The sequence below is a fragment of the Anabrus simplex genome, chromosome 3, assembly GCF_040414725.1.
Source record: "Anabrus simplex isolate iqAnaSimp1 chromosome 3, ASM4041472v1, whole genome shotgun sequence".
In the NCBI taxonomy this organism is placed as follows: domain Eukaryota; kingdom Metazoa; phylum Arthropoda; class Insecta; order Orthoptera; family Tettigoniidae; genus Anabrus; species Anabrus simplex.
This window is the reverse complement of record NC_090267.1, coordinates 177,087,037-177,159,125: the sequence shown is the minus strand read 5'-3', so window position 1 is coordinate 177,159,125 and position 72,089 is coordinate 177,087,037.

Below are 72,089 nucleotides of genomic sequence, written 5' to 3'. Positions count from 1 at the left end.
CGCGTAGAGTAAGATTTACCGAGTGGAATTCTGTTTCCTTGCTTTCATTAACACTGAAGGATGTAATTTTGCTCCCCCAGAATCACACAGGATTTGTTTCATAGTCGCAATAAGGTTGAGTAATATGCAAAAGTGTATTCGTTTTATCAAGATTGCCAGTCTAATGCAAATGTACAGCATATATTTGAAAACTAAACACAATAATTGAAGCTTTGATAGAGATTAAACCCTCGAAAAGCACACTAAGTCGTGAGAAATACAAGTCAAGTTAATTCATTTAATAACGTCCTTATATTGATCCCTAATTAGTGGAGGTGTTTGTAAATTAATTTGTGTGAGGATCACTCATTCAATTCTTTCCATCAAAACAGTTAGAGTATTGTAACGTTGAGGCGGGTGGGCAAATGACCTCACAACTGGTAACGTTTACTCTAGGAAGTATTAACTAACACGAATTGCTTGAACAGCTACCCGGGCACACATTTACACCAGTTCGCGCTTTCTCACTGTTTAGTCACACTAGTTATTCACTTTGACGCTTACAAGCTAAAACAAATACACTATACACTCCTGCAACTGTCACTGGGACTGTAGGGTAGTTCATGATTCAACTCACTGCATAACTATTGCGGCTGCACAGTTCACAGTTGGTGCGCGCGCAACGCATTCTCACAATTCTGAACGTGATACACAGTTCGTACACACAGCTGCGCTGTTCCGCATTCGCCTTCGGCTCTGACACACAGCACTAACAGCACTCAGTCGACACTGTCACACTGATCTAGTATTCCACAGCTGAACTCAGAACTCTCAATCGCTAGGGGAACTCAACCTAAACTATACCACTGAAGTTCGTCCGGACTGCCTTATATAGGGAGACAGGCTCTTCCAGGTACTTAGCGAGAGTACAAGTCGCTGGTGTCCTCTGGAATCAGAAAGCTCTGGGTTCATCTTCTAGTCTCTTATGGCGTCGTCAGGAAGGCCTGAAATTAGATCACGGAGTGGCGGCAGAGGGGCTGGCCTTGCGATCTTGGCTTGATTCTGCTTGGTTGCTGCAGTGACGAGCGGGCGGTGCCGTGACTCGGTGATGCCACTCGCGTCTAGAGCCAGGATAACTTACTCCTACCAAGGCCTTAAAATGGCGGACACCCTCATAGTATAAACAATTAGAATACCTTACATTTCTTTTCTATGATTCACAGTCTACTAAAATATGTTACTGTACCGTATATATTCCAGATAAATTAATCAGTACAGCCAAATAAGTTACAACAGAAACTTATATTTTTTCGTTTTGATCTTTGACAGGAAGAAGTCCACCACTACGAATTGCGATGGAAATTGCTAGATTTTCAATATCTAATTTAAAGGAAGCCATGTTATATGATTTAGATATTACAGTGTATGAAAACATAAATGTTTATGTGGGCATTTAGCAGGTTGTGCATTCTTAAGATCCATTTATGTAGTAAGTTTTGTAAACGTACAGACCTTTCAATTTAGGAACATTAGAAGCTAGTGTCATAAAGCATCTTTGAGTACTAACATCTATTCTTAGAAACTTTTTGAAACCCCTGGGAAGTCACTAATTTTAAAATGAATCACTAGTGGAAAAAAAACAAGATGTAGGTGAAGATCAAGAAACAGAAACTGTGGTGTGCGGCAAAATAAAAGGCACTGAAATTGGTGTTCATCTGCCGTCTACATTGACCTAGCGACAAGTATTTGTTTACTTTGTATATAGTCTGAGATATTGTGAGTTCAGTGTTGTGTTGATTTCTGAAATTATAGTTTTCAACAATAGAAGAGGTATTCATCGTGGAACATACGGACTGTGGGGTTGGAGTGGGCCGAACCTGATACACGTTAAAGAACAGTATGAGGAGCGATGTAATTACGAGGCACAAAATAACAGAAGAATGTTAGCTGTCGTTGACAAGATACGTCATGCGGGATCAGTGTTACGTGAACGAAAGGGGCAATTGGGCGCCCAAGACCCGTCACGACAAACGGTAATCATGGCCGACTTCTTCAACAGGTGTTACATTCCCTAAAGCGTGTCCGGTCATGCAATATCGGCCCCTTACTTCGTTGAGGATGTTAAACCAAACCCCATGGCGCAAGAGCCCCGAAGGACCACGGCCTACCAAGCGACCGCTAATTAGCCCGAAGGCCTACATATTACGAGGTGTCGTGTGGTCAGCACGACGTATCCTCTCGACCGTTATTCTTGGCTTTCTAGACCGTCAGATAGCTCCTCACTTTTAATCACGTAGGTTGAGTGGACCTCGAACCAGCCCTCAGATGCAGGTAAAAATCCCTGACCTGGCCGGAAATCGAACCCGGGGCCTCCGGTAAGAGCCAGGCACGTTACCCCTACACCGCGGGGCCAGCTTGAGGATGTTAAAAAGAATCCAAAGACACTGGAATACTATGGTTGTCTGACGAGAAGTCATGTGGATGCGGGTTAAGGGGTGCGAGGGGTAAGCATGCCTGCCACGCATGTGCCTATCTCAAGTCTCAAGCTCTGATAATAAACATCTGTTCCATACACGGTGACTCTTGAGAATTGAGGAGCTGTAGTAAAGTTTCAGAGTGGTAATGCAACTGTGCTTTATTTACGCATTTACTATAATTGTAAGTACTACCTAACAAAGAGTTTAATAATTAATCTGTTTCTTCTTCTTCTTAATCTGCTTACCCTCTAGGACTCACCGAGGGATCCCACCTCTACCGCCTCAAATGCAGTGTCCTGGAGCTTTAGATTCTGGGTCGGGGCATACAACTGGGGAGGATGACCAGTGCCTCGCCCAGGCGGTCTCACCTGCTATGCTGTACAGGGGCCCTGGTGGGGGATGGGAGTATTGGAAGGGATAGACAAGGAAGAGGGAAGGAAGCGGCCGTGGCCTTAAGTTAGGTACCATCCCGGCATTTACCTGGAGGAGAAGTGGGAAAGCACGGAAAACCACTTCCATGATGGCTGAGGTGGGAATCGAACCCGCCTGTACTCAATTGACCTCCCGAGGCTGAGTAGACCCTGTTCCAGCCCTGGTACCACTTTTAAAATTTCGTGGCAGAGCCGGGAATCGAACCCGGGCCTCTGGGAGTGTCAGCTAATTACAGTAACCACTACACCACAGAGGCGGACCTATTTCTTCTGTCTCGACTAATATTTGTAATGAATGGTGCGTGTAGTAATAATATCTGTTACTTGTACCGTACCTTCATTGGCTAATTCCATTGACTTGAGAGCTGGGTATTCGTGCTGTTCCCACATTCCTGCAACTCACACACCAAACATAGCACTGTCCTCCACCATAATAACACGCAGCTACCTACACATGGCAGAAGCCGGCCACCCTCATCGGAGGGTCTGCCTTACCAGGGCTGCACCCGGATAGAAATAGCCACAATAAATTATTATTATACAAGGCAAATGCTGGGGCTGGGCCTTATTTAAGGTTACGGCCACTACCTTCCCAATTCTAGCACTTACCCACCCTTGCGTCGCCGAAAACCTTCATTACGTCAGTGCGGCTAGCAAAAAGTAATAAATGAAATTCAGCATTCCAGACAAGTGTGTCTTTGACTGTTGAAAATATAAACACGAATTCTTATAAATATTCATTCATCATGTATCTGGTTTTGTAGATATTGAACAACAAACATGCAATTCTTGTTCAGATCTGGTGCTGCGCAGTGTGTGATAATTATGTGATGATTTCGTTAAGTGTGTAACTTGTTGTAAACAGCTATATTAAAAACATTGATCGACTGAATTGGAATGCAGCAATAACTAAGTGATCTTCATAGAATGAGAATTCAACATCATGTTGTCTTTACCATTCTGCATGAGTTTCATACTTTTATTAATTTAAACGATTTACAGGCGAGGGACTTTCATCTGCTGAAAGGCATAAAGTGGCAGGGAGGGATTCAGTGAGGTGGAAATGTAGTAAACAGTCTGGCCTATTCTGACGACTTGGTTTTAATAGCATATTGTGCCGAAAGCCTGCAGTCTAATATCTTTGAACTTGAAAATAGGTGCAATGAGTATGGTATTAAAATTTGCTTTTTCAAGACTAAATTGATGTCTATAGATAAGAAATACAAGAAATTGAATATCAAATTGGTGATGCGAAGCTGGAATACGGTAGATAGTTTCATGTATTTAGGATGTATGATTGATTCAGGTGCAGTAAAGCTAATGCAGTGAGCTCTCAGTTGCGATCAACACAATTCTGTAAGAAGGAGGTAGATAGATAGATAGATAGATAGATAAATAGATAGATAGATAGATAGATAGATTATGGTTTAATTTAACTGGCTAAGTTAGGGACACGTGTCCCTGTCTTACACTTAACCAGTGAAATACATAAATAACATAAAAATATATAAAATACTGAATAAATGAAAAAAAGAGACTGAAACAAATTACTATGGTACTATGCTATCCTGCTGTACACAAAAATAACTATTATAATACACCATATAAATTAAGATTTTGCTTCCTACGAAGAAATTAACATACAACGAATTACAATTTCAATAATAATAATAATAATAATAATAATAATAATAATAATAATAATAATAATAATAATATAGATAAACCTACTAATATTTACAATTAATTTGTCCAATTCCAGAAATATATCACATTGACGAATGTTACAGTTTTCGTGTGTTTACTGTGGGTGAAAAGCTCCCGGTAAGCTCCCGGACCAACTATGCTTTACGGGAGTGAAAGCTTGGTGGAATCAGGATATCTTTTTCATAGCTAGAAATAACAGACATGAAAGTAGCAAGAATGATTGCTGATACAAACAGGTGGGAACAATAGCAGGAGGGTACTCGATATGAGGAGATAAAGGGTAAGTAAGGAATGAACTCGATGGATGGAGCTGTACGCATAAACCGGCTTCTGTAGTGGGACCATGTGAGGTGTGAATGGAGAAGGATGGGTTACCTAGAAAATAATGGACTCTGTAGGGTAAGAGAAGTAGAGGGAGACCAAGCGACGATGGTTAGACTCAGTTTCTAACGATTTGAAGGTGAGAAGTACAGAACTAAACGAGGCCACGGAACTAGTTACAAATAGAGGATTGTGGCGGCATTTAGTAAATTCACAGAGGCTTGCAGACTGAACGATGAAAGGCATAACGGTCTATAATGATGTATGTATGTACTTTTAATGTAATCATTGGTGCGTTATGCAGACCTGTCAGTATATAGTAGTAGTAGTAGTAAACATAATTATTATACCGGTAATTGCATTTGAATAACCAGTCTTAAAAAGAAATCTCCTTGACAGAATACTGTGTACGCCACTGCTCAGTAGTAGCCTATCCAGTGCAGTGCTAACGTGAATTGTGTTATGTGTGTAGAAATTTCACTATTGGAAAGTGATGATTTCTTTGTGTCATATACGTAGAAATTTCACTGTTGGAATATATGATTTCGTTATTTAGACTCACTCATATTCTCTGCGCACAATACTGAGTAGATCTGCATGGAATTCATCTACAGTACAATTAATATGTGATGACGTACAGAACGTTGTAATTTCAAGACACTGTCAGAGAGTGAATAATTAATTTAGCATTTGCAGGTAAACTGCTACTCTTGAGTGTGAATGACAACTGCATAGATGAAACTTGCTCATCTCTCTGTTCCGTCTCAGCAACAGACGTACAAGGATGTCAAGCGCAGTCACACAATAAGTAACTCCGTCTGTGTATTCACCACTACTAGGATATAAAATTCTGACGTACAGTAAAAAACATACAATGGAGGGTAATAATAATAATAATAATAATAATAATAATAATAATAATAATAATAATAATAATATCCACCTCTGTGGTGTAGTGGTTAGTGTGATTACCTGCCACCCCCGGAGGCCCGGGTTCGATTCCCGGCTCTGCCACGAAATTTGAAAAGTGATACGAGGGATGGAACGGGGTCCACTCAGCCTCGGGAGGTCAACTGAATAGAGGGGGGTTTGTTTCCCTCCTCAGCCATCCTCGAAGTGGTTTTCCGTGGTTTCCCACTTCTCCCCCAGGCAAATGCCAGGATGGTACCTAAGTTAAGGCCACGGCCGCTTCCTTCCCTCTTCCTTGTCTATCCCGTCCAGTCTTCCCATCCCCTCACAAGGCCTTTGTTCAGAATAGCAAGTGAGGCCGCCTGGGCGAGGTACTGGTCCTCCTCCCCAGTTGTATCCCCGACCCAAAGTCTCAAGCTCCAGGACACTGCCCTTGAGGCGGTAGAGGTGGGATACCCCGCTGAGCCCGAGGGAAAAACCAACCCTGGAGGGTAAGCAGATTAAGAAGAAGATAATAATAACGCAAAAATACGGCCTCCCCTGTAGTTAGTTCTACCCAAACTGCATCCATTCTGTGCATCATCCAGATTTACATCTTAGAACTCGGTATATTGAGACTTACCCGATTGTTTCACGTGCAAGTCGTCTACCCTTCTTGCACTATACTGCGCGCTACCTAGCAGGAGCTATCGAAACCATTTATTGCCTTTATAAATTTCGTTTTAGGGGTTGACTCTCCTTCTTCTGCATTATTAAGATGGAACTAAATGTACCCAATCAGTTGACAGTCTTCTGGCCAGATAATATGTGATTGTCCGACTCGTAGGCTGAGCGGTCAGCGTACTGGCCTTCGGTTCAGAGGGTCCCGGGTTCGATTCCCGGACGGGTCGGTATTTTAACCTTAATTGGTTAATTCCAATGGCAAGGGGGCTAGGTATATGTGTTGTCTTCATCATCATTTCATCCTCATCACGACGCGCAGGTCGCCTTCAGGAGTCAAATAGAAAGACCTGCACCTGGCGAGCCGAACCCGTCCTGGGATATCCCGGCACTAAAAGCCATACGACATTTCATTTCATATGTGATTCAGTTACTTAGTAGTCGTCTTCGTGTAAAACAGCTTGCTGCTGGGAAGGTAAGGACAAACTGCAACAGGTAAAGACTCCTACATTCGATGCCACTTATCTCCTGGTTGAAGAAGATATTTAATATATTTAATTTTTTTTCTAGTTGCGTTGCGTCGCACAGACACAGATAGGTCTTATGGCGACGATGGGAAGGCAAGGGCTAGGAGTGGGAAGGAAGCGGCCTTGGCCTTAATAAAAGTACAACCCCAGCTTTCACATTTGTAATCATGTAAAAATTATGATAGAATCTTCGGGTTTTCTACTAAATTATGTAGGAACTATTAGTGCCATTTAGCAGATAATAGGCCAGTTTCGTTTTTCGTCATGCAGTCTTACGGTAAGTGCTAGGACTTGAATAGGGTGATCGAGTAATTTATCCTTGGTATCTTCATCTGTGTCCGCCTCTGTGGTGTAGTGGTTAGCGTGATTAGCTGCCACCCCCAGAGGTCCGGGTTCGATTCCCGGCTCTGCCACGAAATTTGAAAAGTGGTACGAGGGCTGGAACGGGGTCCACTCAGCCTCGGGAGGTCAACTGAGTAGAGGTGGGTTCGATTCCCACCTCAGCCATCCTGGAAGTGGTTTTCCGTGGTTTCCCCACTTCTCCAGGCGAATGCCGGGATGGTACCTAACTTAAGGCCACGGCCGCTTCCTTCCCTCCTCCTTGCCTATCCCTTCCAATCTTCCCATCCCTTCACAAGGCCCCTATTCAGCATAGCAGGTGAGGCCGCCTGGGCGAGGTACTGGTCATACTCCCCAGTTGTATCCCCCGACCAAGAGTCTGAAGCTCCAGGACACTGCCCTTGAGGCGGTAGAGGTGGGATCCCGAGGGAAAAACCGAACCTGGAGGGTAAACAGATGATGATGATGATGATGATGATGATGATCTTCATCTGCTTTCTTTTAACGCAACTAGGCATTTTCTAAAATTAAACCTTATTAAACTGTTGAGAGTGTTAGCTTTCTTTTCTCCTAGCCATAGCGAAGAAGTTGATCACACGGTACGAATCATGTAACAGTAAACGTGTGAAGGACGGAGGGATGGACAGATGGCCTTAGTAGCTGTGTGAGTAGTGTGATCCACGCAGGTGTTGTAAGTTGAGTGAGCATGCGGAATGTCCCTTCGGTTCATTCGACAAGCTTTTGACCAGTTAAATGAGTTTCGGAGAGGCTGAATCGTCGAGCTAAGAATTTCAGGTTGGGCGTTCCGGCGCATTTCTCGGCCTTTGAACCGTTCGGAGTACACTGAGCATCGGTGCTGGAAGCAATAGGAACGTGAGGGTACACACACGTGCGTCGAGAAAGCTCAGGTCGACACACAATTTTTCTAAAATCTTGTGGAGTATAAGGTTCTGTTTCACCAAGTTTTAAGTTTCTGTGGTGTCTGGAAGTGCCGCATTAATTCATATCTAATTTTATTATTATACCTGGCTTATGCAGTGCTATACTCCTACTTTCATTTATTCGTAGAGGTAATAACTAACATTGGTCACGGCTTTCTGTGTGCAATGAACCTACAAATCTCTCTGGCAAATAATCTCAGTGACCGGTTGCATTCAGCGGTAAGAAGCCTCCCATTTTCATTTCGCGCTAGATTAAATCCATTTTTCACAGATCATAAAGAAGAATAAATGTAACTCTACCTTAAGTGCACGCACATCAATTTCATTCATTCACAGTCGCAACTCGTTATAGAAGTAGTGAATGAGATGATGAATACAAACAAGTAACACATCATTTAATTTATGAAGGGAAGCCATTCAGCTTGACTTACTTAATTTCTTTTACTCTGTACAGATTATATGGCCTCTGAGGAAAACCTCTTTCTGTCCCTGTCCATGACCATATTCTTTACTTTACGACTTTTAATCTTCTTGTCGATAATAATAATAATAATAATAATAATAATAATAATAATAATAATAATAATAATAATAATAATAATAATAATAATAATAATAATCAGCCTCTGAGGTGTAGTGGTTAGTGTAATTATCTGCCACCCCCGGAGACCCGGGTTCGATTTCCGGCTCTACCACGAAATTTGTTAAGTGGTACGAGGGCTAGAACGAGGTCCACTCGGCCTCGGGGGGTCAACAGAGTAGAGGGGTGTTCGATTCCCGCCTTAGCTATCCTCGAAGTGGTTTTCCGCGATTTCTCACTTCTTCTCCAGGCAAATGCCGAGATGGTACCTAATTTAAGGCCACGGCCTCTTCCTTCCCTCTTCCTTGTTTGTCCCTTCCGATCTTCCCATCCCCCACAAGGTACCTGTTCAGCATGACAAGCGAGGCCGCTTGGGCACGGTACTCATCCTCCTTCCCAGTTGTATTCCCCGACCCAAAGAAGTCTCACGCTTTAGGACACTGCTCTTGAGGTGGTAGAGGTGGGATCCCGAGGAAAAAAACAGTCTTTAGGGTAAACGGATTAAGAAATAATAATAATAATAATAATAATAATAATAATAATAATAATAATAATAATAATAATAATAATAATAATAATAATAATAATTTTATGGTCACAGTTACGGTGTGCAGAAATTTTGATTGAGCCCAATCTCGGCTGCCTTTGTGTTAATTTTGACGTTCCATTTGATTCTACCAGATGGCAGGGAAACGGATCTCTGTTGGCCGATCTATGCTGAATTTGAATTTAACATGTATGGTTGGGACCAAATTGGTTATCAGAGATTTTTACTTACCGAAATCAGAAATCATAACACATAATACCGAATTTTATTTTTTCCGCCCTTCAAACCAAATTTGAAACAACAAATTTTGGATCCAGAAGCTGACACTTTACTACAGATCCACATAGGACGCATTCCTCAATGGCACGTATCAGGACATTTTATGGCCGCTAACGCTTCCGAGCAACTTGGGGATTCCAGTCAAGTGCCACCTCTTCGACTACACCACCTGGTTTCTGCAACTTATGTCAAATTCAACTTCATTCCCTCGGTTTTATTTGTTCTCCTATAGGTGGTTGATCCAGTATAACCAGAATTCCTTGCTAGTCATCAAACGGCATTTGAGATTCTAGATAGCATTATAACTTAAAACAATGTCAGTCCACTTCTGAACTACATGAATCCGGAGTTGTTAGTGGCTGGTGTAAATCAACATGTCTACTGCGATAAGGACTAACGTTGGCACCACTGATCTGCATTTAAGGCTGTCGTCCAGGTGGGATATTCCCTATCACATGTTTTCCTATTCTTTTTGTAAATGATTTCGAAGAACTATAAAATTTATCTTTTCCCCTGATTAATTAATCCAATCGCTAGTTCCTCTTCCTATAAACGAATATTTGCCCCAGTTTGTCCTCTTGGATTCTAACATTATCTTTCCTACATTTTAAAGCTCCATTCAAGCTTATTCACCTACTAATGTCATTCTACTTCGTCTCTCCACTTGACAGCTCGGAACATACCGCTAAGTCGAGCGCAAAGTTTGCAACAAAACTCTTTTGTCAGAAATCATCCAGGACATGCTCGTGCTAAATTAAGTATTTCAGTTGTGTTTGCGTAGTCCTTTCGAATCAACAGATTGTATGAAGTTAAATAACGTTTAGAAATAATAATCGAACATTAAAATTAGGCCTCCCCTATAATCGGTCCTCTAATTTCTGTATCTGTTCTGCGCGCCCTATAGTCTTACATCTCGGAACTTGGCCTACCCTTCTCGCAATATCTTGCTCACTATCTAGAAGGATATTTAATTTTTAGGGTTGATTCACCCTTTTGCTAAACTGTCAAGATGGCACTAACTGTGCCCAATCAGCAGCCAGCCAGCTACCTATAAAAGAGCGTGTCAGTTACTTAGTGGTCGACATCTCGTCGTCTTCTCTGCGCGTGAAAGTTAACTTGTAGTCTTCGCATGAGCAGGCTGGTACTAAGGTACGAGCCAAGTTCTACATATATTCTTACGATTAACGTAACTCCTCTCCTGGCTGAGGGAGAAATTTAACATGTTTTTAACGTTGTAACATTGGAATTATGAAAACAGTTAGGGTAGATCTTTCATTTTGTTTTACTAAATTGTGGAGGGAATTTCAGTGCCATTTAACGTATTATGGGGTAAGTTGCGATTTTGCCATGCGAGACTAATGTAAGCATGTGATTTTATTTCTAGGAAGTTCGAGTGATTTTTCCCTAGATCTCGTCTGCTTTGTCTTAATAGTGCTAGGTTTTTCGAAATTTAAACCTTCGTTGCCTGTTTAGGATTCAAGTCATTGTTCTCCTAGTTGCAGCTTAGATTGGGCTTATCACCTGATGAGATTGGGCACTTGTGCCCCATTAGTTTTTTCTGATGTCATTCTTTGAGGATCCCATGCGATTTGAATCCCTACTGCATTTGCTATTTTGTCCTTTACGAAAACCTATTGCCTCTTCTTGTTTGGAGTTATTTATTTCCATTTGGCTAGCAATACAATTTGAGAGTTTTTCTTGTGTTTTTGGGGTAACATCCCAAGTATTATTTAATTCTGGAACTGCTCCGTGGTTTCCTGTTCGGAGAAACTGTGTTTTAAATAATAGAACTCCTTTTGAGGTACGTGAATGTACCAGATCAGAAATATTTTGTGAAATAGGGCTCGGAAATCCTACTGCGTACACACACTAATTAACTTTGTTGCTATTAGCTTAGATTCCCATTTTTCTTGAGACTCGTTCTCGTGTATGTTAAACCTTCCCATACATTACAGAGTTTGTTATTGTTACTGTTGCTTGAGCACCCTTTATTTATTCAGCTATTGTTATATCCTTCTAATATTTATAGAGGAGAGTCGTATAATATGGAATACCATTTGCTTTTGGCAGTATAACTTCTTACCGAAATCAGTTATGAAATATAAATAAATATGGTTTGAAAATTCAAATAATTAGCCAAGATTCTCTATATTTTTAAATTGTAAATTGTTAATGTCTTCACGTCAAAATTATTTCTTTCAAAAAGTTGCACTTGGTGGGTAATACGGAATAGTCGACTAATATGGAATAGTAGGGTAAATAATATGTAAATTAAAATGCAGCTTCAATAAATTCTTTCAGTTATATTTAAGGAACGTTCTTACAGGTGGACGTACAGAAATGTTAAAAACTCGAAAGAATAAAATTGATAATTAACTTAAATGATAATCTGTATACACTAATTATTCAGAGTTTTCTTTTTACAGTCACTTGTTCATTCAGTGACATAAGTCACAGATGCAGAAACTGAGATATATAGGTAGTTACATGTTATAATATACCAGGATTAATGCAATTAATTTTAATTAATTTTAAACGTCATTTTACTTTGAAACTAAAACAGTATTCCATATATCCCGACACACCATGTTTGAAGTAAAGGATTCGTCATGCCATAAACTTTGCACAACAAGGAAGTTACACTGGTGTAGCAATATAAGCAACTCTTGTACAATATATAACATTGGATTTCCCAGGACTAAATTCAGTGTTGGTAATTAATACAAGCTTTAAAAGAATTATCTGCAAAAGCTTTTCAAATACGAAAAACAAATGTTCTTGCTCCACGCACTAACCTCACTCACGAGCATGTCGAAACTGAATACAAATCATCATGAGAACATTTACCTAATTCGACGAGTTTCCACCTGAGAGGAGTACGTTACAGGCAAGATAGTGTGGTATTCCATATTGCCCGACTATTCCATATTACCCGATTCTCCTCTACATTTTTCACTGCACTCGTAGAAAAAGAAAAATGAAACATGTCGTAAGTAAATTACCTATTTCTTTTAAAGTTTTGTTTCTTTCTCAGTTACCTCATCCATCCTTGATACCCTGCCGTTCCGTTAAATACCATCCTCTGTTGTTAAATTAATAATAATAATAATAATAATAATAATAATAATAATAATAATAATAATAATAATAATAATAATAATAATAATAATAATATTCACAATTAAATGCGCGAACAAAACCTACGCCCTAGTTAACGCACATGCTCCTACAAACGATAAGAACAAGTCTGATCCAGACGAAGTTGATAATTTCTGGGACCTACTGGATGAAAAATTAAACAAAATCCCCAAACACCATGTCAAGCTTCTTTTGGATGACTTCAATGCCCAACTAGGTCGTGAACAGAAGTACAAGAAAGTTATAGGAAATTACCCTGCTCACAAAAGAACCAATCCCAACGGCAAAAGACTGGTGTCCATTTGCGAAAATCACAACCTGCAGATCATGTCGACCCACTTTCGCCATCTACCCAGAAAGCAAATGACTTGGCGTTCTCCCGTCCAAGCTCTCGGAGAGTTCCAAATTGATCACGTTGCAATCTCCAGGAGAAACAGCCCTGAGATTATGAATGTGAAGGTGAAGAAAGGCATCAATGTGGCCTCAGATCATTATATGTCTCTTATCAAATTCAAACCAATTCCCGCAAACACAAGGAAGACAACCAAACAGATCACACGCTTCGACAATGATAAACTTCGGCAAAGGGTCGAGGAGTTCCAGGAGAAGGCTAGACCAAATGACTGTGACTTTAACAACGCCAAAAGTCTCCTTGTTGAGGCCGCCAAAGACGTTGCAGAAATCAAGAGAAGCAAAAAGCATGCCTGGTGGAATGGTACCTGCGAATCAGTCCTCCAAGAAAGACTCAATGCATGGAAACAGTACTACTCTACGAAATCAGAAAATGATTGGGAAACCTAAAAAACCTAACGTGCCCAAGCAGCTAGGGTGTTCAGAACTGAGAAACGTAAATACGAAAAATCTCTCATTGAAAAGATAGAACAAAACCTTAGGAAGAATGAAAGCAGAGAGTACTACAGAGCCTTCAAACGCAAACTCACTGGCTATAAACCACCATCTCTATGCTTTGAGCGAAAGGACGGCACACTGGCGACGTCAAATGAAGAAAATTGCAGCATTCTGGCAGATTACTTCAAGAATTTACTTAATTGCTCTAAACCGCAAAGCGCCATTGACACCAAGGAACCCTTACTCAGGTACCCAGATTCCAGACCACCCGACAGAGATGAAATCAAGCGCCACATTGCCCGTCTCAAAAATAACAAAGCGCCGGGTGAAGACTCAGTAGTAGCAGAAGTATGGAAATATGCCTCAGAGGAATCACTTGATATCTTGCAAAAGCAAATAGAAGAAATTTGGAACAAGGAGACCCTACCCGAAGGTTGGAAAATAGCTTTGATCCATCCACTACACAAAAAAGGCAGCATGAAGAACATCAACAACTACAGAGGAATATCTTGCTACCCGTGACTTACAAAATTCTATCACTTGCCATCCTGGAGCGTTTGGAAGCACAAGTCGAACATCAAATAGGTGAATACCAAGGAGAGTTCAGAAAAGGTCGCTCAACAGCTGAACAGATCCAAAATCTCAAAACGATCATCAGATATTGTACACTAAGGTCCAAGCAGTATGTGTCTGTCTTTGTGGACTTTAAGAAAGCGTAAGCGTACGACTCCATTGACCGGGAAGTCCTGCTAAACATCTTAAATGAATTTGGAGTTGATTTGAAACTGCTGGCATTAATTAGAGCCACCCTGACCGGTACAAAATCCAAGGTGAAGTTCCACGGATGTCTCTCGCATTCCTTTGACATAAAAACAGGAGTCCGACAAGGTGATGGGCTATCCCCGATACTCTTCAACTGTGTTCTTGAAAAGATCATCAGAACCTGGCGGGTGAGATTAGAGGAAACCAACTACTGTCCATTGAGAATAGGAACCAAATCCAAGGGGATCGCAACAGACTGCTTAGCATTTGCCGATGATATTGCTGTTCTTTCAAACGACATAGAAACCGCTAGAGCTCAAGTTGAAATTTTAAAGGAAATTGCCGAACAAACTGGTTTGCAGATATCGTTTGAGAAAATAGAAGTAATGACTAACATCAAAGAGGCTCCACCAAAACTCCATACAAAATACGGGGACATCACCCGAGTAGACAAATTCAAATACCTGGGTGAGATCATCATGAAAAATGGACTGGACAAAGAAGCACTTCAGGAGCGAGTACGCAAACTGCAAATAGCCTACCAAACGTTCCGCACAATCTACAACAAAAAATGCCTTTCCCAAAACACCAAGATACGTCACTATGAAACAGTTCTGAAGCCAGTAGTTCTATATGCAGCCGAAACCCTGTCTCTAAATGCCAACAAAGGACTCCTTGAAGAACTGGAGAAAAGAGAACGCAAAATTGTGAGAGGAATCTTGGGATCAAAGTACAAAAATGGAATCCATCAAAAGAGATCCAACAAGGAAGTCTACAGCAAAATAGAGAAAATTACCGACACAATCATAAAAAGACGGGCACGATTTTACGGTCATCTGCAAAGAATGGACGGAAGAAAGTTAACTAAAGAAATCTTTCACTTTTTTGATTCAAACCCCAAAACCACAATTTCCTGGTTTAGAAATACCAAAGAAGACCTGCAAATGCTACATATCTCAGCTGAAGACGCCCTTAACAGAGATCTCTTCCGCAAGAAAATATTGACGAACGGGCTAAACCGAGACGAGCAACCGAAGAGAAGACACGGTGCCCCTTGGACAGAGGAGCGTAAGCAGGCCCACTCACAAAGAATGAGGGAAATTTGGGCTCTAAAGAAGGCCAAGTTCAGTGTCAAATGCAACAAGACTTAACGTGGTCCTTGATGGCCCCAGCGAATTATATAATAATAATAATAATAATAATAATAATAATAATAATAATAATAATAATAATAATAATAATAATAATAATAATAATAATAATAATAATAATAATAATTGTACCGGGCGGTACACCTCCACACCGCTAATTTAAAATGTGCGCCTGTTGAAACTCCTCTGCTGGAGGAAGTCTGAACTTTATGGACAGTATTAATTTTCAAGTTTCTCAGAAGATGTCTCTACCTGGAAATTTTGGAGTTTTTGAACTGTGTCATTTTCGACGTATTTTTGTTTTGCTTGTAGTAAGAAGTGTGAACCTTCTCTTCTAGAGGACACTACTGAAGATCAACAATAGTGCACCCTAGTGCGGAGTGAAAGAACTATTTTTTTTGGAGAAGTTCTTATTTCAAAAGTTTGTTTCTTTTTAAATTTCTTTCTGTTATTGTTTAAGTTGGCTGTATACCCCTCTTTTTCCCCTTGTTTTAGATTTATCCAATCCCGAATTTCTTTTAGTAATTTCCGACCAATCCGATGTATCTTCCCCCAACTTGGATATGTTTCTGTACCCTAGCCAATAAAGTGATTGTGGGCGGGTGTTCTCTTCCCTAAAACGCCTAGAACCTTCCGCGAGAGTATTTAAACTGCTGATTTTTGGGTCTCCGGGCCACTTCTGTTCCATCTTTCAGTGTGTAAAGTACATAGCAGGGGGCGGGAAGCGCTTCTTTCTTCTCCAGCTGTTCAACACCAGGTAATGGCCTCTTAATAACTTCTTTTCTTGCTAGGTTGGCAGTTTAACTCTCGGAGCGGGTTCGAAGCGTTTCCACCATGTAACCTTTTCCTAAAATGTAACCAATCTTTTCATCTATTCTCTTTTAAAGCTGCATATTGGGATAGAGAGTGCTAACCCTCTCGAGCTCCCACTCACATTGTTTTGAGGTGAACTTATTTTCTCAACCTATTCTTCGTTAACGTAAAACAAATTGCTCTTTCTAAAGTCACCTCTGTAGTATGGGATTAGCCCTTGCATTAGTGGCCTAGAGCCAGATTAGGTTTTAAAAACAAGTGTATTAGGAGTGCAGATCGCCTCCTCTCAAATTGTTATTTTAGAGGTCATGTAATTGCCCCTTTTCATTTAATAGACCTCAGTAGGTTGGGTATTTTACCCCTGTGTCTATGTCCAGTGAGGACAACTCGAAGGTGGAGTTTGGTGTGGCCTTTGAGAGGCTTAAAGTTGAGAGCGTGTGGCTCTTTTGAAAATTGAGTGTTGTATGCCTCGTGGAGGCTTTTCAGTGTAATTTGGAGCAAGGACTCCTAGGCATGAATGGGGTTTTCTGCCCCTCTGTTGAAACTTGTGTTTGGGGTAAAACTGAGCTGATTGCCCAAGCATTGTGAAGTCAGGGCGCGAAGCCCAAATCCTGTAAATATTGTAACTACCCTTTGGACTTGCTACTTTGTACCTGCCATGCTTGTTATTTCTTTGTTTTTGAAAAGAAAATATAACCTTGTTAAATTTTACATTAACTTTGATTCCGTAGTTTGAGACCCGTTCACGCCCGCACCTTCTTTCACCTCTACCTACCACTAAAACACGGTAACAATAATAATAATAATAATAATAATAATAATAATAATAATAATAATAATAATAATAATAATAATAATAATAATAATAATAATAATAATAATAATAATAATAATAATAACGTAATGCTAAGTGCCTCAAGGGGAATTTGATCTACTAAGCCACATATTCTCAGCTCGAAGGCCTGCAGATTATGAGGTAATGTGTGGTCAGCGTAAATAATCATCTCGGCCTTTATTACTAGCTTGGTAGATCGGTGCCTCCATATCCCCGTTAGATAGGTCCTCAATTGTAATCACATAAACCGAGTGGACCTCGAACCAGACCTCAGGTCCAGGTAATAATCCCTCACCTGGCTGAGAATCGAACACGGGCCTACCGGTAAGAGGCAGGCATGATCAGGCATGATATCCGTACATCATGGGGCTGTTCAATAATAATAATAATAATAATAATAATAATAATAATAATAATAATAATAATAATAATAATAACGTGGTTTGTGAGATTACAGGAAAAGCAACTATAGTCCACTAAGAATAGGAACCAAATCCAAGGGGATCACAACAGACTGCTTAGCATTTGCCGATAATATTGCCGTTTTCTCAAACGACATAGAAACCGCTAGAGCTCAAGTTGAAATGTTAAAGGTTGCTGCCGAACAAACTGGTCTGCAGATATCGTTTGAGAAAACAGAAGTAATGACTAACATCAAAGAGGCCCCACCAAATCTCCATACAAAATACGGGGACATCACCCGAGTAGACAAATTCAAATACCTGGGTGAGATCATCATGAAGGTGGACTGGACAAAAAAGCACTCCAGGAGCGCGTACGCAAACTGGGAATAGCCTACCAAACATCCCGCACAATCTACAACAAAAAATGCCTTTCCCAAAACACCAAGATACGTCACTATGAAACAGTTCTGAAGCCAGTAGTTCTATATGCAGCCGAAACCCTGTCTCTAAATGCCAACAAGAGTCCTTGAAGAACTGGAGAAAAAAGAGCGCAAAATTGTGAGAAGAATCTTGGGATTAAAGTACAGAAATGGAATCCATAAAAAGGAAGTCTACAGCAAAATAGAGAAAATTACCGACACAATCCGAAAAAGACGGGCACGATTTAACGGTCATTTGAAAAGAATGGACGGAAGAATGTTAACTAAAGAGATCTTTCACTTTTTTGATTCAAACCCCTAAACCACAATTATCTGTGTTATAAATACCAAAGAAGACCTGCAAATGCTACATATCTCACCTGAAGACGCCCTTAACAGAGATCGCTTCTGCAAGAAAATATTGACAAACGGGCTAAACCGAAACGAGCAACCGAAGAGAAAACACGGTGCCCCCTGGACAGAGAAGCGTAAGCAGACCCAATCACAAAGAATGAGGGAAATTTGGGCTCTAAAGATGGCCTAGTTCAGTATCAAATGCAACAAGACTTTACGTGGTCCTTGATGGCCCCAACGAATATAATAACGTGAAGAAAAGGACCCCTCTGTGGTAGGGTTACACTTAAACAAGTTTCCTCAGTCTTATCTAGTGGTGAAACGTGGAACTCCGGCATGACATCATTGCTATTATTTCTGTTCCTTAATACTATCCATAGGTTTCGCTTTATCGACTGGTGTTGACACCTAGGAGCTTAGGCTTGATTTTTTTAAGTGTGAATTGTAACTTTTAGTGGTTGGCACCGACTTATTTCTCTTTAGTTACCCTTACCTGCGCCGAATCCACATCCAGCTCGCTGTCAACAAAACTGCCCTGGTCACGTTTGTTCACGGGTTAATTTTAAGAAAGGCTTCGAGGTTCGGAAACATCACATCAAAAATTAAATCTAATGGCCGACCGAGATCCTTAGTGATCTTGTAAAGTTAGGGTGGTTAATTTCACCTCTCCTGTTTAAATAATGTATTGTTTTCTCTAGTTAACTTATTTATTTTAGGATTATGTGAGGGTTTTGCGTAGTTTCCTTCTTTCCTTTTAGCACAAATGTAGGTGCCAGACATGGCTATAATCTTTTATATGAAGCACGAGGGTGGACCCTTGTTTCCCTTATTCAGATTTCCTTCACTGCAGCTAGTAATTTCCGAAATTTAAATTAATTTGACAGCTTTCTGGTGTAGTTCTATCTTTCCCTTCTAATTGCAGTTTAGTATGGGCTTAACCTCTGTATCATTGGGATTTGATGCCCCATTAGGTTTTGTTATTACGTAATGCTTGGGGATCGTAATTTATGTGTTGTATATCCCTATTCTACTTTTGTTATTGGTCTTTTCTAAATTTTCTCTTGGCGAAATTTTGGAGTCAATTTATTACATGCACTATTGGTAGCATGGGCTCTACTCCTGTATATCTTTCTGGGATTATCTCCCCTTTTTAAGGTGTCATTGAATTTTGCCTTATTAATACGATAACGAGTATTAATACGATGCTTTATCGGTACCTGATGGCATCGATGACGACCATGTTCATTGATTATAACGTGGGACCCTGAATTGACCCATACTATTTACAATAAAGTGTTCTGAGAACATTAAACGTGTTAATCTAAGGTATTTATTGATGCTTTTATCCTGAGTGATTGATCAAGTACTATTAATTGTTTTTGTTGAAAAGAAAAGAAAGGCTTCAAATACACTATTTCGAACGCATTTATGATCTCTCATTTAGTTCACAAAGCCCTAATGGCCTGTCCCTTTCCCTCCACCCATGTGGATAATAATAATAATAATAATAATAATAATAATAATAATAATAATAATAATAATAATAACGACTGTTCTTTGGCTGAATGGTCAGAGTGGCGGCCTTCAGTTAGGAACGCGGCTTCGATTCCTGGCCAGGCCTGCGATTTTAGTTACGTCTGGTTAAGTCTCCTAGTTCGAGGGCTGGGTATTTGTGTTTGTCTTAATACACATCATCCTTTACGTTCAGCACATCGCACCAACAAGTACCACAGAAGCACGCAATAGTGATTACATTATTTTGTATAGATTTGGCATCAGGAAAGTCATCCGGGCGTAACACGGGGCTTAATACACACTGCTAGTCTTCTGATCAGCGTCCCTGCCTTACATGTGGGCATTTTGGGTTCACGGCTCACCAGTGTCTCAATTTTTCACTTTTTCCTTTTTCCTCTCATTTATTTATTTTTATTTATCTCAATCTAGTCTTCTATCGTCCTGTCACAACAAAATGCTCAAATTTAATGACGTCTTTTTTGTATCATCACCAAAATAAGTATATGGATATTAGGGGAAATGTATCAAGCATACATCCCAGGACAATAGTAAGAGCGTTGCTTATGATACGTTCGTATTCTAATCTGCGTATTTCCCAGTTCGAATGGGCAAAGACATAAAACAGATAAAAGAGAAACGGAAAAGGAAAAAAATTGAAAATGTGGCCCTCGCGTAGCTCGAACCCGAGATGTCTGCGTTGACGTCAGTGACACTGACCGCTATAGCAGCGGTGATATACTCATATGCATGTAAGTTGCGACCGATAAATTAGAGAGCCATTTCCTTGTTAAATAAGGGCTAATGGCGCAAATTCTCTTGTCGCATATAACCTCGCTAAGTTTTGTTTGATATGATTGGTTATCAGCAGCTTTCCAAAAAGTTTGTTCCCATGTTTTGCAAAGATCACAATAACCGAAAATGTAAAACAAAAAGGGACAATTTTGTCACTTCTCTTCCAAGAAAAGGTATCTTCCAGAGGTTGATCATCACCAGATTCACAGTATCTTTACTGTATACATACTTTGCAAACAATAACATATATTTTCTAAGTATAGATTTTTTAAATGGTTTTTCACCTTTATCCCCTTCAGTTTGTAATTATGTGTTTAAATTTTGGTTCGTTATAAAAATAGCTAGATGAGAAGGAAAATTTATGTTTAAAATGATTAAATACCGAGCAAGTTATCTACGTGGTTTCGGTCACGTAGCTGTTACCTTATATTCGGGAGATGATGGGTTTAAACCCCACCATAGGTAGCCCTGAAGATGGCTGTTGGTGGTTTCCCATTTTCACACCAGGAAAACGCAATGGTTATACTTTAATTAAGGCCACGTTAATTTCTTCTTTAGTCCTATCTCGTCATCGTAAGAACTCTCTGTGTCGGTGCGACGCAAAACCCATTAAAAATTATTAAATATTACGACAAAGACTAACCTAAATATTTGTTTATTGACCAAAATAGTGAATATTGCAAATAAAACAACAAACATCATGAAGGGTGTAGAGCAATGCTGCGCTAATTTGCTGAAGTGCAAATATTAGAGAAAACTAAACAATCACAGCAATGGGCTGTTTTCACAATGTGCGGCCATGAAAGTCTTCACTGGCATTGGTGAAACAGCTGGAAATTTCTTGCATGGAAATCGGTACAGAGACGAAGGGAGGTGCTGTCTAAAAAGAACAAGTTTTTTATAGTGTATAAATTATACAGCCTCTAAATTTACAACAAAAGAATTGTACACTATTTCCGACCCATCCTTTCTTACTATCCTGTTTTCTGTTTACTCTTGAATTAAACCTAATATGTTCTCTACAAATTTAATACATTTGAGGACAGTTTCGAAACCTTTTTATTTTATTGCTTTCTGAATGACGTATCGAGTGTTTGTAATGGAAGGCTGGACGCCGAATGACTGCAACTGCAATTCTTCTCAAAGGGCGTATTTCGTTGTTATTTTAGCTGGGTGTCACAATCCAGCCTTTAAGTGTATTCTAAACACTAGGCTTAGATAGATGGAACCAATCTTGTGTCGACAAATCAGAGTTGGCGATCGTTTCCATATCCGGATTCCGGAGGGAAGCTGTGCGTGTGGAAATAAATCCTTCTGAGCTCCAGTCTTTGATAAACAGTTATTTTCCATGTTCCATTGGAAGTTCTTTAGAAGGCTTGATGTTCAATTACACGAAGGGTGAATCTGAAACCTACTGTTTAATATAACGAAGACAACCTTCTGATGCTTTAAGGAAATGGACAATGAACAATACCAATAAATCATTTATTTTAAAACTTTCAAATGTTAATAATGTCCGCCTCCTTGACTGAAAGGTCTTCACTGAAGCCCTCAGTCATAGCGTCCTGAGTTCGATTCCCGGTCAGATCAGATATTTTAGCCACGTCTGGTTAATTCCTATTGCTCGGTTTCATTCACATACCATATACACCATACTACCAACACCAAACAAACACACAATAATGAATACATCTCTCCACGTAAGGTTGGCACAAAGAGAACGGGATAATACAAAGTCGACAATTCAGTGCCTGAGTTGAAGACATTTTGCTACTTGCTTTACGTCGCACCAACACAGATAAGTCTTATGGTGACGATGGGGTGGGGAAGGCCTAGGAGTGGGAAGGAAGCGGCCGTGGTCTTAATTATGATACAACCCCCAGCATTTGCCTGGTGTGACAATGGGTAACCACGGAAAACCATCTTCAGGGTTGCCGAGAGCGTGACTGAGAAAACTGGCGGTGACATAATTAGTGCTTACCCCAAGTATCTAAAAGCAGAATCAAAGGTTAATTTCTCTTCATACTAGACACTTGATTTGAGAAATACACCGAAGTACATTTGTAGAGAGCAATATTATTTAAATTTAGTTTACAGGATTACGCCAAACACAGTAAAAATTGCTTCAGTAGACCTCTACGGCAGTGTAGGAAATAACTTATGCGGAACATTTGTTCTTAAATAAACGTGGAGAAATTTGTTTTAACGTCTAAATAGACCAATATTGAAGACCAAGTGAATTGCCTACAGAAAGAAAAGAACATAAATTCATCTGAGCTCCATTCTTTCATAAACAGTTATTTTATCTGCTTCTTTAGAAGGTTTGATGTTCAATTACACGAAAGATGAATCTGAAACCTATTGTTTAATAGTATAAATATAATGAAGACAGCCTCATCATGCTTTGAAGAAATGAACAATGAACAATGGACAAGAGGTGAAAAGAAAATAGTGGCTGAAATAAGCACCCAATGGGTTTGCCACATCACTGTGCCTCTATAAACGACAGCAAGATAAGGCTTCGGGTAACAAACTGCAAACGTTGCATACAAAATGTTATGCTCTATCCTTCATTTGCTTTCTCGAAAAGCAAACCAGTAAGTTATTGTTTTTGTGTGAGAAACACTTTATTTAATTTCATTGTGTTATATATTAATCCCTTTGTGTGGCTAGCCTAGTGCAGCCTTGTAAGACCAGGGACTGCCGTGTATAGGAAACAGCGTGTTAATGTTGGGGAGGATAATTTTTTGTGTGGCACATGAGTGGGAATGTACACCGTACCAATTTTCCTTTTGTTAGTGATCTAACGTGGCACTAACACATCAAATGTTTTCGGACAAGGATGGATGGGAAAGGGATAGGACTGGGGAGGTAGCGGCCGTGGCCTTAATTAAAGTACGTTTTTGGCATTTACCTGGTATGGAAGTCGGAAACGATGCAAAATCATTTTCAGGGCTTCCGACGGAGGGATTCGAACCCACCATCCCCTGAGTGCAAGCTCACAGCTCTCCGAACCAAGGAAGTTAATGATTTACGATTAAAATCCATTGACCCAGCCAGGAATAGAACCCGGAGCCCTCCTGACTGAAGGCCAAGACGCTGACCATTCAGCCATGGAGCTGGACAATTTATTAAATCAAATATACTGATGTCTAAATATCTATTTTACTATGTACTGTATAATATTTATTTGAATGTCCCTCTTGCTTTAACAGTTTTATAACATGTATCCGGGATTAGTGAGGTAGAGGATAGTTTTGTATGTTGTATATATGAAATCTAGGAAAATCTCGTTATTGACCTTGTAATGATATTTTCTTTACATGGGGTTGCTGCTGTGTATGATATTATGTGTATATACTATTAACATAATACTCATGGACCTTTCACTATATTGTTCTATTATCTAATATATTATGCCTTCGTTAAAATGTTCCATTATTTTTAGTCATATCTTGCAAATCTGCAATACGTTTGAGCTAAATGCAATCTGATGTATTTGTAAGAATAGGCTGTTTGATCGTAGAATTCCTTATCTTCAAGCCACTACGATTCAAAACGTTTTCTGGACTGTCGAGTGAATGTCAGTAGGGCTAAGATGCTTTTTTATTGCGTTAGTTTGGTAAAAAATACGAACATCGAAATGCCTTTGAAATGACTGATTCTCATATGAATAACAAGCACTAGTGATCTTACCAATATGGCGACGCGTGCAAAACTCAGCTTCAGCGAGCGAGCGCATTGCAGGACGCGTTTTCATCTCTATATTATTCCGTGCTCGCTGGGTTGGCACCAGGAAGGACTTCCGGCCGGAAAACTGTGCCAGTTCCATATATGCGAAGCAGATCGCACCTGCGATATCACCAAGCTGTAGGAAAAGTGGCGGAAAAGAAGAAATACAGTAAATCTTACCACGCTTTTCCGACAATCTTGTGGGGTCGCAGATGTGAACTGTGTCACACATGTGAACTTAGCATTGTTTTACGACCAGATGCCCTTCCTGACATCAATGCAATATGGAGGGATGTATTCACGATTGTGCGTTACTCTGGTGGTTGGTAGTGTAGTGTTTTGATTGTACAGTATATGAAGAAGAGTGTCTCGGGATAAGAAAAATCCTAGTTTCCGTGTCAGAAGAAACCAATGCGATTAAAACCACGGAGCGGCCGATAATCGAACTCTGAACTCTTCGAATGGAAGGCCTTCACGCTGACCGTTCAGCCAAAGAACGAGGCAATAATAATAATAATAATAATAATAATAATAATAATAATAATAATAATAATAATAATAATTTCGTTGGTGGTACCCCGACTTTATAAGTTTACGTCCTCCATAGATTCCATTTAGACTGCTATTAGGTTCTTTAATTATTTGTTCCTAGTGTTTGGGTTGCCATCAGGTCTTGAAATAAGTTTCTGTTCCAGTATGCACAATACACTCCCGGCGTAAATGTGGAGAATCCTTCTGTGAAATCACGTTCTTCAGCTGAGAATATCTTCCTCTCTTCCCTCTCCCACTGGTGCTTCTCCACCCTGTTCCTGTACCTTTCTCCGTCGTTTAACCCTGGCATATTGGTTGGTGTACATGTATTTTTACAGTTTTCCGTCCCTCCAAACCTGATCCCCATCTCAATCCAGTCCTTCCCGAGTTCGTCAACCCACTTTGTTCCCGTCTTTCCTCTCGTCCTACCCATTGTCTCCCATCCTCTTCTGGTCATTCTCCCTATGTCCATCCGGATGACATGTCCAGGAAATCTTGCTCTTTTGAGTCTTATTTCTTGTGAGATTGTCCTTATGCTTCGGCACAGTTCGTCTCTTGATCTTCGTCCCCATTTTAACCTTTTTTTTTGGTCCCAGCATCTTCCTCAGGATTTTTCTATCTTCTCCCTCCAGTTGTTATGCCCCATGTCTTCCTAGTATCATCATCTCGGCCGTGTTCCTCATTGTTGCCTTGTAGTGTCTCATGTTCGCGTCCGTTGACATGTTTCTTTCATTGTACACTTCTCTACTTGAAAGGTAGGTCATCCTCATCTTTTTCACACACTCTTTTATCTCCTCGCTGCCTCTGATTCTCCCTATTACATACTACCAAAGGTAACTGAAATTGTATACCTTCTGTACGGTGCCCTCTGGTGTTTTCTTTTCAATCCCCGGTGGTGTTCAGAGCTTTTGCCTTGTTGTAGGCGATCCGTAGGCTTGCCCTTCTTCTTCATTTTTCGAAGTGTCGAGCCCCTTTTGCATGGCTGTACTTATTAAAACAATAATCAACACCACCGCCACCGCATCGCACACATACACACAGACAAACACTACCGCATATTACGGACTGAATATGACTCCTCGTGTTGGGGAAAATGGCTTCCTAAACCATGGATATAAAGTGGCTCCTTGACTCGTGTTACCTACCTTATGTACGTTGCATAGCGAAATTGAATCTAATGCATTTAATCCTGATGACATCACGTTAGATTGTCATATCCCAACGCAAGTTTTCCGCCGGTTTTTCGTTCATAACTCACCAGCGAACACGAAAATAAAAAAACGGCTTCGAGGTGCATTTGGAACCCCTTCCATCTACCTATGTTAAAAAGTTCAGATCTATGCGTGCCGTAGATTTGGCTGGGAATTGCGCACAGACAGACAGACAGACAGACAGACAGACAGACAGACAGACAGACAGACAGACAGACAGACAGACAGACAGACAGACAGACAGACAGACAGACAGACAGACAGACAGACAGACAGACAGACAGACAGACAGACAGACAGACAGACAGACACTTCAATTTATTATTATAGATAATTACATAGGTTACGGTAAATAAAGTTCACGAAAGATTAAGGTTAGATAAATGGAAGATAAATAATAAGATCTAAGGTCATAGGTTTATGGACCGAGGAACCGCCATTAATTATTTACTGCTCACAAACTTTAGACTATGCCATATAGTGTGCAGGTCGAAAGAAAGTCCCTCATTAAACTCACTAATGAATGATTAACTGAGCCTTATATGATAATTATAAGTTCAGTAACTGCCTCGCTTGGAGGAACATGAAATAGGTCCCAAGCCAGGAGCCGAGTTTCAATCTAGGGCTCGCAGTCACAATGATGATCGCGAAATCTTGTCAGCAATGTTGAAGTATCTTGAAACCTGATGTTTTTCTCACAAATACACAATCTCATGCCATTCTCTGTTATAGGCATTGGTAAAACAAAGCACAAATTGCTAACAAAATATCTTCTCTTTCCTAGGTCTTCTCCAGTTTGTTTTACTATCAGATGACTTTCCTGATGCCGATACCAAGTCGAGGGTTACATTCGCTATTGCGAGTTTCAGTGGTGGTTGGTAGTAAGTAACTTGTGGTTTAACGTCGGACTAACTCAGACAGGTTTTCGGGGATAATGGAATAGGAAAGGGCTTGGACAGGGAGTGATACTGCCATGACCTTAAATCAGATACAGCTCCTAGCATTTGACTGCTGTGCAAATGAGAAACCACAGAAAACAATCTTCAGTGTGTTCTGAAAGAATCATTTATAAATTTAAGAACGAAAAACAAAAATAGTGTTTTAAGAACACTCGTGGAATTAAAAGTGAAAAGGAAGAGGAAACGAAAAACGAAGACGGTTTTATGATGGTATTTTAAAAGTGGGTTACGGCGTATCTTCACACCATTTTCTTAAGCGTAATTTTATATAGAGTAAGTCGGGGAGATATAGCGCACATTTTGTAATGATCGTGCAGCAAGTCTTCGCCAATATTTCGATTAGATTCTTTTAAATGCTAGATGTCATTCCTCAAACCACTCCTCACTGCCTTTTGAAGGAAATGGTCTTAATGTAAGTAGATTACAGAAAGAGGTCGTTTATTTGGAAGTGTGTCACCTGCGCCATCTCTCCCGTAGTATCCGGGTGAGATGGTGTTATGTAGTTGATATGCTAAGGAGGGAAGAAATTAAGAAGTAAACCATTATTACAGGTTTATTACATTTATTTGCCTTATTTATATTCACTTGTATGTTATTCCTTGGTCATGAATGAATCAATTAATTATTCAAACTTTCAAGATTTATCCCTCAGTCCTTTTAGGGTATGTTTTAACTTATTCTCTCTCGTCCACAATCATTACACAAGTTCTTATACACTGAACACAATAATTCATGCAGCCAGGTGCACTTAATCCAATCGTCCTTCTCTTTTGTCAAATAATAGTTCTCCCATCACTCCACACACTTGTTGCAATCATCAGTTATTGCATTATTTTGCCCATCATGAATCATTTTAGCTGCTTCATTCGAATGAGGCTTTCCCCTTTCCTACTCTTTCCCGTTGTGGCAGTGGTTGTAATTTTTCTTTGCACTTTGTTCTTTTTGTTCACTGAGATTTCTCTTTTGTTCGAGATATTACGCTTTAAAGTTGCGTTACAAGCATGTACCACAAACTTCGATTAGGCTGTAGTAACTTCCTCTTCTCCATAATTAGTATAATTTGACACAGAATTAAACAAAGACATATAGGATATAAATATTTTGTTAACAAACTGTTAGGAGAATGGAAATACATTTTACACACAAATGGAAATTCAAAAAATACTGCGCCATCTCACCCGACATTTGGGGAGAGATGGCGCACCCCTGCGCCAGGAACTGCGTTGGCCCAACATGGCGTATATCACACCAGCATAGTCGTTGACTATCCCAGGCACCCGTCTGTGGCAATGAAATGTTAATGTAGCTTCAGCAACCCAGTCACTGGGCTTTTATATCATGCCGTAGCAAAACTTTGAAGGTAGAGACGACGTACTTACCAGAAATATGTAGGTTTTCAGAGGAAATCACTTGCACTGTGTGACATCCCATAGATAGCTTTTGTTCTCACGTGCACACTGTACACACGAAAAGCAGTGGTCGAGCGATCTAGCGGGCGATTACCCCACTGGCCTACCCTGCACCATCTCACTCGGTGCGCCATCTCTCCCGGAATGACTATAAAGTTGTTTTTGTTGTTTGAGTCAGCAGTCCTTAGACTGGTTTGATGCAGCTATCCATGTCACCTTATCCTGTGCTAACTTTTTCATCTCTACGTAACTACAACATCCTACATCTCTTCTGATCTGCCTTTCATATTCATACCTTGGTCTACCCCTACCGTTCTTACCACCTACACTTCCCTCAAACCCCAACTGCACAAGTCCTGGGTTTCTTAAAATGTGTCCTATCATTGTATCCCTTCTTCTGGTCAAATTTAGCCAAATCGATCTCCTCTCACCAATTCGATTCAGTATCTCCTCATTCGTGATTCGATCTATGCATCTCGCCTTCAGCATTCTTCTGTAACACCACATTTCAAAAGCTTCTCTCCTCTTTCTTTCTGAGCTAGTTATCGTCCATGTTTTACTTCCACAAAATGCCACACTCCAGACGAAAGTCTTCAAAACATCTAATTCTTATAAATGATCGAAGTGAGCACATTTCTTCTCCTAAGGAAAGCTTTCCTTGCTTGTGCTAGTCTGCATTTTATGTCCTCCTTACTTCTACCATCGCTAGTTATTTTACTACCCATGTAATAATACTCATCTACTTCCGTTAAGACTTAATTTCCTAATGTAATGTTTCCTGCATCACCTGCCTTCATTCGACTGCACTCCATTACTTTCGTTTTGGACTTATTTATTTTCATCTTGTACTCATTACCCAAGATTCCGTCGATACCATTCCGCAATTTCTCCAGATCTTCTGCAGTCCCGGATAAAATAACAATACCATCAGCAAATCTCAGGGATTTGATTTCCTCTCCTTGGATCGTGATTCTCTTCCCACATTCTTCTTTGATTTCCTTTACTGTCTGTTCTATATAAACACTGAAAAGGAGCGGGGACAAGCTGCAACATTGCTTCACTCCTTTATGGATTGCTGCTTCTTTTTCAAAGCCCTCGACTCTTATCACTGCAGACTGATTTTTATACAGATTGTAGATAATTCTTCGTTCTCTTTATTTGATCCCGAACACTTTCAGAATATCAAATAGCCTGGTCCAATCAGCATTATCAAATGCCTCTTCTAGATCTACGAACGCCATGTACGTGGGTTTGTCCTTTTTTATTCGACCTTCTAAGATCTTCTCCTACCTCAGTTTTAACTTGTCTTTCCATTCTTCTGTAAATAATACATGTTAGAATTATGCATGCATGAAATACTAAACTAAAGGTGCGGTAGTTTTCACACTTGTCAGCACCGGCTTTCTTGGGAATAGGTATAACGACATTCTGCCGAAAATCGGATGGCACTTCTGCTGTCTCATACATCTTACACACTAAATGGATTAACTTCGCCATTCTGGTTTCTCCCAAGGCAATCAGTAATTCATTGGGAATGTTATCAATTCCAGGTACCTTGTTTCTATTTAGGTCTCTTAAAGCTCTGTCGAATTATGACCTCAAATTTGGGTCTCCCATTTCTTCAGCATCAACTGTATCTTCTTGTTCCAGAACCATGTCATATACGTCATTACCTTAATACAACTGTTGGATATGTTCCTGCCATCTTTCTACTTTGTATTTTTCCCTATACATGGTTTCCCATCTGTGCCCTTAATATTCATACACCTAGATTTCGTTTCTCCAAAGGTTTCCTTGATTTTACTGTTTGCAGCATCTACCTTACCTATGACCATACAACTTTCAACATTATTGCACTTCTCCTTCAGCCATTCTTCCTTAGCTCTCCTACACTTTCTATACACTTCATTCTTTAATTGCCTGTATTCTTTTCTGCCTCTTCATTTTTTGCATTCTTGTACTTTCGTCGTTCATCAATCACGTCAAGTATATCCTGAGTTATCCGTTGATTCTTAACTGATCTCTCTTTTCTTCCTAGCATTTCTTTAGCAGTCATAGAGACCTCATTCTTCCTCTATTGTGTTTCCTTCAGCCTTTTCACTTAGTCCTTCAGCAACATGTTCCTTGAAACAGTCCCTTACACTCTTTTCTTTCAACTTGTCTAGATCCTATCTTCTTGCATTCCTTCCTTTCTTCAATTTATTAAACTTCAGATGGCATTTCATGGCCAACAAGTTCTGGTCAGAGTCCATGTTTGCTCCTGGGAAAGTTTTGCATCCAACATCTGGTTTCTGAATCTCTGCTTAATCGTAAGGATTCTGTTTGGTACTTTCCATTGTCTCCAGGTCTCATCCACGTATACAGACTTCGTTTGTGGTGTTTAAACCAAGTATTAGCAAGGAGTAAATCATGATCTGTGCAGAATTCAACCAGCCGACTTCCTCTTTCATTCCTTTGTCCGAATTCTCCTACTATATTACCTTCTCTTCCTTGGCCTACCACTGCATTCCAGTCTCACATCACAATCAAATTCTTATCACCTTTTACATATTGCTTTAAATCTTCTCTCTCTTCATATATTCTTTCAGTTTCTTCATCATCTGCTGAACTAGTGGGCATATAGACCTGCACTTTTACTGTGGGCTTTGGTTTGGTTATCAGAGACGAATCCTAGTCTTCTTTCATTTCACCTTGCTCTGGCAATTTCCTTAATTGAGCTACTTACATTCATGGTTTTAAGGAAATATTCGAAAACTTGTAAGTATATAACAGTATTGTTAACATTGATGCTTTCACGCAATATTAGCAGGCCGTGAGGGAATTGACGACAACATTAAGCTCCAATTAAGATGTTCTATCACACCGTGTTTGCGTGAGAAGTATCAGAGAGGACGTCAGAGGAATCTGGGAGGAATGTGGTAGAAGAAACAAATAGAAAATAATAAAATAAAATGCATAAAAGACACCAGGATAGAATAGAACAGAGCTGAAGAATGGAAAGAAAGTATGTGGAGAAAACCAGAGTTTGATAATGCAGTGAGACGGTGTGAGAGGGGGGAGGGGGCTGGGGGAACTGGTGTAGGCACGTTATGAAAGTATGACATTACAGATAACAGCTCCCTAGTGGAGCGCTGTGCCAGCATACAGCGAGCCACCTGGTGACGGACGAGCGTACCACTACAGCTCCAACGGTAAAGCATTCTTAAATTCAAACCCTCATTATTGTAGAAGACTTCCTCGTGAACAGTCGAGATTTTCTTCTGAAGACGTGGAGCAAAGTTATCTGCGAAACGTAAAGAGTTTCACATTGTTTTCTTGACACGGCACAAGCCCAAAAACCCATATCATATCTATATGTAACACTATTGTCCTTCCTTCCCTCACAGCCTGCTAATATTGCGTAGTTCGCGTGCTTCACTTGACATGGTTTCTTTTTCTTTTGTTAGTGGTTCAATGGAGCACTAACTCAGGTTTTCGGTGATGATAGGATAGGAAAGGGAACGAAGCGGCCGCGGCCTTGTTAACCTACACTCTTATTATCTTTTGTGACACTGGATTTGTGTCTCCAGGAAGGGGAATTTAAGCTGCATTCATGAAGAGAGATGATATACTGCAATTCGTTAGCGCCATACCTATGACAGGTGAAAAAGTTTAACGATATGGGAAAGCCGATTGTCAACGCAAATTAATCGGGGGGTAAATGTGGGACTGTGTCAGAAACTTTCGGTTCTGCTTTTGAATCTTCACTCTCTCCATGCGGTAATAGAAATCCGGCAACAGCTCGCGCTACTTACTCCGTTCTGCAATTTAAGGAGGAGATGATGCGTTGTAGTTGACAGAATTTATTGATGTAACTTTTACGAACGTGGAACGATTTAGGCGCCGGTACAGATGACGAAACTCTCCCCTACATTGTGCATGTGGAGAACCTCAGACGTACCAGGAGCTCGGGAACAATCAATCATGTTGTGAAAGAGTGTCCCTTTACATTCTCAAATGAAGATTACCAGTCTGGCAACGAATAACTAGTTCAGTGCTTCGCCTGTAAATGTGTAGTGTTATTGATACCTGGACGAAGTATCTTAATTCCCATTTCATTTCTTTTACCTTAATTGTGTACTATATTTTTGCAATTCTATTCTTGTCTCGAATCTCATCTCGTGATGTTTCAGCTGTAGTTATATTTTCTTGTGTGTTTTCTGTTAGCTATAGTTCCTTATATGTAAAAATCCGTCCAGTAGTTTGAGGTTAGCCCAGACAACAGTGAAAGTTTTGACTCTGTACAATAGCGGGGTAGATAACATACAATAAGGCTTCCGAAACAGACCAATGTCTTAAAGAGATAGTGAAATGTGTGTTGCAGCAGATACACACGTTGCTGCCGGGATGTCACAAGTGTTAGTGATATGATTCACTACATATTCTGCACCATCGTATATTCTATACGCATCATGTCTCTTTTTATTAAGAGCAACATGCAAAGGATTTTGAGTATCGTGTCAGTTTTTTAAATGGGTATTAAGATGTAATGCACTGAAATTATCATCTACAGTGCCATGTTTACTGCGAGGCCTCATTTACAAATCATGCCCCCGTTAACCTTAGAAATATCCACTATTCGTCAAATGTTAAATTAAAGATACTGTTCAATAATATCCGAATGTAAATTTCACAAAAAGTGAACATATATTATTATATGTATTTGAAATTTTAGATATGAACAACACTAGGGTTGGGGTGTAGCGCTATTATGGGTGAAGTCAATTTAAAAGCATAAAATATAAACCTCTTTTCTTTACATCAAAGTAATTCGATCATTAAAAATGATGCTTCGTGTTCTAGGTTCACGCTGATAACAAATATTATCTATAAGGGTTAGCTAGAGAAATACGCTTAAAAATCGTGGTGTTATTTATATATATATATTTAGAACATATCTATTGTGGGACTGACCATTCTCTAACATAACTTATAGACCAGCTTAGGCCGCTAAAGTCGTTCGTATAGCAAAGATATTTGGATTCTAAAGAAAAACAAACTGATTTCTGTGTAATTGCATAAAAGCGTGCTTAGTTTTAAATGAGCAACGAATATGAAGAAAAGCCTTCCGTTTTTAAATGTCATTGAGATGATAAGATCTTATAATTCAGTCAGCGGCTGCAGATGCCAACTAGAAAAGTGGGCGTAGTGAAACTCGGAAGGAGTTTTAATCTTTCGTACGACAGAATGTTACCGATGTATTTCGTTCAGTTAGATATCTACGTGTGGGGAATATCCCTCACTACACGACAAACTGTGCAGGCTAGAACTGTGCAGGCTAAGAGAGATGTCGTGCACGGGGTGAGGGCTTGGGTGGTGGTGGTGATTATTTTTTAAGAGGAAGTACATCTAGGCAACCATCCTCTATATAACACTAATCAGAGGGAAAAATGGAAGGGGTCCGACACTTCGAAAAATGAAGATATCGGCCAAAGGAAGACAAGGGCCACGAAGGGCGTGAACATGAAAGACTCCCTAGCCCTCGCAAACCTAATAGCGTCGGGGTCGGAAAAGAACAAGAGTTGACCAAGAGAAGTCGGATAGGATAGATGAAAGTGAGGAGTCTGGCACAAGTAAGTGGAAGCAATACCAGGACTCAGCTGAGGGCCCTGTGGTCGCCAACCCACGCTCCAAAGTTCAGAGCCTCTGAGGCCCCTTTTAGTCGCCTCTTACGACAAGCAGGGGATACCGTGGGTGTTATTTTACCGCCCCCATCCACAGGGGGATGAGGGCTTGGGTAACTGGAGTTCAATTCTGGGTACACAGTTAACTTCGAGAATTGCGCGCGGTGTCTGATATAGATGCAATAGCTTATTAAACACAGTAAACTACTTCTTCGGACGAAAAGTGATATTTAATCAGACATTTCGGTGTGGTTTTTGTGACCGTGTAAAGACATTTTCATTAACGTTAACATCGCGTTATAATGGACGATTCATTTAAGTCGAAGGAAACGGTTTACACAGGTCGTGTGGATCAATAACCCAGGGAAGGTCAGCTTCGAGTGGGGCTGAACGGACTAGAAATTGCCATAAATGCTAGAAAATCGAACGAGTGGAGGCCACTGAGCCAACTACGAGCGCTGCTGGTACTTCTACTGCTCACATGTCCTAATGGTGCAATCAACAGAGATCTCACGATGAATCCAAAACGGTGCCACATAATAATACTGTGACGCAAGGGAGACATACGGAATGTCAGAAAGCGGTGCGTGGATTAGCGGCCGTGGCCGCAATAACCCTAATAACCATATAACGAACGTTTATTTTGAGAAATGTGTTATTATTTAACATTATTCCACCATAACGCCCGCGGCAATGTCAGCGACACAATTCCTTTAAGCTTTTAAAACAACTTTAAGTTCCTTACGTATTTTTAGGAAGCTTTTACTTAATAGTACGCAAGAACTTCAGCTATTCATCCCATGCTCACCCTCTTAAGTTTTGACTTTCATGCTCGTTACATAAATTAGTATTTTCATCACGTATTTACTTGTCGAATCTTCCTTTGCTAGTGGCTTTACGTCGCACCGACACAGATAGGTTTTATGGCGACGATGGGATAGGAAAAGCCTAGGATTTGGAAGGACGCGGCCGTGGCGTTAATTAAGGTACAGCCCCAGCATTTGCCTGGTGTAAAAATGGGAAACCATCTTCAGGGCTGCCGACAGTAGGACTCGAACCCACTATCTCCCGAATGCAAGCTCACAGCCGCGCGCCCTCAACCGTACGGCCAACCCGCCCGGTTCGAATCTTCCTAGCACCTTGCTTTGCTATTCCCACATGAACCAATAAAACATTCCTCTTGTTAAATTTCTAGTTGGGGATGTAAATGCTTTCTTTTTCCGATTGAAACAACAATCATAGCACACCACCATCATTGAAGTACTTATTTAAAAAATTCTACCCATTCGCAACAGCTAGTTATTACAGTAATAGAAAAAAGGCCATGTGTTTGTCTTCAGAATGACCGATGAGAATAACATCATGGGCTGTAAAGTTTCCTCCAAACGAAGGGAGCGCTGATAAGCTGCGTTACAGAAGTGTCTCATGAGACGCCATCAGTCTGCTATAAAAAGGTGGGAATTGAGTTTGCGCTGGAAATGTTGGCCTTTCATTTCCTCTCAGATACGCTACTGTTAGCTCTTCGATACACCAAGTCATCAAAAATATATTAAAGCTGGTCTCCGCAGTCTTATTCTGAAGCGTCAACAAGCCGTAAAAAGAAATCGCGATAAAATCGTAGATCCCTTAACAATACCTTCTGTCATCAAGGTAGCTTCATTTCCATTTTATTACGAACTTTTGTTACGAGACATAATCTTAACTTTATCATTAGGTGGCACAGCGAATGCTTCCAGCAATTAACAGAGTAATTGGCAGTAAACCATTTCACCGTTTAAATTAGACAGAACATGGTTAGTTTTACTTGGAGATCCCAACTTATAAAATGAGCACGTCTTCGCCTTATCTGCACGGGGTTCTTCAAGTTTATTTTGATCATCTAATATCTCTTAGTGTGTTTTCAAGGTTTAGGGAAAGAATAATGTCTTTCCTTTCTTGGACCTCAACTCAATTTCCACCATGAGTTTGAATTTTCACTGCTTCCTGCAGCAGATGACCTAGACGTTTTCCTTTAAAATATCAAGCATTATATTCATGGTAATGTTTCTTTTACAATAGGCGAATAGTTTTTGTCTGTTATATTAATTCCATAAATCATGAATGTGCATTACTCGAGTTTACTGAGATATATCGACGTAAAGGAATTTCCTGGTGTTGGGAACTGTCATGCTGGGCGATGTATAGAATAGTGTGATTTTCGTTGATGAATCATTCTTTTCATTGGCCTCGATGATCGTGGAGGGATACACGGAGACAAACCCAGACATTACAGTCTGGACAGCAATTGGCTTTCCTGAAAAATCGCCATTAGTGACTGTTGAGGACACAATGACTGCTGGACAGTATGTGGGCAGGTTGTCAATTCATGGTTGCCCTCACTAATGGTGACGTTGCAAATGGGACGTTTCAACAGGAACATGATCACCCTCACACAACAGGTGTCTCCACGGAAGCTCTCGAAGACATTACATTTTTACACTGGGCCATCGGGTCGCCGGACCTGAGCCCTATTGAACATTCATGCCCGTAGTTCACCCCTCAATCAATCAATCAATCAATCAATCAATCAATCAATCAATCAATCAATCAATCAATCAATCAATCAATCAATCAATCAATCAATCAATCAATCAATCAATCAATCAATCAATCAATCAATCAATCAATCAATCAATCAATCAATCAATCAATCAATCAATCAATCAATCAATCAATCAGTCAATCAATCAATCAATCAATCAATCAATCAATCAATCAATCAATCAATCAATCAATCAATCAATCAATCAATCAATCAATCAATCAATCAATCAATCAATCAATCAATCAATCAATCAATCAATCAATCAATCAATCAATCAATCAATCAATCAATCAATCAATCAATCAATCAATCAATCAATCAATCAATCAATCAATCAATCTTCATATTGTGATCTTTCCAACTTTTAAAAACACCACTCAAACTTATTCGTTTACTAATGTCATTCCACGCCATCTCTCCACTGACAGGTCGGAGATACCACTTAGTCGAGCAGCTCGTCTCCTTTTTCCCAAGTTTTTCCAGCCCAAACTTTGTAACATTTTCGTAACGCTACTTTTCTTTCGGAAATCACCCAGAACAAATCGAGCTGCTTTTTTATGGATTTCTTCCAGTTCTCGAATCAAGTAATCCTGGTGAAGGTCTTGCCAGAGACTTACATGCCCTCTCCTTTATATCCTTACTACAATCCCTAAATACCTTCATAACCATGTGCAGAGTTCTGTACCCTTTATTTACAATCCCATTTATGTGATTAGCCCAATGTAGATCTTTCCTTATATTAACACCTAGGTTTACAGTGATCCCCATAAGGAACTTTCACCCCATCAACGCAATAATTAAAACTGAGAGGACTTTTCCTATTAGTGAAACTCACAACCCGAATTTTAACCCCGTTTATCATTATACCATTGCCTGCTGTCCATCTCACAACATTGTCCAGGTCTCTTTGCATTGATGTCTCACCATGTATTGCCATGTATTGCCATTTCTTCCATTTCCGTCCACAAGGAACACCTGGTATGTTGTAGATACACCCATTCATGATGTTGCATCTTCCACTTTCCTGTTGTATAACCCATAATTTTTCTTGGATGTATCTTTAATAATTTATCGACGTGGACTTGATGAGTAATTTATAAAATTTTAAAAGTCATGGAGTCTAGGATACCTCTTCGCGGATATCTTTATTACTAAATATCTTCTCTGTGTCCATATTATCAAAATTTCAGTTAAGAGTAAGGATCCAGAATACTACAAAAATTATAAATTAATAGCATACCAGACATTTTATACCAGGAAATGAAATATAATTACCAAAGGAAACATTTGTAATTTTAGGCACTTTGCGGGAATACCTCACAGAATCGACGACAATTTTCCTGATGAACAATCCCAGCACCCTCTCTGCCCATTCACTTTTAAGACCTATTAAGAACACTTCATAGTCTCCCATCTATTCCTCCTTATCTCCCCTTAAAAGAATAACTTAAGGAAAGAAAAAAACGAAAAAATATATTTGATGAAACCGCCATATATACACAAGCCGTTTGACGGGTGTTAGGAAGAATTCTGAGCCATTCGTAGTCTTGTAGTAAGGAGTATTATATTAAATACTGTATATGAGCATCTATATTTGAGATTAATAAACTAAAAACTACTGGACCGATTTCTCTGAAAATGTCTCAGTTTGTCTTATTACTTCTGAGAGGATTTATGAAGTGGTTTGAACAAAATCCGATGGGTAGTTTTTTATGATGAATAATTTTGTGTAATTTTATTCAATTGCAAGCCGCACCAAGACTGCTTCGACTTGATGGACACATCGCCGCTAGGCGACCGCAGCTTACGCTATATCATGATAGTCCGGTAATAAATGCCGTATTGTAGGAGGATAGGAACACGTCGCCATGATTTATGAAGTACCTTTCTTGATAAGAGGTTCATTATTATGCCTCTTATTAGGAAATAGCAATCCAGCATGCCGTGATCGAGATGTACTTTCATGTCTTAGGACCAACTTTGACAGGTCGGCCCAGATTGAAGAATATAGCTGTGAACTAAATGTGTAAAATAATTATGAAATTGTGAAAAAATATAGAAAATTAACAGTGGAATGGCACGAGTTATCACCCACTGCTAACGAAGAGAAACTGGGGGTTTCCAAGCAGCAAAGGCGAGTATACGTAATCTATCTATAGGTCTATATATGTACATGTCACTGTATGGATATATATTACATCTCCTTCTAAACCATTCGAGCGATTTCAACCAAGGTTGGTACACTTATGACTTCGTATCAGGAGACATACCGCGTGGGGGTAAGAAACCACAACACACCTAAGTGCGGGGGATGAGGGGGTGAGGTATAAAATAATCTACAGTAGTGTCGAATCCGTAATTTTCAGGGTCGCTGAGATGAATAGTGACACTCTGGATTTTTTGAAGTTTAATTTTAGCCCCATTTGGGGTGGGGTGAGGGGTGAGTGGGGAGTGAGATATAAAAATAATCGAAAATGGAGTCAAATCTCCGGGGTCACTGAGATGAATAGTGACACTCCGCTTTTTTTATCCCGTACGGGTGGAGAGCGAGGGGTATGAGATATAAAAATAATCGAAAATAGTGTTGAATCCGCAGTTTTCGGAGCCACTGAGATGAATGGTGACATTTCGGATATTTTTAAAGTCCAAGTTCATCACACTTTGGGGTGGTGGTGACGGGGGGCGGGGATTACGTATAAAAATAATCGGAATTGGTGTCGAATCCATAGTTTTTGGGGTCGATGAGATGAATAGTGACACCCCGAATTTTTTAAAATCCATGGTCAGCAGCCTTTGGGGTGAAATATAAAAAATAATCGGAAATAGTGTCGAAATCATAGTTGTTGGGGTCGATGAGATGAATAGTGACACTTTGGATTTTTTAAAGTTCAAGTTCCTCGCCTTTTGGGGTGAGGTCGAAGGGCGGGGGCGGGGTGGGATAAAAATAATCGGATATAGTGTCGTATTCATAGTCTTCGGGTTGGATAGTGACACCCCGGAGCTTTTAAAGGCCATGTGGGTGGGGGCGAAGGGGGGAGAGAGGTATTAAAATAATCGAAAATAATGTCGAATCCACAGCTTTCGTAGTCGCTGAGATGATTAATGACACACCGGATTATTTATAAGTCCAAGTTCAATACCCTATGGAGTGGAGAATTGGCGACGAGGGGGGGGGGGGGGAGTGAGATAAAAATCGGAAATAGTGTCGAATCCACAGTTTTTGGGGTCGCTGAGATGAATAGTGACGCTCCGATATTTTTTAAAGTCCAAGTTCTCTCCCCTTGGCATAAGCAGTGAGAAAGGGTGAAAAAAATAAAATGACCAAAATGACCGAGATTATGGATGTGTGTGTGTATTTTGCAGCATAGCTGTCAACTAAAGTTGGTGCAAACACTACTTACTATGTGTGAAAAAAGCTGTAAGGACAAGACACCCCTAGACACTTTAGGCGAAGGTTTGAAATACAAATATAAATTAAAACGACTAATAATAGTGCCAAATCCATAGTTTTCAGGACTACTTGGGTGATTTGAACCAAACTTGATACACTTATGACTTAGTCTCCTGATATTAACCGCGTGGGGGAAAGACACCCCTAGCAGCCTTAGAGGTGGTGGTGAGGGGGGGGGGGGGCGGATATAAAAACTATCAAAAATAGTGCCGAATACATACTTTTCGGGGTCGCTGAAAGGAATAGTGACACTCCGGATGCCGTTTAAGTCCAAGCTGAGCCTTATTCGGCAAGGGCATGGAAAGGGATGAAGAAAATAAAATATCCAAATGACCGAGGTAATGGATGTTTGTATGTATGTTCCAGCATAGGTGTCAACTAAACTTGAAACAAATATTACCTGCTATCCGGAAAAAATTCTGTGGGGGCAAGACACCCCCAGAAGCCCTAGGGAAGGGGGCCAAAAGTAATTATAACTAAAAACGACCGATGTTAGTGTTGATGATTATGATGATGCTTGTTGTTTTAAGGGGCCTAACATCGAAGGTCATCGGCCCCTTGTTAGTGTTGAATACATACTTTTCTGGACTACGGGAGTTATTTCAACGAAACTTGGTACACTTATGACTTTCTATCAGGAGACAAACTACGTGGAGGTATGATAACCTTAGCACTCCTAGGGGTGGGCTGGGAGAGGTGAGATGTAAAAATAATTGAAAATAGTGCCGAATCCATAGTTTTCGGTGTCGCTGAGATGAACAGTGACACTCCGGACGTAGTTGGAGTCCATGTTCAAGCCCCATCGACGTTGAGATGAGAAGAGGTAGAATAGAACATGTCAAAATTGACTAGCAGAGCCCTCATATAAAACTGTTGAAAATATGACTTACTAACTGAAACAAAATACTGTTCTGGTAAAACACCCCTAGCACTCCTAGCGGAGGTGGTGAAATTTGAGGAATAAACGAAAATTACTGATATTAATGTCGAATGCATCATTTTCGAGGTCCCTGAGTTGAACTGTGACACCCTGGATGGTTAAGTCATACTCTACCACAATCAGTATAAAGGTTGAGAAGGGGTGAATATGAATGTGCAAATAACTGAGATTATGGATGTGTGTAGGTATGTTCCAGAATAGCTCTCAACGAAACATGGTACACATATGACTTACTATCTGGAAAAAAAAAGTACTGTGGGGATGAAACATCCCAGCCCCCACCGGGGGTGGGGAATTGGAGGGGTTGACATGTGAAGATAATATGAAATAACCGACATTAATGTGGAATCCATAGTTTATGTGTCTCTGAGATGAATTGTGACGCTCTGCATACAATTTTAGTCCACGTTTAGCCTCCATTGAGACGGGCTTAATAGTAAATAGTCTAAAATGTCCGAGATAAGTATTGAATCCACTGCTTTTGGGGTAGCAAGGCTGATTGGTGACAGTCTCAATGAGAGTCGAAATCGTGGGAATCATATCTATAGCGCGACAGGTAAATACATGTAGTTACCACTTATTATTTTTTGAAAGGATCAAATACTTCCCAGTCCATTCGACCTTCCACAAGGACACAGTTTTACTCGAAAATTAAATAATCTAAAATTTGGCATCAAAAACATCTAAATAACTCTAAAACTACACAATAGATGGAAAAATGAACGTCCGACGCATTGGCTGAATGATCAGCGTTGAGGCCTTCGGTTCAGAGAGTCTCGGTTTCGATTCCCGGCTTGGTCAGGGATTTTAATCGCCTCTGATTAATTCTTCTGGCCCGGCGACTGGGTGTTTGTGTTTGTCGTCTTCATATTCAGACAACACACTGCACTACCAACCACCACAGAAACACGCTATAGTGATTACATCCCTCCATAGAGGGTTGCGTCAGGAAGGGCATCCGGCCGTAAAACAGGGCCAAATACACATGTTCGACACAGTCCGCACCCACGACCCCACAGGTGTGGGAAAAGTGGCAGAAAAAGAAGAAGAAGAAGAAAAAGGTAAAATCAACTTCTCAGAAAGGAATTCTGTAAAAATTCACTTCACACATAACTGGTAATACAAATCTTAAAGATAAACGTTCAAAAACCATCCGGCCAACGCCGGGTACTACAGCTAGTATACTAGTTATAAAAGGTGGGAGTGTGTAATAAACACTCCATACTCTCTTATGTAAATCTCGCCTAATGGACATGATCGTTAACGCGTTAATTCTATATGGTCGAGTCCCGTCGGTTGACAAAATGTTCACCATCAGAATATTGGCGGCAATGAAGAAGAGGGGTTAGTGAACAATTTCTGGTCACTAGATTGCGTGCCAAAAACCTGGTTTCAATTCCAAATCTATCCACAGTTTTCTATGGAGTGAGGGCACATGACGCTGTTGGCGCCGATTCGTCGGTCGGATGGAGACGTGAAGCCTTGAGCAGACCCAAGGTACTATTCGACAAGAGTAAGCTGTGCGTCGGTACTGGGTTTCGCTCTTTCCCTTTCTGCTATCGTATTTCACGTCATTCATTTCACCTCGCTAGCTCCTCTGAAGAGGTTGATGTCAGTAAAAGCTCTCTCTCTCTCTCTCTCTCGCTCTCTCTCTCTCTCTCTCTCTCACACACACACACACTATCTTTCTCTCTCTCTCTTTCTTATGTAAGTATTTACTCTTTCATAAGATTTATTTTACTTTGAAACGTATCCCTTATTTTCTCAGATTCATCACAAAATACACAATAGATGTTGGAGGTTCTCCTTCGTAATACAAATCTGAATCCTTGCTCAAATTAGAAGAAATCTCGGCTATTACTGGAGACTGCGGGACGTGCCGGCTTTACTAAACGTTTCTGTGAACGCAAAATCGTTCGATGGCCGAGCTAAGAAATCCCACGGATTTCTTTATTCGTAAAAGTTAGCATAGAGAACATATTAATTTCAATGAACTTGTAATGTTCGTTATTGAGACGGGAAATGTTAGATTAAATTGAAAATCAAGTAACTGATATATGACTCAAATTGCTTGCATATATTGACCATATCTCAAACCACCCCTTCACTGATGAAAATATAAACACAATTTCAATAAGCAGTCACGCCTTTGTTACATCACAATTATCATTCTTTATATTCGAATAGTATTCCTTTCTCGGGATGATTTCTAACAAAATGAAATCAGCGGTTGACACGGTTTGTTGAATTTAGTTCCATAATCTTTTACTGTAGACTACGTTCACCCAAGCCATCTTGCTGTTTTATCATATAATATTCCTTCCTTCCTTCCTTCCTTCCTTCCTCTACCATCCACTAATCCTGAAATGAACAGTGCGTTAACAACTATAATAATAATAATAATAATAATAATAATAATAATAATAATAATAATAATAATAATAATAATAATAATAATAATAATAATAATAATAATAATTGTTCCGAGGTATCTGTGGAACAGCAGAGGTGAAAGAAGGTGCGGGGGTGAACGGGCCTCAAAATACGAAATTAAAGTTAAGATAAAATTTAATAAGGTTATATTTTCTTTTCAAAATCAAGAAATAACAAGCATGGCAGGTACAGAGTAGCAAGGCAACAAAAGTACAATTCCAGTATTTACAGGATTTGGGCTTCGAGCCCCGAACTCGCAATTCTTGGGCAACTAGCCCAACTTTACCTCAAAACAAGTTTTAACAGAGGGGCAGAAAACCCCATTCATGCACAGGAGCACTTGCTCCAAATTACACAGTAAAGCCTCCTTGAGGCGCGCAGACAACAAAATTTTCAAGAAAGAGCAACTCGCTCTCAAAATTTAAGCCTGTCAAAGGCCACACCAAATTCCACCTTCAAGCTGTCCTCTAAGGACATAAACACAGGGGTAAAATACCCAACCTACTGAGGCCTATTAAGTGAGAAAAGGTTAATTACATGGCCTCTAAAATACCAATTTGAGAGGAGGCGATCTGCACTCCTAATACATTTTGTTTAAAACCTAATCTGGCTCTAGGCCGCTAATGCAAGGGCTAATCCCATACTAAAGAGGTGACTTTAGAATGAAACAATTTACATTACGTTAAGGAAGAACCGGTTGTGAAAAATAAGTTCACCTCAATGCAATATGAGTGGGAGCTCGAGAGGGTAAAGCACTCTCTATCCCAATATGTAGCTTAAGAGAGAATAGATACAAAGAGTCTTTACATTTTAAGGAAAGGTTACATGGTGGAAAAGCATCGGACCTGCCCCGAGAGTTAAACTGCTGAGCTAGCAAGAAAAGAAGTTATTAAACGGCCATTACCTTGTTGTTGAACTGCTGCCCGAAGAAAGAGGCGCTTCCCGCCCCCTGCTATGTACTTTACACACCAAAAGATGTTACTGGAGTGGCGCGGAGACCCGAAAATCAGCAGTTTGTATACTCTCGCGCAAAGTTCGAGGCGTTTCAGGAATGAGTACACCCGCCCACAATCATTTTATTGGCTAGGGTTAAGCAACATATCCCCTTGGGGAAGATACACCTGATTGGTCATAAATTAACTAAAGAAATTCGGGATTGGCTAAATTCAAAACAAGGGGAAAGAAAGGGTTAATATTGCCAACTTAAACCATGACTGCAAAAAATTTAACAAAGAACAAACTTATGAATTCAAATTTTCTCCAAAAAACAGTTCTTTCACTTCGCACTAGGGTGCACCATTGTAGTTCTTCAGTAGTGTCGTCTAGAAGAGAAAGTTCACACTTCTTACTACAGGCAAAACAAAAATACATCGAAAACGACCCAGTTCAGAAACTTCAAAATTTCCAAGTAGTGACATCTTCTGAGAAACTTAAAAATTAACACCTTAGATAAAGTTCAGACTTCCTCCAGTAGGGGAGTTTCAACTGGCGCAAGGTTTGAATTAGCGACGTGGAGGTGTACCGCCCGGTACAATAATAATAATAATAATAATAATAATAATAATAATAATAATAATAATAATAATAATAATAATAATAATAATAATAATAATAATAATAATAATAATTTTTTTGCTAGTTGTTTTACGTCGCACCAACACAGATAGGTCTTATGGCGACGATGGGATAGGAAAAGGCTAGTACTGGGAAGGAAGCGGCCGTAGCCTTAATTAAGGTACAGCCCCAAGATTTGCCTGGTGTGAAAATGGGAAACCACGGAAAACCATTTTCAGTGCTGCCGACAGTGGGGTTCGAACCTACTATCTCCCGAATACTGGATACTGGCCGCACTTAAGCGACTGCGGCTATCGAGCATAGTATAATAATAATAATAATAATAATAATAATAATAATAATAATAATAATATATGGAGATCTGTTCTCTCATATCTGAGTCTTCGAGACAGGAAACTAGAGGTAAGCTTCTTTCACTTTGTCGAACCCGTGGTTTACGGGTAGCATGCCTGCCTGTTACCAGGAGGCCCCTAGTTCGATTCGCGGCCAGGTTAGGTATTTTTCCCCGGATCTGAGGGCTGGTTTGAGGTGCTGAGCACACGACATCTCATAATTTACAGGCCTTCGGGCTGAACAGCGGTCGCTTAGTAGGCTATGGCCGTTCGGAGTTGTTGCGACATGGATTTTTTCTTTGACTGATTCGACAGATCGATTCACTCGAATCGAAATTTTTAAAGAACTGTAATTAGATAACAAAATAAGGGCGATCATCCAGCATACCCTAAATACACAATATCCAAAATGAAATTCACGGGGGACATTTCAAACAACTTCAAAATCAGGAGGTGATCAGGCAAGAAAATGGGCGTTCGTCTCTATTTTTCAACTGTGAACACGAGAAAGTTACATTTGAGTGGTGGAAAGAAATGAGTACCGGAGGATTTGAACACGGTGAATTGAGTTAAAGGCGTATGAATCGTAAAATGTCTATTATTTGCAGATGATTATGGGAATTTTTCTGCTCCCCAATGTACAGCCACAATCCAAATTCACCAACTCAAGGCACGGACGGCAAATACGGGACCCAGATCTCCTTTGAGGAAACGGAGTTCAAAAAGAATATAACAACCGGTGTCCAGCGTGCTTGAAGAGGATAGAACCCAACATCTTCGAGAAAGAAGCCTTCGCGTCACGGATTAGCTAAATGGAATGACATGGCGGCTGAACAAAGGCTTCTACATCTTCAACTCCAAGCGCAAATCCTACCGTACAGTCATCCGACCGGGGAGTCAATAAACTGCAGAATGGCACGCGATGAATAGGGAAAGTCTATTAGGGAAACTGTATGAATGTCCAGTCCTAAGCCCGAAGGCTTGTTGAATCCACTATTAGCTGCCATAGATGTCCTAGGTATCATTGAAGAAGCGTGCTAGGGAAATGAGGAGGAAGGTAGTTTCCGTTGCTTTCCTCACTGAGGCAGAATTTGCTATTACATAACATTCTGCTAAGCCCACTGAAATGCATGCACCAACGGACCATATGAGCAATTTTTTCACACCATTCATAGCAGGGACAGACTGCGTAAATAATGGCATTTTTAGCATCGGTCGTACCTCAGTCACTTTCATGTTGTCCAAGCCAAGGATGAAACTGAGACAGACGTATGAAAGTAATAAAATTGCTCTCGCCCACACAAGAAGACACAGTGCTCTGTAAACAGTAGGTCTCTCCAACAAAGGTATACCGGGAAGGAAATCCGGGGAACTAGAAGTCAAATAAAATAAAAAAGAAAGAAAGCTCCAGAGAACAATCTTGGTCCCGATCACAGGAAAAAGTGAATGCAGAAGATGGTACAACCATGAACCATAATCACAAGTGATAAAGACGAAGGACACTTTTCGGGAAGGAAAGATTGGCTTTGATGGTCACATAATACGAATTAACACAAAGAGGTCAAACTAACCGGATCTTTACCTAACTTTCCAGGCGTGAAAAAATAGCGAAGTGAAAAAGGAATTCGAGAGTGGAAATCACACGTGAAGACTCCCAGGAACGGGCTTTCTTAAGAGAAACTGGAAGCACACTAAATTCCCAAGAAAAACCGAAGTGAAAAACAGGCAGGGTGTCGAATGAAGAGAGAAACGAGATGCCCTGGGAACGGGTGTGAAAATAATGGACAAAAGTTCAAGCTGAAGAAAGAAAACAGTTGTAATAATTTGGCCCATAGCCGGCCACCCACACCCACACCCACACCCACACCCACACCCACACCCACACCCACACTCACAGCCACCCATCCACTCAATACCCCCCCCACCATCACACAAAATAATACTTGACAATGAATGACAATACTTCACTAATTAGTGACTGTCTTCACAGCAGGCCTCCGGCTGGCAGTCTTTTGCAGGGAACCGTGATCCCTCGTAATCTTGATTGACAGGTTTCACCTATCACTTCGCTTCACACGTAACACTGTCACTTCACACATCAATAACATGCAGTCTAGTTCAAACACACGTCTATTGACTATCACGGGGCATCACTGCTGTACACTTGGCTCGACGGCACAACAAGACCCATAACTTACACAATCAGTTCACGTGACTGCTCCACCCACACTGAACTCTTAGCTCACGATTCGTAACTGACTATTCAATACTCACCACAACAACACAACACAACACAACACAACACAACACAACACAACACAACACAACACAACACAACACAACACAACACAACACAACACAACACAACACAACACAACACAACACAACACAACACAACACAACACAACACAACACAACACAACACAACACAACACAACACAACACAACACAACACAACACAACACAACACAACACAACACAACACAACACAACACAACACAACACAACACAACACAACACAACACAACACAACACAACACAACACAACACAACACAACACAACACAACACAACACAACACAACACAACACAACACAACACAACACAACACAACACAACACAACACAACACAACACAACACAACACAACACAACACAACACAACACAACACAACACAACACAACACAACACAACACAACACAACACAACACAACACAACACAACACAACACAACACAACGACCACCTGTTCGTGGCGAGCCTGCTTTTATATACCTGGTTCTAGTTCTAGCATCTTGGGGATGCGACCAGAATACGCACGTTGTAGTTTTGCCTTCCAGAAAATCCACGGAGACACTAGACGACAAGTCACAATAAATGTAGCCACAGTTCGGCCGGGAGCTGCCTAGCCTGACTCACTTGTCACTTCCAGGAACTACCGAGAGGGACCTCAAGGGGACTGGAAGTTGCATTATAACGTAACAATAATATTTTTTCTGGATGATATATATTGCATCCAGGTCGTTCCTCTACAGCAGGGCCTCTCAGGGTGCATGCGCTTGGTGCATGCACTGTGCACGGTGCAAAAGATGACTTCGCTTGGTTGACCAGAGTGCAGACCCCCCACTCCTCGATTAGGAGCAATAGCGCTTACTCTCTATTTCCTCACGCCTGTCTTGCTCGCTCCCCCCTGTATCCCTCTTCCACACTTGCCCCGTAGCGCTCCAAATCCGAGCTGAGTTGCGCCGAGTAGAGCCGAGCTTAGCCGAGCTTACCCGAGTAGCCCAGAGACGAAGCGTTGGTCCGAGACAAGCCGAGCCCGACCAATGCACAGTGCACGGAGCTCTTGCACCTCGATTTGCACGCGTGACATTTTGGGCGTTTGAGAGGCCCTGCTCTACAGTATTGTTTGAGTTATGTTTCTTTCGTCTTCAAATGTTCTCATTTCTTAAAATAGCTCTCTCTGTGGATCAGTAGATGATCTCATGATAGTGGTTTCAAACCGGGTGCAGCCAGTCGTATTTTTGACAGGCGGAGAAAAGTTCGTTCGGCATTAGATGTCGTACGATGTCGGCAGGTAAAATATCTCTGGTGATACATTTAGTGTTTTGGTGACAAAACTGAAATTCAGCCATAAATTGCCCAACAGATATCCATTTTTATGCCATCCGGTAGAGTAAGAGGCTGCCTAGTTGGTACCAAAGCAAAATGTCTGTACACGGTCGCTGAGGCCATATCATTATGATTATTATAAAAAAAAGAACCTCAACGTTATTGAATCTCAGGTTTGTAAAGCCTAATACGGTACTCGTATTTTCTTCCATTGCCTGATTCTCCCAACTTCGAACGTATTTGTTTGAAGTGAGATGGTTCAGTGACATTGTTGCTAGTTTCTTACAGGAGAACGATCGAGAAGGTGTAATTTTCAGTTTATGTCTTCCGAAAGAGACAAACAACTTGGGAACTTTGTTTAGAGAAGACTTTACTCTGATATCTGAGAAGTGAACTGCGTCTGACCAGGACTGATCTAATAATACTAGTTAATAATCGCTATTAAATTTCTTTTGTGCTTTTGATATTGGCTAACTGAGGATCACGTAAAACTTCAGGTTTTCTGACCTATCTTTCTAGAATTTCTTCATTCTTTATCTTCCTGTCTTTCTCTGCTCCTCGGGCACTATCTGTTTTGACCTACGTTTTAACATCTCCTGTAATTCGTGGACGTTGTCGATTCAATTCCTTAACCTTTTCTGTTGTGAATCAACTCTGCTGTGATTCCAACTGTAACGAGCACTTACCCATTTGACTTTGTACGGCCGGCTGTTGCTCCGCACATCGCCTGACTCACTCTACATCAGGGCCTCTCAAATGCCCAAAATCTCTCGCGTGCAAATAGCGGTGCAGAGTTCCTGTGCGCAGTGCATCGGTTCCACTCGGCTCGGCTCGGACCAACGCTTCGTCTCTGGGCTACCGGCTAAGCTGGGCTCAACTCGGCTCGGATTTGGAGCGCTACGGAACAAGCGAGGAAGAGGGAGACAGGGGGATCGAGCGAGACAGGCGTGGGGAAAGAGAGAGACAGCGCTGTTGCTCCATATCGATGAGCGGGGGTCTGCACTCTGGTCAACCAAGCGAAGTCGTCTTTTTCACCGTGCACAGTGCATATACCAGGCGCATGCACCCTGAGAGGCCCTGCTTTACATGCTGCTACATAGTGAACTACTATTTACTATTGCCCGTAGCTTACGTCACTAGCCAAGTCACTGTGTGAGTTGTTCCTCGAAGTTTATTGTGCTTCAAGAACCTTTCTTCTCCCTATAAATTCTTTACGCAGACCGCTCGGTCTTCGGTTTCATTACTGGGAAATTCTGCTACTGTTTCAACAATACTGGGTGAGCAACAGAGTGTTATGATTTTGTCATTTTGCCCTGCGGACTTTATTATGCCGGCATGGTTCTACACTATTTTCCTTTTCTTTTACGAGAATGTGCAGCTCATAATATGTACAAGTATTTGACTTAAGTACTTCTCTTGACTAGTTTAAAAAAACGAAGAAAATGTACCTCCGGTTGAGGCTTGAGTTATGGACTTCAGTTTAAACGAACCATTCGGCAAGTGAACTTTTGAAAACTGCTGCACTTCATTTAGTTATTTACGAACGATTCCCGGTGTTGTGATTCCGTCCCTTCCTTCTCCGACTTTCCCTGTTGCAGACGTACTCACTTAATCCTTCTATAACTGTGTTTCCCTTTCTTGTAGGCTAAGACTTAGAAAGACGTAAGGTCTCTTGTTATTTTTATTGCAAAAATCTTTTATAAGTGATCTAGGACTCTGTACATAAAATCTTGTTGTAACGACGCCTCTGTTTTCTCTAAGTTGATCCTCGTAATGACGTCATTTCCGTTTAAATCTTGTACCTTAGCTTTGAAATTTTTAAGATACTGAGTTCAGTTTTTGTTGTGTTTCAAGTAGAAAGAATACACAAATTTTGTTAAAATCACACTTATTCTTTCTTGTACAATCCACGGATACTTCACTGATCCCAGCCTGCTTTCAATTCAATCGTCATTTGTCATCCCTTTGATTATTCGAAGTTGGCTTCACGTAAAACACGTTATTTATGAACCCGTTACGAATTAGTTTACGAGTGACACAGCCTTTCCTGCATCCTTCTTGACCTCGTCCACCCACTTCGTGGTTGCCTTTAATCCTACGGTATATTCTAAAATCCTTTTAGTCAATCAGTTTTTCTCCATTCTCACTAGAAGTCCATAGAATTTCAACCTTCATTTCCGAACTGTATCTATGATCTTTCCGGAGAACGTGCAGAAGTCGTAAATTTTTTTCGTTTTCATTTTCATGTCACGTCTGTAGTTTTTCGTGGCCCTAGAATGTTCCTTAAGATTTTCCTTCTTTTTTGTCGAGTTCCTGCAGTTGCTCTTTCTTATTCAGTATAAGGTACTCCAGGCCTGTCTCCAAATTATAAGGAGAGACAAAATAAGGAATGAGAATATTCGACATCAACTTGGATTGGACAGGAGTCTGTTGAAAAAGTAGCATAATACGATAGTAGAGATAAATAAGAAGAATGACTCTAAATAGGACCCCAAGGGCATGCTGTATAGGTATATTGTTGGTTAGAGGCCATGAGGGAGGAATGGTGACGGTTGGGGAAAGCAAATTTTCAACGATCTTGTAAATTGGCAGCAGAAAGTAGAAATCAGCTGAGGATGGACAGGACAAACTGAAGGAGGCTTGCTGGAGCGGAAAATTGATGGTGATGAAAAGTAAAATTATTTTACTAACCAAAATATGACAGAAACTGTTGGGTTAGGCTGCCTCATCTACACGCCTATGGGTATTTATCTCACTACGAAAGAAATGAAACATGATTCACAACGCAATAGAAAAGATAATGGAACAGTAGGCTTTACATGATTAGTAACCTTCAAGGTTATTAAATTAGAAATATGTTGGCCACATATAGAAGACAGATATTGTACACAAAATTAACTTTTTTTCAACTATTATATCCTCCTTGCACATTTGGTACTATCGTTGTGCCTTAGTTACCCTCTTTCGTGGCACTGAATGCAGTGATGACACACCAGTGTCGTGAGATTGACTTACTGGCGCGCTACTATTTTTCGTCGTCACAATTTTTTTTTTGCTAGGGGCTTTACGTCACACCGACACAGATAGGTCTTATGGCGACGATGGGATAGGAAAGGCCTAGGAGTTGGAAGGAAGCGGCCGTGGCCTTAATTAAGGTACAGCCCCAGCATTTGCCTGATGTGAAAATGGGAAACCACGGAAAACCATTTTCAGGGCTGCCGATAGTGGGATTCGAACCTACTATCTCCCGGATGCAAGCTCACAGCCGCGCGCCTCTACGCGCACGGCCAACTCGCCCGGTCACATAACTTTTGTTTGGATGTAGATATATTCGCGATTCTTTATTCATTGTGTTTGCATAACCATTGTAGAACTTTTGTATGGTTACTAATATAGACACCACAAAATAAAATGTTGTCATACATTTTCCAAGTTCACAGTCACTTTTTCACAAACTGTACTTATGTTTGCAATGAGGTCACTCATATTAGTTAGGCTATTTGTGAACAGAATCTCTTAAATTGGTCAACGCGTTCACTTGCTACGGCGCTTCAAATTGTCCTGAGTGAGCGTAATCAAACACTCAAAACATGATGTCCCGCGGGGAGAGGTTGCATCACTGGGCTAACTTTATCGTTGAGGTGTTTGGCTGAATCCTTAAATTTCCTAGCGATATGGGAAAATCGAATGTAAAACTTATAATCTGTTAGAAACAGCTGTGTTACAGGGGCTGATTTTCGTAACATCAAATTTCTACGCATGCAGGCCAGTGGAGCAAGACGCTGTCACTTCAAAACACTGTCTACGGAAACGCTATGTTTTTTCTGATAAAAGGAGCTATATTTTAAGAGAATGCTTTCCTAATGCTGATTATCCCAAGTCAGTGTTTATGTCAACTTTACAATCAGTCATCCCTCGGAGCATTTCATCACCGTCATAATCAGTGTCCTTACAGAACTAAGAATATCTGTCGGTAGAAGCAATTTCTTTCAAAAGTATTTTATTCTCTAACAGACACCCGTACACGTGAAGGCAGTACATTGTACTGCACATACACTTGTGCTCGAAAGTATTTTCTAGAGCGAAATAGAAACATGAGAAATTCCAACAAACTGAATCACCTAGTGAGCCTACATGACGAAATTTATTAATTTCCATTTCAGGTCTAAATAATAGATACATATTACAATAATTCTGACTCAAGCATACTTTGTACTAAGAAACAAAACAAAAATAGAACTAAATGTTGGCCTCTGATTTCCGTAACGTGAGTACTTCATCGCATAGCCCTTTGATTTTATTACTGCAGCATACCTCGGTGGTATGGAATCAATGAATTTTACAAAGTGCTCCTTTGAAAGTTTTCTCCATGCTTAAACAGTTATTTGTAGAAGTCCTTGTTTGTACAGGTTGTCTTCGAAACATGTACATCCATATATCCGAAAGATGTTCTATTGGATTCATACCAGGATTCTGGCTTGGTTATTCCAGTACACTGACACTTTGCTTAACCAGAATATTCTTGACATGGCCAGAGGTGGGATTATTAACGCGTTGAAATATCCAGTTATGTGACACATTATTTCTTGTATGAGTAGTCATAAGGAATGTTAGTATATTACTGTATTTGAATTGGTCCATTTCCCCATAAATATTGACCAGATGACCAGTACAGCTTCTGGAGAAACAACCCTACACGATTATGCTACCTCGTACAAGTTTTATAGTGAGTACTTGGTGATTTTTCATTTATTTTGTTGGTAGACCTACGAATATACAGTACTTCATTTCATACCATCAGTCGATAACAGACTGAACTGGCTGTTATCGCTTCAAAGTGACTTTGGACCAATCATCAACAGTCAATGTTGAATACCTTTTCGCAAACTGTAGTCTGGCCTTACTATTCTTACCACTAATGAATGATTTAAAAGAAGGTCACGTACAATTCAGATCTACAGCCGATAATCCGATAATCTTCCTTTAACTATAAAAACATGGAATTTTAGGCATGATTCCCCTCTTGTAGTCCTTTACTGTCCCAGATTGTTTAGGTTCGGACACGGACAGCCCACGGATGATTTTGTCTTTGATGTTGTTATCCATAGCCTACCACTTCGGGGATTGTTCTGCAAAGTCCATCATTTCTTTCGAACGTATTACCACACACTGAAATGTTCCTCAGCGGTCTCTTTTTCAATGTGTCTGGCCTTTATTAAAAGGGATTTGAGATAAATTGTATTAACTCTACAGAGTATTCTTTATTTTTCGGTATTGCTCTAAAGAAATACAAATTTGACACACATTCCAGAGTTCTGAATACTAGTTTATTTAATTTTTTTAAACCACCACAAAATCTTTTGAGCCAGAATTCAATAGACTTTTACTGAAAAAATAAATATTCACCTCTACTGAAGTAAACAAAAACCACGGCAACGTCTGTTTTCTGAACTACTAGTCTACTTTATTTTGATTCTACTTGAAGCTATGCAGTCCTGCCAGTGAAACACCTCTCATAGAAAATACTTTTGGGAGCTACTGTACAGTACACTTTTCACATTTCCAATTTCGAACTTGTTTTTGTCGTCAGTATACTGTCTATTCATAAAAGAAGACATATCAACATTAGGATGTGGATCGAATAATGCTGAGTGGCATGAAGCATTTAGCCACTAACTGAAGTACTTACATCACAATTGAGTAGCAAATTCACCTTGCTTCCTTTCATAAATTTCAAAAAACATTTGATTATAAAAATGATCTCTGACCTCAACTTGGCCGGTTTGATCCTGGATCAGTCCGGTATTATTTGAAGGTGCTCAAACATGTCAGCCTCGTGTCGGAAAGTTTACTGGCACGTGAAAGAACTCCGACGGGACTAAATTTCGGCATCTCGGCGTCTCAGAAAACCGTGAAAGTAGTTAGTGGAACGTAAAAACAAATGATATTAACACTTAACAAAACTGATCAACAAACATAGTATTTCATCAACTTTTACATCTGCTTAGCAGTGAAGATACTTGAAGATTTCTTTTGCATCTCCCTCTTGACTGATTCTTAAGGTTTTAACCTTTATGTTTCTGGTAACATAGTTATAGCTCCAGAATTTGTCCGGTCTAAAGTGAGGAAACTACGGAAAATCATTTTCAAGATTGTTGGGGTGGGGGAACAGTTCGAGTTTGTAATCTCCCAAATGAAAGATAATAATTTCACAACTACTATTTGATCGCTCTTCCAGTCAAAACTCCAGTTTCTTCGGATTAAACGGTTGTGTAGGGTCACCGAAGAAGCCACAAGTGCCAGGATCAATATTAACGTTGATACTAACTGTAAAAATATAAGCGACTTATTTCAACATTTTTATATTCTTCATCTCTAAAAAGAGAACTTATTTCTATGGAGATCTACCCGGACGCTTTTTTCTGATGTTGAGAAGAGAACATCTTTGGGACAAAAGTTAAAAGTTGCTGTCTGACCTAAATAATTTAATTTAATTTGTGCCATTTGTACAAGTGATTTTCGAATGTTCATGCATATCAACACCGAATTGTGTACGCATTCCACGCAAGATATCTACCCTTTTAACATCTTCACGTGTTAAAATATGAATAATTATGCATTGTGCAACAAACATATGCACGTCTTTTTCACTCAATATGATAACAATCAGAGGAGGAAGTGTGCGTTGTAGAGCTCTCCTGAGCACTCCTGCCTGCTGTGGACTTGCCGCATTAACCGGCTTTAACGTATACCGCACTAGTTCCAAAAGTACGAGTAGCACTTATATTTTACCCACCTTTGCATGTTGTATTTTCCTATCTTACATCCCTATCTAGTTTCTAGATGATTTGTAATTTTGTTCCTCACTACGATAAACAGTGTTTATCAGTTTTCATCTGTGTTTTCTTGAATGCTATCAAAATATTCGTTCAAATGTCGTGGTTCCAACTAAATACGACTGGAATTTTAGACTATTTTATCTTATTTCCAACTCAGTGTTTTCGTTATTATCTAAAATCATTACTTCGATTTGATTCTTAGCGTGTTTCCTTTTTTCATTGCATTCCCGTAAGTTTGAAGGCATAGATTTTTCACATTTGCTTGGAAGGGAAACTGATTTGCTAACGGAATAGAAGCGGTCGTGTAGAGGAGAATGAGATTATAGGAGATAAAAGAAGAAATTTGCTATTTGTCGTGGGGGAAGAAATAGCCAGCATAAAGTTACGACCACAAAGGGAAAAGCTAAGAGATATATTCGGGGGAGATCAAAGGAGAACTCGGGAGGGTTTCCGGAAATATAATTTAAAACAAGGATGGTGGTAGAAAGGAAGTCAACTTACAGCTCCGTTATGGAGAAATAACGCTGTGACGTCTTCCGGCTGAGAGGAATGCTCTCAGGAGAACAGAATAGGAGAGTACTCATGTCTGAAGAAGCTACCTTATGATAGAGTTAATCTGTTTACTTGCGTTTAGAACATGTTTTCAGAAAAATCTAATATTCTCCCTTTCTGAAGAACTTTTGAATAGGATCAAGCAATGGCTTATGCTCGTGTTATAATCGTGCTATACGGTTCAACTCGTCTGATAGAGAATTATGGTCATTAAACTGCCATTGGTCGTGTGGTAAGCGTCGGTCTTCCTTTTGTTCTTCAATGTCCCTGACATCAACAGCGTAGGGCTACTCGACAACATCCACATAACTTCGTATCTCAAGGCTAGAAAGCGAAATGACACTCAAAATTAATCTGTTCAGGCCAAAGACCAGCCGAAATGAAAGGATCTTTCTGGATTAATTCATGCTGATCTAAATAACTCATAATTGGCGGTAATGAATTATATTTCACAAAACCATTCATAGGATCGTGTTCTTGCGATTGCCCTATTAGTTACATTTTCCCGCATCCTGGAGGTGTCACGAGTGCGAACTCTGTCGCGCATGTGGACTTACGTCTGTTTTATTTCTGGATGCTCTTCCCAACTCCAAATCTATACCGTGTTTCTGTGGTGGTATGTTGTGTGTATATGTAGAGGTGTGCGTATTGAGACAAACACAAACACTCAGTTTCCGAACCAGGGTCTCTTACTCTGCTAAGAGTCGAACCCTGAACACTCTGAACGGAAGGCCGTGAAACTGATTATTCATTGAAGTAGTCGTACAGACCCCAATAGATACACTGATTTACAGAACTCTGGTATGTTCTAAGTAAATACTTGTGTAATGAATACAACCATTGGTAAGATGTGAATTTGCTCATCTTGTTGGCACTCTAAGGCTTATTGTTACCGTCCATCCATAACTGAATATCCGACTCGTTGGCTGAACGGTCAGCGTACTGGCCTTCTGTTCAGAGGGTCCCGGGTTCGATTCCCGGACGGGTCGGGGATTTTAACCATAATTGGTTAATTCCAATGGCACGGGGGCTGGGTGTGTGTGTTGTCTTCATCATCATTTCATCCTCATCACGACGCGCAGGTCACCTACGGGAGTCAAATAGAAAGACCTGCACCTGGCGAGCCGAACCCGTCCTGGGTTATCCCGGCACTAAAAGCCATACGACAATTCATTTTCAATAACCGAATGAAGCCTCTGCGAGTATACCATACCAGCTCATGTACCCGTGCTTCGCAACGATATTCTACATTGCATACAGAATTCTAGGTTAGATAGTGTACACGTTGTGAGTAAGTGTTACCCTCGAAACCCGACGGGTAAGTCACTAAACGCCTTTGCTTATATGCAGACTGGATTAGGAAATGTTCATTGTAATGGTAGGCCCTTTGTTTTTTGCTAGTTGCTTTACGTCGCACCGACACAGATAGGTCTTATGGCGACGATGGAACAGGAAAGGGCTAGGAGTGGGAAGGAAGCGGCCGTGGCCTTAATTAAGGTACAGCCCCAGCATTTGCTTGGTGTGAAAATGGGAAACCACGGAAAACCATTTTCAGGGCTGCCGACAGTGGGGTTCGAACATACCATCTCCCGAATACCGGATACTGGCCGCACTTAAGCGACTGCAGCTATCGAGCTCGGTGGTAGGCCCTATTGCCTACCATCAGTGACAATCAAGTTGGGGTTATAATGGCAGTCACTCACTCTCCGCCTGCCTATTTTACATCCTCAGAAAGATTGTCCATATGTTTGGGAAGCAGTAAACGGTTCCTAAACCCAGTACCTCAGTGCTTCAATGTACCAAGGACAGAAAGACGTGGAAGTGAAACATGGAACTATCGAAATAACTGAGAATTTCAAATATCTGAGGAATGGATACATTCAAATGGGTTGGATAAAGAGGCAAATAAGTGAATAGATAGAAAACTGGAACTGGTCTGCAGACTAACTCAGAACAAATACATCAAACAAGCAATATCCTACAAGGCTAAACTCAGACACTATAGCACAGAGGGTCTATATGGCTCGGAGTGCCTGACACGGAATAAGAAGGGGGAGCTGCAGGAAATTGAAAAAAAAAAGAAAAAAGATAAGGAAGGGTATAATTCGAGAACAATTCTAGGACCACTGGGAGATACTGATGAGAAGAAAGAACGAGTAGGTTTACAGATACACTGGAAAGATGACTGTCTCAATTCGGAAACGAAGGTTGACATTCTGTGGACTTCTGGTGAGAATGGACGAGAACCGACTGACGTAGAACTTAAAGTTCGTCGTAAGATTAAAGGGTGCAGTGAAATGGGTGGAAAAGGTCAAGAGAGATGAAGAGGAAATTGGACTTATAGAAGATGTGATCAAGAACAGAAATGAGTTCAGTAGCTGAATTGACAACATGAAGGCATCCGGAGAGTGACCCTCACAAAATGTAGGCCCAAGTTGGTAACATACGAGTGGCAGAGAAAGATTAGAAATGAAGGAATGAAGAAGTTCTGGGAGATGGGGAAGAAGAAGAGGAAGAAGAAATACCAGATAGCTTTAGGTTCTATGCGGTCTATAGTTGGATAAAATCGGATTAAACATCTTGCTTGTAAGTAATTGAGCGTTATGGATGACCATTACACAATACAGAAGCAGTTTAATATTCGATGTTACATTGTACGAATACATATCTCCATGTTTGTCTGTATGTTGTGTTATCAGCCCGAAGACTGTTGGAACCTCAATAGATTCACCATCAGCTGTCATAAGTGGCCCAGGAGTCACTGAAGAGACGTACTAGGAAAATGGGCAGTGAGGTAGTTTTCCGTTACCACCTCCCCCCCCCCCTCTCAACGAGCCAGCAGATGCACTTACATATTAGTCTGTCAAAAGTACTGAAAGGCATCGATCCTATAATGAAATGAAATGTCGTATGGCTTTTAGTGCCGGGATATCCCAGGACGGGTTCAGCTCGCCAAGTGCAGGTCTTTCTATTTGACACCCGTAGGCGACCTGCGCGTTGTGATGAGGATGAAATGATGATGAAGACAACACATACACCCAGCCCCCGTGCCGTAGGAATCAACCAATTAAGGTTACAATCCCCAACCCGGCCGGGAATCGAACCCGGGACCCTCTGAACCGAAGGCCAGTACGCTGACCGTTCAGCCAGCGAGTCGGACATCGATCCTATGAGATACACTTTCACACCAAACAACGCACGGAATGAATGCATAAGGAATGGCGTTTCTAGCATTGCTCGTACTTCAGTCACTTTCGTATTGTCAAAGTAATGGATGATACTAACACAGAAACATAAACGTTTTTCTTGCTAGTTGCTTTACGTCGCACCGCCTCAGATAGGTCTTATGGCGACGATGGGATAGGAAAGGCCTAGGAATGGGAAGGAAGCGGCCGTGGCCTTAATTAAGGTACAGGTCGAGCATTTGCCTGGTGTGAAAATGGGAAACCACGAAAAACCATTTTCAGGGCTGCCGACAGTGGGGTTCGAACCCACTACTTCTTGGATGCGAGCTCACAGCTGCGCGCTCCTAACCGCTCGGCCAACTCACCCGGTAAAAATAAAAGGAACAAGGTTGATCTTCCCTTACCAGGATACACAGTACAGTCTGCACGCTGTATCTACCTAGAGATGGATCCGGACTGATACATACAAATAGACTCTTACGAATAAAACACTGTCTGTTTTATCGATCTACACTACGAAATTCGGGAGGCATATTGGCACGTCTGAAAGATGATACCTATTCAAGTTTCCGCGCTATTTGACGAAGAGTGGTGCTAGTTGCGCCGCTATTACCTTGCAGAGCAAGTTTGCTTTAAATATGCGCTGTACACGTCGTGTGCGTTAGTTGTCATCCGGTGTTGACGTTGTGAGGTAGGTGCGAGCTTTTAACGTTGTATTGACACACAGTGTAACATTCAGGTCGTTACAGACCTCTGGAGGATTTTATAATGTGTACAATTTAAATTGGTGTTTGATATCATTTCATATCATGTTGTATGTGTAGATATCTACATAGATATATTTATATGGTTATTTGACCAATTCATATTGTCATTTTATTCCATTATATTGTACGGTAAATGTTAGCGAGGGCTGAAAAGAAATGTTTAATATCAGTAGTATATTGCAGCATATCGCTAAAATTAACTTAACGATTTACTTGAGTGCTCACGACAAAAACAAGCAGTATTTACGCACCCCGGACGAAGGCTAGCTTGTTCCTGGAATATCAAAACAGTAGCCAGCCAACGTTTAGGACATTCCTTGTCCGCTTCAATTTGAATTTACAGCAACTCTTTGGACCTGTTAGCGTGGGACGCTACGTACGAAGTTCGAAAGCTCTATTAAGAAGAAGCTACTAGAGTGGATTTAATGGCGGAATTGATTGCTGTTTTAGAGGGAGAGAAAACTTCAATATGATTGGAACCTGTAGAGACTTAGGCCTCTCAGTCTCAGTTGGCATTAATACTTGGAGAGTCTCACTTGGTATCGTAACTTTGGTAGAACCACATGGTACTAGATCAGTGGAGAGGCATATTCTGAACTGCGGTAGCAATGACTTAGTGCAGTACAGCGGCAGATCTGTTATACTTCTATTTCTGGTACTTTGTATATTAACTCTCGGCGAGTTACTTCATTCGACTACTTATATTTTTCAGTCCGGAACGGATGAGAGACCTATTTCGTCTCCTTAAGACGTAGATAGATTTTTATATCTAGAGAAAGCATCATTTTAAATTGGAAAAATTCGGATCTTGGAATTTTCTCCACCCTAAAGTGCCCATGGTGTGGTCTATTTCAGTAGGACTGATATCTGCATTATAGATATTGGTGTAATAGGGAGTGGTAATGTTAGAGAAGTCTTTCAACTCTTGATTGACGCTCCAAACAGGCAGGCCAATGCTAAGATGTTGAGATGAGCAGTCCAGATGAAGGAAGGCAACAATCACGAAAGCAGACCACATGAGGAGGAAGCCAGCAACCACGGAAGCAGTCAATATCAGGAGGATGTACAAATGAACGAGTCTACAATCAGTGAGGGTTTGATTAAATTGCAGCAAGTATTCGCGGAGTCAATTAAAGTTAGTGAGTCACTTTTCAGTCAGTAATTTTTCAGTTCTTGGTACATTACTGAACCCTTGAACTTACCATTCCATCATTGGTTGGCCACAGCTGCTGTAGTAGAGCAATATCGAACTCTTAAATATCGCGGTCGTAGCGGGAATATTTCGTTCACGATCGCAACCAAAGGATGGAGTTCAGAAGAGAGCCTAACTGCTTGAAATGAGGAGCAAATATGTGCTTACTAACTTTTATTGAATTATCAAAAAAAAAAAAAAACATGTTATAAAATCATTCATAAAGAAAATTTTAGTCATTTAACGTTTTAATGCAGTCACATTGCATTGCGTGATTTTTATCAGTTACATTTATTGAAGAACTTTCTTCGGAGGAAATGAGAAAATATCACAAATTAGTGGACAGCGAAAGCGCTCGGAAAACGAATATAAAACCTGAAAATCGGGCACCTATTGATCCAAACGATAACTGAGATTTAATCCACACGATCCGTGGAAAATCTGACCTTCAACAAGTAGAATTCCAGATTTACATTTTAAATAAGGTTATCCACCAGTCAAACACCCTGTCGGATATGGGAACACCCGCCGAATGGACCCTTAATCGAACCAAATTGACTATCAGTTGCTTTGGATAGGTTGCTAAATACTACTGGAAAGCATGGTGTTCACTGCAAGTTAACAGCAGTAGCCGTAACTAAAAATAAAAATTCCACCATGTATTGTCATCTCGTGACACCCTTAAGTTATGGAATAATCCCGATGCTGAAACATGCATCACCGAAACAGCTGTTCATAAGGAACCAACAACAACTCGATCCGAGAGAATCTTACGTTGCGTCGTTCTGAATGAACAAAACTGCGAAATGCAGGAAACACTTATTCATCATGCATTTAGAAGAAATGCTACACACTGAAGTTAAAGAAAAAGTGGTAAATCACTTGGAAATTATTCTTATAAAACCAACTTTCAGGTTATAAACGGTTACGTTAAGTTTAATAAAACTACAAGTCCACATGGTAAAATAAAATAAAAAATACCAAAACAATCTAGGGAATTCTTTCCATATTACAACTGATGCCTACCATTACAGATCCATCTACTTAGTTTGTCCCAACAAACTAACTACAAAGTTATTGATCGACTACAGTAAACTATTATAAAAATGAAAGAACGAAAAATTGAAAATAAAATCTATTCCCAGCTGACTAATCGAACCCGCATTCGTAACTCAAGTCTCACATAAATAAGCTAAGTGTCAACACGCACACTAACAAAGCAATCGGACGTCTGAACGACAAAACAATTAAGTCCGTAAATAAATAAAATTACTAAAGTTCAATAAACTCAAACGCGCGTGGCAATCAACAGTAATACTCAATCACCATTAGCTAAGTATCCAATGTTGAACAACTCTCACGTTCAGGCCACTAGTGGTTCCATAATCTTATGTAAACATCTTCCAGCTTGTATGGGTTTAGCCGAAACATGGCCTCAATATTACTCAGCTAACACTCTTCGCATTGCATACACTACTGCAGACACTACTATCGTTCGAGTTACTTCGCAAAAAGAAAAAAACACCTAACCTAAGACTTGAATATATACAGACGACACCCTAAACCTACCGTCAAGCCTACATAATGTCTACACACCCTAACACTAACATCTATGTATACACACACCTTCCTAAACATATCGTTGAGCGTAAATGGAGACGTCTACTCATCCGTATACTCCTATGATACGCGTGACGTCCTAAATCTATCGTCGAGCGGAAACTGGGTTGTCTACGCATCCTCTAGAATGTCAGGCGAAATCGTAACTTCAAACACACTCTTTGATACGCAGCTGGAAACCTTGTCGAAGCTATAACACACAATGAAACGAATCTTTCCACAGAATGAACGCAAGTTTGAAAATGTAACTAAGTCCCTGTCTTGTCAATAAAACGTGAAATTGAGATTAAATAACACGTGGCAAACAATCCACAACTCAAACACGATCTCGACATACGCAATGAAGTTTGGAAAAAAATAATGAATTTCAGCACACGTCTAACATTCCATGAATATCGCCAAAACAGTAATCACCACCATCGCAAAATCCACACTAAAATTCTAGGGTGAGGCCCAAAATCGCCTACCATCGCACTATTCCAAACATTCATATCCATAAACTATCCAGTGAAGCGAAATTCAATGAATCTACACAGCCAAACTATCACTTTAATAACGTCCAATATTTCATCCCACAATGTTTCCGAATTTATGATAATTTATCGTCTCGTAATATATGAAATTTACTGAGTGGAAATTTGTTATACCAGTCAAATAACACCAACCGTGTATCAGAATGCCCTTCTATTCTTGAGATCGCGTACTATAATATTAATTATGCTGACTTTACATAAAGCGTCATTTGGACTTAACTGCCAAGAGCTACAATCTACAGAAATTGTTTTTCACTGGGAGATCTTGACTTGAAACCCTAATGTGCGTCACAAAGCACTCATTTCGAACAACCCTTCACCCGCTCAGCTGTTGCGGATTGTTAACGGAATCTCAATACAGCCTGCCTCAGAAATATCACATTTAATATACAGCCTGTCTCAAAAATTCTTAGCCATCGACAAATATAGCCTGTCTCAAAAATTCATCTCCATCGCCTATTACACCTGAAATACAGGCTTCCTATGTCTTCAACATCTACACAACTATTCTCTCAACTTATCATTCCGGCACAATCCTTTTCTTCCTCTTTCAAAACTTTTCAAACCTCAATACCCCCGTGACGAATAATTTTACAAGGATCTTCTCATTTATTTTTACTACAACTTTTGGTCCTCAAGAACACAATAACACACCGTGATTTCCTGTATCACCGACATACACGATGTCACAAAAATTACCTTCCCACGAATAATTAGAATATCAGACTTCAATGGATTTCGAGACGAACGCAAATCTTACTCTACATATCTGTTAAATACACTTTTAACATTGAAAACATTTTTCCTGCTGTTATTATTATTACTATTATTATTATTATCGACAAAAATATTCTGACCTCATACGACATTCGAAATTATTGCATTCACCACGACTACATTATCGTTATCACTTCCATAACTTTATTCAGTTTCAACACTATCTCAAAGAATGTTAACACATTATTTAAACTTCGCATTTTTACAGTTTCTGGTCGTGAATTTTACTGCCCTGAAGAGTTTCACACGAAGACCAGAAATATAACACATTCGTCTGATCATTATTAAATGTTAATTCAACACTCGCACTGAAAATTTTATTGGGACAAACAAATTCTATTCTACGACATTATTATAAATATAGTCACAGACCTGTAACAGTAGTCATTCTGGAGATTCCGGCCACATTTAGCCAGCTGCCCTCGTATATAGCCGTTCATGGCTACATTAGACATCATCTTCTTATATATATATATATAACTTAAAATACACAGATTTTACACTCGCTATCGATTAATACCGCAAATGACCTTCTTTACTGGCAACTGTGACTGTTTTCCCAGCACTCTGCTTTAGTTCACCCTAATACTTGCCAGGTGTTTCAATAGATAACAAAAATCAGACCTCACTGGATAGCCTCCAGACTTACCTTTGACAATATCATACACAAACCATGTAACACAGAGAGAAACTCAGCTACGTATTTTAAACAGATACCTCAGCTTTCATAGTTTTCGTCGGCGGAAGCTCAGGAAAATTTCTATCACCTTCCATTTAATACTCTACTTGAACCATTGATACGAATATATTACAAGTTAATTTGAGAACTAAACCCCGCACTTTCTTGCAGACGAGCGATGGGGGTTTCACCATCCATACCTTCAGATAGAATGAGTAAAAAATAGATGGAGGGGATTTCCTTTATACCCTCTGAGAGGACGCCGCCCTCACCATGAAGCTTGGTGGTGCAATCTGCTAATTCCACATCCACTGGACCAGTTTTCTTGAAATTTATTCCACAAATTCAGACAAAAATATAATTCATTATGGTGTTAATTTTATATTTTCCTATACTTGCAACGGGTGTAATGAATTTATTTCTGACATGTAATTTCGCGGTCTTTCTTCAGAAACGACCTCGACACGTATCGCAAATCCGCGAGTATGACGCTACCTTTCCTCCAGGCTTAGCTGCATTTATATTTACCCTGGGGATTCTATCTTCACGTAAATTTTATTAATAATTTAGATTCTTTATTCCTGGATTTACCATGTCGTCAAAGTCTCTCGTTATGAAGGATTTTCCGAAATTGATAAATTATTCAGTACTCGATGTCAACCGAAGTATCCCGGCATTTCACGAGATGGTGGCTCGCTTGTTACGGTGAGTTCGGTTCCCACGAGAGAGCGAGACTCTTGACATAAAACATGGCTGCTCTCAAAAAAGTTATTTGTAGCTGAAATATCTGGAGTTATTTTTCACCGTACAATTTTGAGTTCATTACTAGCATTTCATTTTAACCTAAATAAATTGTTTCCTTTGCTTTTTAATTAATTCAGATAACATTATTAATTCCCCTTATTTCTCAAGATAGTACTTAATGGTTAGTGCCCTATCACCCTACCCCTTGGATTATATTGTGCCTCTGCTTTTAAATATAAGTTTTGACCTAAAGCCTTCAGCTCTGGACTGGCGCCCAATCACCTTACAAGAGAGAAATAACGTTAATATTGGATGGGTAAACACGAAACTATTTCAGTTTAAAGTAATAATATGTAATATTGGAATCTATGTTCTATAATGTGGCGATTTATGTGCACGTCACAATTAATCAGATCTTTCAAGGTAGCAATTGGTATTGTACATATTGTCGCCAATCCGTGGTGCAAGAGCGGTTCCACCAGAACAGGTCTACAGGTTTCCGGTGACGCTGAGATGGAGAAAGGATAAGCCTCGATAATTAATGACTGTGTTGTTCACTGGGTCGGATGTTGCACGAAACGTCGTGGGCCTGGCAGACTGACATGTAATATGAGGATTAGAAGAGGAAACAACCGCACTTATTTAACCAAGTACGGCTCTTCTGCGACATCCTAGCTGTCTATGAGAGGTGAAGGTAGAGCTGTTGGAGATTAAACCAGCCTTAGGGCTGAGGTCTAAACTTGCATACATCCCTTGCGCGAAAGTGGGAAATCGAGGACTGCCGATCGTAGTGTCCGAACCTACCTTCTCTCGAATACAAGATTACGTAACACGTAACATGCAGCTAGTTCACTTGGCAAGCACTTCCTTACTGTCAGTTTGGTAGCTGGTACTCTCTCATTTTCTTTCTGGTAAAATGACTCATCTCCATGCAAGCAATGATGGCCCTGGAGGTGTTAAAGTTAAAGTTAAAGGCCTAATATTTTTCGTCTAGCTAACTACGTTTACGGTTTTCGGAGACGACGAGTTGACGCAATTTTGTCCTGCCGGTGAATCGACCGACACGAGGCTGACGTATTTGAGTACCAACAAATACCCCTCGAACTGAGGAAGGATCGAACCTGCCAACTTGGACTCAGAAAGCCAGTGTTCCTCAGCCAGGAAGGGGTGGTAGGGGTTGTGGAGGTGGTGATGATTTTTGTTTTAAGAAGAAGTACAACTAGGTAATCACCCTCTGTGAACAAATTAAGTGGAAAAGAACTATAAAGTGAAACAAAATTATTTATTCAACGAAGGAATTTCGGAATGAATTACAACATAAAACAGGACACAAACGAATCATAAGGGAACGTACGTTCCCTGAGTAACAGAACACTTGAAATTTACATACCGTTGATTAAACCACTCACACATAAATCGAATGACGAGATCAGCAGTAGTCACGTCATCGGCTAGTATGAGTATGAGTGTCTCCTGCAGGCCGAGGTTCCGTCTTAGGCCAGAGAGATCGGCGCATTCTGTGAGGATGTGGGCCACGGTGAAGTCGGCACTACAAGAACATACTGGCGGGTCTTCCTAGGCAGGTAGATGCTTCATCTATTCGTAGCTCGTTGGAGTAAGACAGCTCTATGCCTGGCCGTCTTTGCTCCCCGTAATGAACCTAGCACGCATTTATTGTGTAGACTGAGTAAAGCCTAGGGCTATGTCTCCCCAGAAATGGACGTCGAAATTGAAGCCTCCTTTATGAATATTTTGGCTTCCGACTGGCCATCGAAACCATGTCCTTCTAAAGGAACCGCCTCTTTACCGCCTTGGCTAGGCGGCCTCAATTTTTTTCTCTCATCGGTTGGCCGGCAGGCGCGCCCAGCTTATCTGTTGCCCGTTGACTCATCACTTCCCATTACACAGCGCAGCGATAGCACGGGAATGCCCGCACTTCGCAGTTCAGGTCCGTGCTTAGAACGTGTATAAAGTTTTGATCTGTCGCTCAACTGTTTTCAAGTTGTGAAGTGTTACTTCGGGGTATAATTGTCATATCGCCTCCACATGTGTAAACGGTAGACGAAAGGATATTTATGTGGGAACAGAGCCTTGCAGGAATCCATTAGACACGATTTGTAATACAATTTCCAGGTGTACGCATTCAATACAGAGAGAGCGTGAGGAAACTACTAAACAAATTGAGAGGAACTGGTTCTTTACTCGATAAGAAGCGAAGTGATAAAAATTGTGTACTTAAAGAGGAAAAAGTAAATGAAATCGAGAGGAAAAAGTAAATGAAATCGCAGAAAGATAGGAACATACGCCTACAAAATCCCTAAGACGACTTGGAAGAGCTCAGTATGGCGGGCTAAGAAAATGTTAAAATTGAAACCTTACAAGATAACTTTAGTACACGAACTGCATTCACGTGATCATAATAAGCGGATACGTGCTTGTCATTGGATGTTGCGAAACGTTCATGATGAAATAATTGACCCACCTCAGTATTTTATCTGATGAAGGCTGGTTCCATTTCCACGGGTATGTTTTGACGCAGAGTAACAGATATTGGAGTACAGAAAATCCCTATCGCATATACGAAATTTCTCTACATGACTAACGGATCGGAGTATGGTGCGCAGTAAATAGATACAAAATTATAGGACCTATCTTTTTCAGGGCACAATTATTGCATAAAGATACAGGGATAATAAAATAGTAAAATCATTTTTTGACGAACTGACTGACACCAACTGTCGAAAGGGATATTTTCAGCAAAACTTTGCCACCGCACATACACCTAATGGGTTGTTAAAACAAATACGTGACACTCTGCGAGATATCGACAGCGATTAGAGCTCTGTCTAGCGGAGTGACTTGAGAACTACTGATTCTGTCATACGAGCACGTGTATTTGTTTGTGAAGTTTTTGGCATTACTTATGCGTTTGCGTTAAGTTGACATAAGTAAACAGTAGAGTGTATCATTCCGTTATATCTCCTGTCAATGTGAGTGGAAAGATATGTGCAACGTTTGGCTGCAATAACTATGAAGTGCAGAAGGATTGGCGGTCTTTCTTCCATTTCCCTCATGACAAGAAAATGTAAGTAAATATTGTGTTTCCTTAGATATTATTCCAGTTGCAAAGACATTTGTATAGTACTTCCAATATTTCTGACCTGCGCGATCCATATTTTAACTGGTTTAAAATATAATCTAATTTTATTGTATAGTGCAGCAGCTAACCTCCAATACCGATGTGTTGTTGTAAGTGTTATCTGTGGGTTTTGATTTAATTCAAGAAAATCATTTGCATATGTGTGTGGCAGGTTGTGTTCCAAGTTACCCCATTTGGAATGCCGTAATGCGTTGTCAAGCACTGAAGGAAATATGGGTGATTTAAGAAATGTGATGATGATGCAAATTTGTTTTACCCTAATGTAATGGTAAGTATTGTTTACAGGGAAATTTTGAATGTTCTTGAGGGTAAATTTATAGATTTTCTTTCTGTTAGTAGGCTTCAAGTTAAAAGGAAAATTGTCCAGCTCTTAAATAAAATCCATCGAATCATGTGTGTAAGGAATATGCCGATATTTTTATTGCCAAGTGTCTTAATGTGAGGATACAATGCTTTTAAATGAGAAAAAAGACAAACCTAGCCGTGAAAGTTCAGGTAGGAATACTAAGGCTAAAAAAGTAATGCATAAATGAAAGATCAAACCCTTTCACAGCAGTCCATTTCACATCTTGGTTATATGTCTAATTTCAGTCTTTAAATAATAACCTGTTGAATAAATTTTCATTTATTTATCCAGAATTGCTTTAGCAACTTTGAAGTTAATATCTTAGTAACATTTTCTCTCTAGACGTAATTTATTTATCCATTTCCGTACATGCATTTCTATTGATATTTTAATTTAGCGCTAATTTTCAGGTCACGCCACTAGGAACGCCACTTGCGAATTGTCTCCTATTTTAACAAGGCTAAATACGGAAATGTCACGTATTGTCTCTACTGTTATTGATTAAATTTAATCGATAAAATTTTTGAAGACCGTGTTATTAGTATTGACTTAAGGCTGTCACGGTTCCCAGATTTAACTGTTTGTGACTTTTTTTTATGGGGAAGCTTGAAAATGAAGCGTATTCAAGAAACCTCACACTTTGGACGAACTGAAAGAACATATGAGGAGAGAAATAGCCTCAATTACGGAAGACGAACTTATGCGCGTGAATCAGTTTCCTAAGACGATGCCAGAAATGTGTGGATTCAGGAGGAGAACATTTCCAACATCTCCTATCATAAGGCACGAGCTTATTTTCTTAATTCTTATTTTCTTAATTTTAATTGTTATGTCATGCACGGATAAAGTGGGCGAAATTGTGTCCTTGTTGCTACGCCGCGGAGCGGGGAGTGATGAGTCACCGGAAGGTAGAATAACTGGACGGCCTGCCGGCCAACGGATGAGAGAAACACACTCTAGTAGTGTTCATAAAATGGTTATTGAACTTTGCTCTTTGGAACTTATTTTTTTCTTTCCCCAGTGTTCCTCAACTCGTGTTGCAACATTGTAGTCTTCAACTGTCCCAAATTAAACCGTCCAGTTACGTCTGGTGGAATGTTTAATGAACTTCAGTAGGTCTCAGGGTTGACCGTATATGATTTGCGCGTGTAAATATAGTATAACCTCAGAGCTTGTTTACATTTTGCAATGTGTGTAGCCAGCACTTCGACTCTTGCTTGGGGTGATTGCTAGCTGTTCTCATTAATATTGATAGAGGCTGCCGGCGCGCTAATGAACTAGCTCTGTTGGGAGAGGCCATATTAAACAGGGATTTCAGTCGGTATTGAATATTTCGTGAATCACACACTCACTCATATGAGACGAGTGGTTTAACTTCAAACGCTACCGGCCAATCCAGTTGCTTTGCTGTGTCAGAGTTTGGCACCTGCACTTCAGTAAACAATCACTAATGGATTGGCCTAAGCCTCGTATCTAATAATTGCTGTCAGTGGAACAAAGGTTTAGACCTTGTTATGGAGTGACAAGACTAATGATGGCTCATTGGCATCTCTGCTGGTCTCTTATTCAAGTGAAACAGGACGTTGGAACACAAAATAATGCGTGCCTAACACATTCATTCAAAATTCTATGTTATGAATGTGGTAAGTCCAGAAAATAATAATAATAATAATAATAATAATAATAATAATAATAATAATAATAATAATAATAATAATAATTTTACCTTTACCTGTGAGCTTGCATTCGGGAGATAGTGTGTTCGAATCCCACTGTTAGCAGCCCGGAAGAAGGTTTTCCGTGGCTTCCCATTTCCACACCACGCAAATGCTGTACCTTAATTAAGGCCACGGCCGCTTCCTTTCCACTCTTAGCCCTTTCCTATCCCATCTTCGCCATAAGATCTATCTGTGTCGGTACGAGGTAAAGCAAACTCTAAAAGAGAAAAGAAATAGTTTTACGCCCCATTTACTACAGTATGTTTACAGTTTCGTCCTTTAGGAGTTCCTTTAAGAGCCCGTAATCTATCTACACGAACTTGGCGTATTTGAATACTTTCAAATACTACAGGAAGAGCTGCGATCAACCCCCTCCCTCCTCCCCCTCTAGACTCAGTAAAGCCAACACTCTATTATCTCAGCCACTGAGCCCAGTGTTTAGTCACGAAGTGTGGGATACGACTTCCCATGATATGACACTATGATGCTCAGTTTCAATGCAATGAAGATATAAACATGGTAGGATGAAGAAGAAAATAGTATATTTATGAGGGGAAAAAGTAATTCTGAATGATATTTGTGCTAGAATGAATTGGTAAAAATTAGTATCTTGGAAACTCCTGGAGTAAAAGTGAACAAGAAAGAAGTAAAACCAAGAGAAGATGATTGCTCACTTGTACTTCCTCTTAAAACAGGGCCTCTCAAACGCCCAAAATGTCACGCGTGCAAACAGCGGTACAGCGTTCCTGTGCACAGTGCATCTGTCCCGCTCGGCTCGGACCAACGCTTCCTTTCTGGGCTACTCGGCTAAGCTCGGC